The 72,089-nt window shown below is 38.3% G+C and overlaps 1 protein-coding gene across 1 annotated transcript; it reads right to left on the reverse strand.

Annotated features, from left to right (window-relative positions):
- Window positions 1–8,061: 8,061 nt before the first annotated feature.
- Window positions 8,062–46,523, reverse strand: Dnajc10 (DnaJ heat shock protein family (Hsp40) member C10). The gene is made up of 23 exons (XM_028762998.1): window positions 46,163–46,523; window positions 44,440–44,788; window positions 42,965–43,127; window positions 41,176–41,226; window positions 36,612–36,694; window positions 36,233–36,364; window positions 35,624–35,717; window positions 34,647–34,724; window positions 33,164–33,207; window positions 28,595–28,732; window positions 26,292–26,381; window positions 25,469–25,582; window positions 23,676–23,790; window positions 20,736–20,863; window positions 20,407–20,523; window positions 17,239–17,340; window positions 16,151–16,306; window positions 15,238–15,371; window positions 14,468–14,521; window positions 14,091–14,238; window positions 12,505–12,624; window positions 11,176–11,280; window positions 8,062–9,279 (listed from the first exon to the last, which is right to left on the reverse strand). Exons 2-23 carry the CDS (start codon window positions 44,641–44,643, stop codon window positions 9,268–9,270), a joined length of 2,382 nt encoding a protein of 793 aa, XP_028618831.1. The 5' UTR covers window positions 44,644–44,788; window positions 46,163–46,523; the 3' UTR covers window positions 8,062–9,267.
- Window positions 46,524–72,089: the final 25,566 nt, after the last annotated feature.

The following is a 72,089-nucleotide window of genomic DNA, read 5'->3' on the forward strand; positions in this document are numbered from 1 at the left end:
CTTGTCCCCTTCAGGTCTCTCAATCTTTCTCCCAACTCTTCCATAATCCTCCATCTCCTGTTTGGATGAGTCTCTGCATTTCTTTCCAAGGGCTGCTGGGTGGAGCCTCTCAGAGGTCAGTTCTGCTAGGCTCCTGTTTGCAAGCATAATGGAGTATCGTTAATAGTGTCAGGGACCGGTTCTTGCCCATGGGCTGGGTCTCAATTTGGGCCAGCCATTGTTTGGCCATCCCCTCAGTCTCTGCTCTTTGTCTCTCCATATCTTGTAGGCTGGGCACATTTTGGATCGAAGGCTTTGTGGGTGAGTTGCTGTCCTTAACCTTCCACCGGGCGTCCAGCCTGACTAGAGGAAGTGGACATTTCAGGATTTTTATCTCCCACTGCTAGGAATCTCAGTTAGAGTCACTCCCTTAGACCCTATGGGGTTTCTCCCCATCCCAGGTCTCTGGCACCTCCTAGAGACTGACCTATCCGCTGATCTTCCTTCTCTCTCCCCTGTTCTCCCTATATATAACTTCCCCCTCTTCTTTTCCACCCAGTTGACTCCTTCCGTGAATCTCCGATATCTATTTTGTTTTCCTTTCTGAGAAAGATTCAAATATCCGGGTTTAGATTTTTTCAGAACCTACTTTAATAAGGGTTCTCAAATGCTTCAACCCCCTACTTCTAGCCCACCATCCAAAGGTTTGGGAGATAAGATGGTAAATAGTACAAGAAGTAGTTTAGAAGTAGTTCTTTGGGGCGATTCCAATCTCCGTTGTCAGAATATCAGCAGTAGTGTCAGGAGATCAAACACGAATCAGCAGTGGTGGGGAGCGACCAGAACTAGCAGGGACACCAGGAGTTTTTTTGTCGTGCCTCTCTCAATGAAAGGAAGACTTGGGACCAAATTATAAGTGAGTACATACCATGCATGTCCTTTGGGTCTGGGTTACCTCATTTTCAGGATATTTTCTAGTTCCATCTGCAAAATTCATGATGTCCTTGTCTTTAATTTCATTGTGTAGATATACTACATTATCTGCATCTATTCTTCAGTTGAGGGACATCTAGGTTGTTTCCAGTTTCTAGCTCTTAGGTATAAAGATGCTATGAACATAGTTTAGCAAGCGTCTTTGTGGGAGGGTAGAACACTTTTTTGGGTATATGCCCAGGAGTAGTATAGCTGGATCTTGAGGCAGACCTATTCTCAATCTTCTGAGAAACTGCCAAGTTAATTTTCAGAATGGATGTACAAGTTTACACTCTCACCAGCAGTGGAGGAGTGTTCCCGTCGCCAGCGTATACTGTCCTTTGAGGTTTAGATCTTAGCCATTCTGGGGGGGTGTAAGATGGAATCTCCGAGTTGTTTTGATTTGCATTTCTCTGATGACTAAGAATGTTGAACATTTCTTTTCTTTTTTCTTTCTTTCTTTTTTCTTTCTTTCCTCTTCCTTTCTTTCTTTTCTTTTTTTTTCCGAGACAGGGTTTCTCTGTGTAGCCCTGGCTGTCCTGGAACTCACTCTGTAGACCAGGCTGGCCTCAAACTCAGAAATCCACCTGCCTCTGTCTCCCAAGTGCTGGCATTAAAGGCATGCGCCACCACTGCCCGGCTTGAACATTTCCTTAAGTGCTTCTCTGCCATTTGAGATTCCTCTGTTGATAATTCTGTTTAGATTTGTACCCCATATTTTAATTTGGATTGTTGGTGTCTAGTTTCTTGAGCTCTTTATATATTTTGGATATTATCCTTCTGTCAGATGTAGGGATAGTGCAAATCCGTTCTAAATCTGTAGGCTGTTGTTTTATTCTGGTAACAGTGTCCTTTGACTTACAGTAACTTCAGTCTCATGAGGTCCTGTTTATTAATTCTTGGCCTTAGTGTCTGAGCCATTGGTGTTCTGCTTCGGAAGTTGTCTCCTGTACCAATGAGTTCAAGGCTATTTTCAACTTTCTGTTCTATCAGATTAAGTGTGTCTAGTTTTAGGTTGAGGTCTTTGATTCATGTGGACTTGAGTTTTGTGCAGGGTGATAAATATTGATCTATTTTCAATCTTCTACTTGCAGACATCCAGTTAGACCAGTACCATTTGTTGAAGATATTCTCCCGTTTCCATTGTATTGTTTGGCTTCTTTGTCAAAAATTTAGTGTCCATAGATGTGTGGGTTTATTTTTGGATCTTTGATTCTATCCATGGATCCACCTGTCTGTTCCTATACCAACACCATGCTTTTACTTTTATCACTGTTGTTCTGTGGCACAGCTTGAGGTCAGGGATGGTGATTCCTCTCGAAGTTTTTATTGCTCAGGACCATTTTAGCTATCCTGGGTTGATTTTAGCTATCCTGGGTTGTTTTGATTTTCCATATAAAGTTAAGAATTGTTTTTTCAAGGTCTGTGAAGAATTGTGTTGGAATTTTGATGGGAATTGCTTTGAATCTGTAGATTGCTTTTGCTAAAATGGCCATTTTTACTATGTTAACCCTACCGATCCATGAGCAGGGAAGATTTTTCCTCCTTCTGATATCTTCAATTTCTTTCTTCAAACACTTAAAAGTCTTGTTATCCAGGTCTTTCACTGCTTTGTTATAGTTACAAAAGACACTTTGAGTTATTTGTGGCTATTGTGAAGAATACTGTTTGGGTCGAGAATTTTATGGATGGTTGGTGTCCTTATCCTTCCACTGGGGATCTTGCTTGGCTATAGGAGGTGGCCTCCTCAGATTCCATGTCCCCAGTGCTTGGAGTTCAGCTAAGGTCACCTGCATAGACTCCTGGGAGCCTCCCCCACCCCAGGCCTCTGGCTTGTCCTAGAGATGTTCCCCTGCATCCCCAACAACTGTAGATTTCCATTCTCCTGGCCCTCTCTCCTCTCTCCTTTGTCTTCTCACACCTGATCCTGACCCTCCTTCCACACCCCAACCCTTCTCCCACCCCATTCCCTCCCTCCTTTGACCCCCATAACGATTTTATTCCCCTAAGTGAGATTCAAGAACCCTCCTGTGGTTCTTCCTTGTTTAGCTTCTTTGGGTCTTTGGAGTGTATCATGGGTAACCTATATTTTATGGCTAATATCCACTTATAAGTTAGTACATATCACGGGTGTCTTTCTGGGTCTGGGTTACCTCACTCAGGATATTTTCTTTTTTCTTTTTTTTTTTTTTAAGATTTATTTATTTTATTTATGAGTACACTGTAGCTGTATTCAGACACACCAGAAGAGGGCATCGAATCTCATTATGGGTGGTTGTGAGCCGCCATGTGGTTGCTGGGATTTGAACTCAGGACCTCTGGAAGAGCAGTCAGTGCTCTTAACCGCTGAGCCATCTCTCCAGCCCATCAGGATATTTTCTAGTTCTATTTATTTGCCTGAAAAATTTATGTCTTTGTTTTTAATATCTGAGAAGTATTTAATTTTGTAAATGTACATTATTTGGTTGAGGGGCATTTAGGTTGTTTCCAGTTTCTGGCTATTACTTATAAAGCTCCATGAACATAGTGGGGCATATGTCCTTGTGGTACGGTGGAATATCTTCTGGGCATATACACAGGAGCGGTATAGCTGGGTCTTGAGAGGTAGAACTACTCCCATTTTTAAAAGAAACCACCAGATTGTTTTCTAGAGTGGTTGTATAAGTTTGCACTCCCACTAGCAATGGAGGAAAGTTTTCCTTATTCCATATCCTTTCCAGCATGTGCTGGCACTTAAGTTTTTGATCTTAGCCATTCTGTTGGAGTGTAAGATAGAATGTAAGAGTCATTTTGATTTGCACTTCCCTGATAACCAAGGATGCTGAACATTTCTTTAAGTGCTTCTTAGCCATTGGATTTGGTTAATACAAAATCTTTGTCATGGAATATTTCAAAGCAGTGCATCAATCCCTATCTGACTCACTGTGATGGTTTATATTTGCTCAGCCCAGGGAGTAGCACTATTAGGTGTGGTTCTGTTGGAGTAGGTGTGTTACTGTGGGTGTGGGCTTTAAGACCCTCATTCTAGCTGCCTGGAAGCCAGTAGTCTTCTAGCAGCCTTCATAGGAAAATGTAGAACTCTCAGTTCTTGCTGCACCATGCCTGCATGGATGATGCCATGCTCCTGCCTTGATGATAATGGACTAAACCTCTGAACCTATAAGCCAGCCCCAATTAAATGTTGTCCCTTTAAGAGTTGCCTTGGTCATGGTGTCTGTTTACAGCAGTAAAACCATAAGAAACTCAGCCATACTCATTTGTTTCTTCTGTATTTTCTATATTTTGAAGGAAATCTTGGACATTCTTATTATAAAAATAAAATCAGTGTACCTGAAAACAAAATATCCTTATCAAATATCCATTCTGATTTGCTGATTTCTTTCTTTTCTTTTTCCACTCCTTCCTTCCTTATTCTTGGTTCTCCTCCCCCTGCCTCCCACTGTTTTTTTTCTTTTCTCTTTCTTTCTTTCTTCCTTCCTTCCTTCCTTCCTTCCTTCCTTCCTTCCTTCCTTTCTTTCTTTCTTTCTTTCTTTCTTTTTTTTTTTTTTTTGTCTATCCCAGGCTCTTGTGCTTGCTTAGTTAATGTTCTACCACTGAGCCATATCTGAAGTCCTGTGTGTGTGTGTGTGTGTGCAAATCAGACCAAAGAAGTCCACATAGTATATCTGGAGAATATGATAAAAACAATCCTTTTTCTGTTTTATAAAATGTCTACATTTTAGTTTTTTTCTGCACATTTAAAAAAAAACCATGTATTTTACCTACATGACTAGCTGATAAAGTAGGTAAAACAGACAGTTTTTCTCTACTTAGCAAATTAAGTAGTCATGGTACAGACAGATAAAGTAAGCAAAATTACCAAAGGATCCCAAGACAGGAACTCCATTTTTAGAGCAACAGTCCTTTATGACTGAGAAGGAGAATGTCATGAGTTTAAAAGAACATTAGGAGCACAGAAAATTCTGAGAATTTTGGGAAAAAAAAGCATCACTACAATTTGACGACTGTTTTAAAATCTTGGGATATGTAAATGAGGCAGTGCTCTTCATCAATGGGAGTCTGCTGTGCTTCCTGGCATGGACCGAGCCTGTGCTCTACAGTAGCTGTGTGCCTCTGTCCTTTCGTCCTGCCCACTGTTAGTCATGTTACATCAGATCACAAACGTCAGCTTGCTTACAATTTTACTAGTCAACACTTGATAATCAGGATCCTTTTAGCTAGAAAACAATGCAAATGAGGGGTCTGACGCCACAAAACTACCCGAAGTAGAAAAGACCCTCCCCCCCCATCATAGGTGGAATGGATTCCATTCTTATTTTTCACTGCCCCCTACTGGTGCCTGGTGTTTCTAATTAAAACACACAGGGAAGCCTGTGTGAGGGAGAAAAAGTTAAGAAAAGTCAAAGTACTTTTCAAAGGAGTAGGTGTGGCTTCATAGGCGAAGATACATTAGATTTTCTAATAAACATCTTAAAAACACTGATTACAATATTCTTAGGCATTGTGAGGGATACTAATTAAGCAGGAACCATCACTGATAAACTTTTTTTTTTTTTGGTGGTATTTGAACTTTTCTGGGGACAGCATGCTAATTATATACGAGGTACACAGTGCACCATTCTCCTGTAAGTCAAGAAATGGGCTGCTATATCTCCAAGCAGCAAGCATTTCTGTGTGTCGGTTTCCTGCCCTTTAGTACACTGAAGTGCATTACAGTCTTCTAAAAAAAGACTATTTTGTGTTTGTGTTTAAGCATCCATGTGCCATGGCACACTGGGGGAGGCCAGAAGACAACTTAAGGGAGTAAGTTCTTTCCTTCTACCATGTGGGTCTTGGGGATTGCGCTTGGGTTGTTGAGGTGACTGTGGGGAGCTGGGGGCGGGGATAGGTTCACAGCAGGTGCCTTTAACTCCTCAAAACCATCTCATCTGCACTTCTGTAGGTTGCTCCACCCACTCAACTTCTAAAGAACCAAAAGAAGCACTGCTGTTTGACCAGCCCCGATTATCTCTAGGTCTCCTTCCTCCCTTTGGTCTGCGGTGGCACAGTGGTCACTTTTGCTTCTCCCTCCCTTTGGTTTGAAGTGGCACAGTGGCCACTTCTGCTATTCTAGAGGCTTTACATAAGAAAGATGGTATTTCTCTGTGCCTGGCTTATTTCACTTAGTATAGTGAACTCCAGATCTCCGCATGCTGGTTTTAACAGCTGAATAATGTCATGTGCCATGGCACTTATATTCCTTGGTGATGACAGCCACTGGAATAGGTGGACACAATGTGCCTCTGTGATCTCTGGTTTTGGGTTGCATTTCTTCATTAGTGAGGCTGAGCAGTTCTTATTGTTGACTATAGACAGTTCATATTTTTATCCTACTTTGAATTTTTCTTTACAATCTGGACATTAATATCGTAGACGAAGTTTGTACTTTCATATGCTATAAGGTTTTCTCTGATTTATTCCCTTGCCATACAGCTTTTTAGTAGAATATAATTTCATGCATTTATGCCCGTCCTCTGGTGTCTTTATTTAAAGTCATGGCTATACTACTATCTTAAAGGGCTCCCTCTGTATTTCCTCACAGTAATTACAAAATCTGAGGCTACCTCTGCATGTGTATCTAGTTTTGCTAGGGTTTACCCGAGACACTCTTCTCTCCACTGTATGCTCTCAGAGTCTTAGTTGAAAATCAATTGTCCATGAGTATAGTTTAATTTCAGGACCTTCTCTTCAAATGACCTGCCAGTTTTTAATGTTAGTAGAATGTTGTCTTGTTACTGTGATTTTATATTATATTTCAAAGTAAGGTTTTGTTGTACTTTCCAGTTTTCTTCTCTTACCAAGTCACTCTGGTTATTCTTGTTTTTGTTTTTTTCTTCTCAGTGTGATATCTATTTTAGGATTTTTGCTTCTATTTCTATGATTAAGTATTTCTATTTGGACCATCTCATATGAAATTATAATTCTTACCAAAAAATTATTAGCACAGTTTGAATTAAAATTAGAATATACTTCTGATTAATTAAAATATGTATGTACAGCTGTGGGTAAGCCACGCTCTAGCTCTGATATGGCAGGAATTGTAAAGGCATGGCTAGAGTGCAGGCAAGCACAGGAAGACCAGGGACAGAAGTACACTACGACCTCACCTGGCTTTAGCTGGGTTCTCAGATCCTTAGGCTTACATGGCCAAGTGCTTTGCCCAGTGAACCATCTTCCCAGTCCCTACAGTAGTATACTCTTGAACAAAAAGATATGAAGGATCCAAGGATCCAAGACAAGTTCTAATTGGCTGTACACAGCTTGTCTCCCAGGCTTGCTCTGGTGTGCTAGGAGGAGCTGCACATAGGAATGGTGTTGCTGCACTGTACATGTGATACTCCTTAGGGGTACTCCTATTTAAATATCCACGTGCCAGCTGGTTCTGGGAGTTCTAACACTGCGGTGAATGTACATGAACCTGAGGTCAGACAGTGCATTATCCCAGTGACCTAACCTCATGTCCAGCAGCAGTCCTATGTTCTGCACACATTCATTCCACAGACATACAGCTTAAGCAAAAGTAATACCTACTATTTAATACTGCCTATAAAATGTTTACCAGCAAGAACAGGAAATAATTATAGGCAGACACTGAGTACCTACCCACTATTTATGATTTAGTGACAGGAGAGTAGTCTGTAGGCTCCCTTCATGCACCCTCTGTTGCCCAGTAGAGTAGTGTGCACGTAACTAGTTCACTAAGTTAGTATACTTTAAGTAAGACTTTCTTGGGCATGCCACATGTGGAATTTTGTATAAACAAGTAACTTTTAAAAGAAATTCTAGGTTTTCAAAGTTTAATAAATAAACGGTTCTTGTCATTATCAGTCATGATTTAAACAGTTGGTTAGGAATGCTAACTCCTGTGTGTGCTCACATGTACAGCACAGAGTCTGAGTCCGGGAGTTAAAATGTAATAAAACACAGGACAATCTTAAAGAGGCTAGAAAGGACAGTAAGAGTGCACTGCTTTCTTTAACTCATACCTATGGCATAACCTTTATAAAGACAGGCCAGGGAGCAAGGCAAAGTGATAAAATCTTCCAAACACAACAATCATCTTCAAAAGAGTTTTAGAAAAAATAATTTGACTTTATTCACTGGCATCCTCTGACCATCCCACACACTGAGGGAAGAGAACTGAACTAGAGGTCACTCTGCTTTTGGAGTTGCAGGAGAAACCTGTGACCCTTTGAGTGCAAACAACTGAGAATGGGAAGAGTCCATCATGTGCTTGATTTTAGCAAAAATTACTTCAGTTGTTATGGCAATACTTTACTAAAAAAGACAACAATTGAGTAACAGCATCATCATGAGCCACATTAAAATAAATCTAAAATTATTGTTCCTATTTGAATAGTGAATATTGGACAGAAGGAAAAAACACAGCTACAGGGAGGAAAAAAAAAAATCAATGTGAGTGATTGAAACAGAGAACCCAGAAGGGAAATATGTCAATATCAGGAAGACACATGAAACAAAACAAATGAAATTATCAGTAGGAACATTTATGAAAGCAAATAAATGAAAGTGTGCACACTAAATACAGGGCTCAGGGCTTAGACCTGTGACATCCACACAGCCCATTAACTGCTGCAAATACTTCTCTTGTTACCTTGTTCTTAGGACTGTAGTTTACAGGATTTTTACACTTACTGTTGTGATAAATTAAAAACAACTCTTCAACTCTTACAAGAAAACTCTGTCTATACAGTAGTACATAGTAGGAAAAATGGGTACATTTTTATTTTTCCATATTGTGAAAATAGTCAAAATAAAATATATGGTCATAGACAGAATTTTTAGAAGGGGTGACTAAAAAGCAAGTCAGTTCTTTTCGGGCTCATCACAAAATTACAAGTAAAAACCCAAGTCCACTTTGTACAGTAGGAAGATGACAGACCCATACGCAGGGCCAGGTGTCCAAACATCAGTTCTGGTGGTCAGCAAACTAGTTCATGGGCTGGACTTGGCCTGTGGAGAATTTCTATATGGCCCTGAGCTAAGACTGATGTTTGTATTTCTAAAAGGATTAACAATAACAACAAAGACACGACATAGAACCATATGTGGACTCCAGTCTCAGATGGTGCCGCCAGGCTCTCGACAGGAAGCATTTGCAGACCGTAACACTGCACAGGTGTTTGGTCTGCACAGTGCAACTGCAAGGCCCAGGTCATGTGCATCTGCTTCCTCAAGGGCATCTTAACTTGGGAAAGGGAGCTTCTGATGCCATTTTCCAGATTCTTTTCCTTACAATTTTTTTCTTCAACATCATTAAAGCTCATCCTGCATTAATGTAAAGGTGATTAAGAGATAAAGATATTATAAGCTAATCAATATTTTACTTTCTTACACATACTCAATGTTCTTACTGAATAGAGTATCACACAAACACTCTTTGCTTGATTAACAATCGAAATGTCAGTTTTCACCTGCACACAGTAGGCAGTGTCATACCTACTGGTCTGTATGCCATCCTTTGTGAAATGGTTACTACTGTCAACGTGATGGGGTCTCTGGGAATTCCTGTGGGAGTTATCATGATCTAGTATCTGCCTCCTGACTTCCCCGCCAGGTGAATGCGCTGTGTCCTTAAAATGTGAGTCAGAAGAACTGTTTTTACCCTAAGTTGCTTCTGTCAGAGTATTTTACACAGCAACAGCACTAAGTGATATAATATAGTATGTTCTTTATCTTAACTTCAGTAATAGTATCTTGGCTTATGAGTAAAAACACATTTGAAAATATTTAACTTGGGTAAAAATCGTAAGTTCTAAAATAATTTGAAAAAGTTAAAATTACTCAAACATTAGAAAAACATACTATATATGCTAAGGACATGGATTCCTATCTCCTCTACCCTTTGGATGTAGACACATGTTTAGGAACTAGGCCTTTCCCCACTTAGGGCTCCGCTTACGGCTATACAGAACTATGTTCTATAAAGCCCGAGACGCTCCAGAAGCTGTGCTCTGTTGACTGTACTAAATTCTACTCAGCAGCTCCCACACTCATGGAGTCTGCTACTTCGCAGACTGAGAACAGACTTAAGAGACATCAAACCAATCAGTTTCAGAAGAGCAACAGGAAGGAAGGAGCCTGTAGTGCTGATGAGCAGATACAAATTCAGGAACAATGAGATTACGGTTTAAACAGTCCATCTAGACCAAGCGCAAAGGAAACTTTGCTTTCTAAAATATATGTTCAGGTTCTACAATATTTACCGCTAGTAATTCAGTATTTTATTTACACTAAACAACATTTAAATAACTACTAACCACGTCACTATTTTAAATTACATTGCTGTATATTTTTCCTTAAAAAAAGTATTTTGGAGACAGGACTCCTGCCTAGCTTGGAACTTATTATGTAGACTAGGTTAGTATCAAACTCACAGAGATCTGCCTGTCTCCACCTCCAGGTGCTCAGATTAAAGATGTGCACCACCAAACCCGGCTTGTATATTACACATATTAAAAATAGAAAATCTGCAATGGAAGCCCAGGTATTCTCAGAGTTAAACAACTACTTTCAGAACATTTCCTGCACTTCAGAGCCAGACTCCTTCACACTCTTAAGTAGTCACTGCATTTTCTACTCTCACCCTGCCTTGGCAACCATCAACCTGCTTCTTCCTCCCTCCCTCCCTCCCTCCCTTCTTCTTTTTCTTATAATAGCCCTGGCTATCCTGGAACTCGGTCTGTAGACCAGGGTGTACCCCAATTCACAGAGATCCCCCTGCCTTCACATTACAAGTGCTGGGGTTATAGGCATGTTCCACTACTGCCTGGTTTACTAAGCATTTTTTCAAAAATTTACCAGGTACTATGGATGCATTCTTCACTTTTTAACCTTAAAAAGACTGCAGGCAGCATCAATGTGCCTGCCACATTTTGTTTATCCACTCGGTTGCTGGGTGGCTGTCTGTCCCTATTTGCTGTATGAGTAATGTTGCTATATACACTAAAGTTTTTTTTTTTTTTTTTAATGAAAGAAACTTGATAATTTTTTTGTTAACTGGTGAGTATACAAATTTCCAAGCATTTCATTATCTAGTGTCTATAATGTTGGCTGCTGTATTACTTCAAAGTGAGTATGTCTTTGAATATTCATTTTTGTGTGGAATGCACACCAAGAACACATCCTGGCAGCCTGCCAGTCACTTGTAGGCTTGGCTCTTACCTTATTTCTCTTTACTTGGCTTTGGGGTGTTTCCAATTTTCCATAAATTAAGGCAGCAATAGTTTTTGCATCTCTGGAATTTATTTGCTCTTCCCAAATACTTTTCTAAAATTAAAAACACTCATGTTATCTTTTAAGTACTTAAATCAAAACATGACATTTCTACACAAGAAGCTTGGTTACTTATTCCTTAAAGTTCTTTTGTTCCAAAGCTGTTTAAATTTCCTGTTTCTTCAAGTGTATAATGCCACAAAAGTAGTTAACCCACACTAGAAAGAATAATACTTGTAGCATTAGGAGAGCACAAAATGATTTCTAGGAAAAACACACCCCTGATTTCAAAGCTTTTTATGTGGTGGGGTGCATGTGTACAACAGATGGACGGGGGTAGCTCGGCAGCAGAGCACTGACTGCCCTTGTGTGCTTAGCCTTCAGTACTACAAAGTCAAAACCTCAAAGATGAGGATGCCATCAGCTCACATCCTAGTTTTTTTATTTCTGACAAAATATTTTCGTAGACAAAATGCGTGTCATTTATCTTTAAAGGATCAATATTCTTGCTGAAATACCATAGTTCTGTTCAAAAGCATTGTATTGTACTTGGGAAGACTGGACAGATGTGCTTTGTGTTAACAACTGTATCAGTTGAGAGATGCAATTTTTGAAACCAGACCCTGGTTTTCTGAGACCTTGGTCTACTAAGGTTTCTTTCACTGAAAACCTAAGACAGCCAGGCACTGTGGTGCATAAACTCCTAATACTCAGAGGCAAGTGGATATATCTGAGAGGCCAATGCCAGCCAGCTCCACAGAGCAAGTTACCTAACAGAAACAAAAATCAAACCTAAGCAACAAAGAAAAAAAGGCATATTGGTAGTAGTGCCCCCAAAGCCAAAAGTCCCCACTTGTAATCTAAGTCCTTAGCAAGCATCCCTCAAAAATGCTGTTACTAAATGTATTTTGAAGTATTTATAAACTAATTTCTTTCAATATTTTTAGAACATTTAAAAAGCAATTACTATATTAAAAAGTAGAAAAATAAAACTGCGTAGAAAATAATAACTTTGCATTCTACAACCTAGACACAAAACGTGTATTAATGTTTAGTTATGTTTCTTTCTATTCATGGAACACAAAGTCTGTAAGGCAACTGAAAACACACAGACCAGAAAGCCTTTTAAGATCCCTCGGTATATTGGAAAAGAAGATATCTCAGTAAGAAATACTTTTAAAAAGTAAAGGGAAAAACTGGAAACTAGACAAAATCTTCCTCCCGTATAACGTTCTGGGCTTGGCCTGCTGAAGGAAGGCAGAGTCAGTCAGCACGAACCTTTGCCCTCTCATAGTGGTACAGTTTGACACTGGGGTAGGCTTTGATGCCAGCTTTCTGGCACGTTTGGGGGTAAGCCTGACAGTCCACTTTCCCAGCTTTCACTTTTCCTTTGATCATCTGAAAAACAAATCAAAACAAATTCACAGATCTTGCCACTTTCCAACATAATAGTTTTCAAATCTTTATATATTTATATAAAGTTTTTCTACTTTAAAACTCAGTTGTAATTCTTTATATTCAAACAAGATTGTTTCTACTTTTTGCCAATCCCTTTAAGCTTCCACTTGCTGCCATCTGTCTAACATAAGCAATCTTTTCTTCACGAGTACCTGGAGGCTTTAACTCTGACCTCCCTAACTGTCCAGCCATCCCACTCTGCCAACCACAACCAAATATCTGTCTTTAATCCTAATTGGCATTGTTAAGCTGTGCATGGCTGACCACACCACTTAGACTGCCTAGGTCAGAGACCCAGTCTTTCTATACAATCAAGGTTGAGCCTTGCTCTTTCCCATGCATTTCCAGATGGTCACAGAGGAGTTTCCCTGCACTGCAGCATTTCCTTTCAGCAGCAGCATGTATCCTGTCTCTGCCATCTGCTGTTCATTCCTCCCTCATCTTCTTTGTATGTGGTACAAAGATAGATATCCACTGATATCTATTATCACTCTCAACACAAGAACAGCTTTAAGGTCAAAAGTGACCTCTTTGATCCAACCAAATAGACAATTACTGGTCTTCTTCCAGTGTGCTTTACACTGCTGTCCACACCTGCCTCTTGTCTTTCCGACAGCACTTACAGGCCCTCCAGCCCCACTCTTTCCAAGAACAGGGAACTCCTTCTTTACCTTCAGGTTACTACATCCTACTCATCCCATCTTTGGGTTTTTTCATGGTCAACAGTCTCTCAGTCAGATCTATAATCCTATGCTGATGAATCTTCCCTTGATTTGGTAATCTACTCTTCTGGACTGTTTCTTGTGACTGCCTCATGAGCACCTATACATAAGATATGAGTCTTTTCCCTCTGTGGTCATTCGAGGTGGAAGTTAGCTGTACCCTCAGTTCCCTTCGCTTCACCTATCTCTCACAAACATAGTTCTGCCTGGCCTTGTGTCTCCCTTTTTCTACCATCACTCTCCTCTACTGAGCTATGGTATCCTCTCCAGCTCTAGGACAATGAAAGCGTCTTTGCTTCCTCTGGTTTCTTTGACTACTGAAATGAACACAAACAGAGAGACTAGCATAGGTTAGCAGTCTAATTACAGGAGTAACTGCACAAATACAAGCATACATACTCGGACACTTGTAATCTGTCACTAAATGCTTTTAATACTAGCACTTTCGAGGAAAAGGTAAGCAGTTTGAGGCTGGCCTGGTCTACATAGGAAATTTCAGGTCAGTCAGTTATAAAGAGAAACCTGTCTCAAGAAAGACAGATAATAGCTACAGAAACACATTTTTTTTTTTTTAAATTGAGAGATATTTTTAAGAAATAAATTAAGAATTAGTTTACAATGTTTTAACCAATTGTTAAAACATACATGCGTGTAAAATTTATTTATCTAGATAACAATACTTACCCTAGCCAAGAGTTCAAACTCGGGAGCAAAATTCTGGCAAGGTCCACACCAAGGAGCATAGAAATCAACCACCCAGTGAGTTTTCCCTTGTAGAACTTTTTCGTTGAAAGTTTGAGGTGTTAAATCTATGGATGCTTGGGGTAAAAATCTGCAGTAAGGGAACCAAACATCATCTTTTATTGTACAAAAGCAAAGCAAGCATTCTATGGCAAGACCGCAAGCATTCCTTAGTTAGAAATGGTTCAATCCTTAGTAAATGTCATCCTTTTCCCAGTATTTTAAATGCCAGAATCCTAACTCACACGAAACTATGCACATGAGAAGATAAACAGCTTCGAGTCAAGTGTTAAACAACAACATACATTTTAATCACTCACCCGAGTCCCCAGCTCCTCAGGGAATAAGCATCCCTATTCCAGCCACTGTAACTACTGAAAGAAGAAAAAAAAATCTAGTTGTAAATAGTATTTTCTAGTACTGCATATATGGTCAAGAAACAGCAATTTAAGCAGCAATTAAAAAAAAAAAAGCTCTTGACTGGCTAATGTCACCTCATACCTCTTTCTACAAAGTAAATAAGAGTTGTATGACTTCCAATATATTTTTCTGAGTCTTTGTATCTTCCCCTCCCTTAAGTATTCCCCTAGGAGCTACCTCAGGACTGCATATCCTTTTTGTGATTTCCGTATAGTAGATTCTTTTATCTTATAGAGAAACCCATGGCTCAATTTTCACTTAATTACAATTGTGTTTTGTTTCTTTTTTAATACCTATGTAGTGTAGAACTAGGACAGTCTTGGGTTCAAATCTTAGCCCCCAACTTTAGCAGGTGAGCTATAAGTCTGCCGGGTTAGTTCTTTCTCAGTAATGGTAGGAGAGGTATGATCCCCATCTTCCCACTGAGTATAAAGACTACTATGAACAGTGTAGGCAAGGACTTAGGGCCAAGTAAGGACTTAAACAGCAGTTCTTCCTCTCACAGCTTCTTGACTAGAACTTCGTAGCTAGTTTTACTGTCCAGTTCCCTTATCTTCTGAGGGAACATCCAGTGGTGGATTCCCAACACATATCTGTTGACCTAACTTAAATGTTAACGGTATAACCAAATGAGTATAATGGATATCTTCAAATGTGACAGAATACTTACTGATACTGATAAGCTTTATTTGACTTTTGGGGATAAAATCTTATCTCGGGGTATCTTTGAACATTTTCTTGAGTACAAAAAGAATGATACTGTTGGCAGTCCACACTGCCTACATTGATCAGTCCAGTTAATGTCTATAAAAGAACAAAAGTCAACACATGGGTCAATGATTAGAATTATCTCTAGAACTCACTTTTTTTTTTTTAAAAGAAACTTACATGTATGAGTTCTTGTCTACATGTATATGCACCACATGCATGCCCTGCCCTTGGAGGCCAAGAGGGCACTGGATCTAGAGTTAACAATGGCTGAGAGTGCCTGGAACCAAACAGGTTTCTGCAAGAGCAGCCCAGGAATCCTGTTGATCAACTCAACTATCTAGCCCTCACCACAACTTTTATGTGTGCTAAACAGTCATGGGTATTTTACTATTTATTTTAACCCCAGCACCTGGGAGACTGAGGCAGGTAGATCCCTGAGTTCAAGGCTAGCCTGGTCTACAGAGTGAGTGTCAGGATAGCCAGCTATACAGGGAAACCCTGTCTCACAAAAAAAGAAACAAAACAAAATGTTAACAACACAAAAAACATTGGCAACCAAAATATAATCAGTATTTTTTTTTTAAAAAATTTTTTCTAATAAAGGCAAGCTTTGTCTTATTAAGTATTTTAAACTTGCCTTCATTCAGTATCTTATAACACTGCCTGTTTACAGGAACTTATATATACATACATTTTACTGTTTGAGGTTATTTTCTATTTTCGATTAGTGGGTGGAGGCAGTGTGTCATCTTAATGATTCAATCAGGTCTGCATAAATTGTCTGGCTATAGGTTTTATCCCCTTGGTTTCAAAGTAAGAGTTAAGCAAACATTCTAGTAGGTATAAGATGTAAGTAAACTATGATACTATACCCGGGCCATGCGTTTCCATTCTGGCATTAAGACCTGACAGGGATGACACCATGGAGAATAGAAATCAACCATCCAGACTTCATCATGCTTTCTCTGTTTAACTAGTTCATTGAAAGTGGTGGGTGTAAGAGAGACCACTGAAGGGTTTCTGAGATCCTAAGACATAAAAAGACTATTATTACACATACTAAGTTTTTCATGTATTTCTGGCAAGTTGCTGGGCCTGTCATTTAGAAAGTTCCTATTTTAGAGAAATCAGAAGACACAGACATTTAAAAGAATCTATTATTAAGTTTGGCTTTTACCAATCAATTTTCTTAAAAGATTTATTTTCTCACTAGCTCTAAAACCACTGTAAGCTGGGAAAAGAGGTATCCTGAGAAGCCTGTGAATAGATCATATAATCAAGTTTTAGGAGTAATCTAGATACCTACATAGGCCCCACTATCTGTTATGATAACAGGAATATGTGTTTAAAAGTGACCATTTAATGACTAACACAACGCCTACTACCATTTTTGATATTTAAATGGAGATGCTATACACCTTTCTAGAGACTGGATATTCCAAAGGCCGTTTTAACAGAGCCTCAGCCTGTATCAAGTGATACTAACACATTAGATTCACTAGGACAGCAATCAAAACAACACTACAACATATTACTTTGGAGCAGGACAGATGAACAGGACATAAAAGAATGGACACTAGTGAGTAACAATAAGCTACAATTTCAATTTCCTCAGAAGTCACTGAAATTATTCTAGTCAAGACTGAATAAAAACAGGCCCTCTGTGCTAACAATGACAAGCCTGGTGCAGGATGCCTAGCCGTGATGCTGTGAATGCACTGAAGGGAAACAGGGAAGGGGTGACAGGCTTCACAGAAAATGATCATCTCACATACCCAATAGCAGCACCTCTCATGTACAAAACATTACAGTAAGTAATAAAAAGCTTAAATTAAAAAAAAAAAAAGATTTTCAGAAAACCATCTCCTGGCACAAAAAGAATAAGTCCTAATATAAAGAGTCGTCCAAAGTACAGATATAAATAGAAAGATCTTTACCCATAGCCTAGGATTTAAAATACCTCTATGAACTCCAAGATCTGTTCCGCAGAGTGATGTCCTTCATACTCATGAATACTGGACTGATTGAATACCACTGTTGTTGGATAAGCTTGGATGTTATACTGTGAGGAAGAAGAAATTCGCATACTTTACCTCTTAGTTTCAATTTTGTAATGCTTGCTTTTTATAGACATATTTATCTTTTATTGTCTATGCATGGGTGTTTTGCCTGAATGCATGTATATATATCATGAGCTGGAGGTCAGAGGATGGTGTCTGATCCCTTGGAACTGAACTAAAGGACAGCTGTTTGCACCATGTGGGTACAGGGACAGAACCTGGTTCCTCGGTAAGTTCAACAAATGCTCTTAACTGCTGACCCATGTCTCTAGCAACCTTCTATAAGTAGAAATCCACTGCTATCTTCTTGGTAGCTTAGACAAATTTAGTAAAGACAATGCATTAAAGCTTGTACTGATGAATAGTTCACCATAACCCAATGGCACTAAAATGTGGGAAGTGAGTCAGAGTAATTGCTTAGTGTACACTTCATCTTTTTGCTCTCTTCAAACTAAGAGGGAAGAGATGATATGAACATACAGCAGTCACTTCTTCTAGTGACAGTAAGTAATCATTCTAGAGGGCAATGGTCAGCAACATAAAACAGAAGAACAAATCACCACGACTATATTTTATATTAAAGAATTATGAGTCATGCTCTAAGAAAATGGCCACTTTTTATTGTTTACTCGAGAAAGTTCTTAGAGAATCCCTTGCTTCGCTGTCTGAGGAAACCTCCAAAAATTGCAAAGATCCTTATTGGACTTGATTTACTCTATTACAATAGAAAAGGCTGTGTACAGCTCTTGACTGTGTTCAGCCCTTAAAGAAGAATGTTGCCTTTACATAGACAAGACAGGAAGGGTTAAAGAGAGCATGAAATAGATCAGAGAAGGCCCCGAGAAAAGTCAGAGAGAGAAATAGAAAGATGAGTGCTGGTACAAGAATTGGTTTTCAGCCTCTCCATGGTTGTCAACCCTACTTCCTCTCATCTTGGGACCATTATTTGGGTTCTTTTAGCTTATTTCTGCTGGTCCCTGGGTCTCAAATAAGCTGACTAACTCTGTGAAACAACAGATAAATAATTTGGTAGCAAAACCTATTCAGATACATTATCATAAGTTAGCTATGGAGGACCACGAGACTCAAGATAAGGTTGTTACTTTATCCAGGGTGTTCCCAAAACCCATCTCCACCCAACCTAAAAGAGGGGACTTCTGCCCCTAGTCCAAGCAGAGAGGGGCCACCCGGAACCCCCTCTGACTGGCGATCTGAATTCTTGCTTAGGCTGTGAGGCTAAGCACTGCAAGAGAATATAAATAAAAGTTAAAAATATCTCTCTGGGTTCCCTGAGGGACAAGCCTGACTGCATAGGGGTTGATGTCAAAAGTATCCCCTCTCCAGGAAAAAGACATAGGGACGGGTATGGTCCCCATGCCTCACTGGACAACGACAGGGGGACCGGAGTCATTACAAGGTCCCTTTCAATTACTGGAGGTCAGGCCTCTATCCCTGCCTTTGCAAGATTAGAATCGCCACAGCCCTTCTATACTTAGAGAAGGGAGGAGATGTCAGGGACATCCCTGCTTACACACTGAAGGCCTAAAATTAGCCATAGGCCTAAAATCAGCAATAGGCCTGTCATACATGTATACTAACACCAAGTCTTAGGTCTCTGTGGAAAAACATTGAAATTGATGGCTATAAGCTATTGTAAACAGGCAGCTTTTGTGGAAATTTACCAGCCTGAGTAGTCATAGACCTTGTTAAATAGGTAGCCTTGGCAGACAAGACCAACTTAGATAAGGACAAGTGAATCATAGGCAGAGTCATAGTGACCTGTCCCCTGAACCTTCACCCAGCTGATACCCTGTTCTGAAAGATATTTGTATTCCCCCTGAATACCCACACTCCTGTGTCATCCCTTTCCCCACGTCCTGTCTTTCTGTGTTTATAACCCCTGTGTGAATGAATTACGATTTGAAAAAAAAAATTATTAAAAAAAAGAAAGTTCTTAGAGTATAAAATAAAATATTTAATTCCCTTCTCACAGTTAATATGGGCATCAGCCCTGAAAGGATTTTGTAATTTTTAAAGTGACCAAGTGATTTTCTTGTCTAACTCATTAGTAAATTGAAAATTTAAGAGTCATAATTCTAGAAAAATTAGCATGTTATGAAGTTTTGAAAATGTGTGAATTCAAAGCACTTATTAGGTTAACACAGACAGACTAGGTAAAAGTTTATAAGTTCTTATTATCTTTTGAGTTAGTCTAGCCACCCAGAAACTCTCATTCATGTCTCAGAGCAGTTTTACTCAGTAGTTACAACGACAAAACCTAGTCTGGCAGTTGTGGTGCACACCTTCAACCCCAGCACTTAGGTGGTAGAAGCTGGCGGATTGCTGAGTTGAGGCCAGCCTGGTCTATAGTAATAGTTCCAGAATAACTATGGCTACACAGAGAAACCTGGTCTCGAACCCCCCCCCCCCAAAAAAAAAACCTTACAAAACCCACTTTACAGATTAGGCCACTGAGCTTCCCACCTTGATGATAACAGTCTGAACCTCTGAACCTGTAAACCAGCTCCAATTAAATGCCCCTTTTAAGAGTTGCCTTGGTCATGGTGTCTGTTCAGAGCAACGGAAACCCAAACTAAGACAGCTACTCTTACTTCATTTATACCTCTCCTGCTTCTAGTCTAGTCTTATACCAACATTGTAAAGTTTCATATCCCATTCATAAGTACCAGAGAATATTTAAAATATAAGACATAAGCGCACTGTCATTTTCACATCTTAAAAATGAGCACTTCTTTTAAATTGGATATCCTGTCTGGTCAAATCAACAACTACTCTTAAGCTGACAAGTATAAAGAAATCTAATGCAAGCTGTAAAAACTTAAAAGTATGTTACAAAAGTACAAAGGCTTAGATAAAATAGAAATTTATATAAGTATTTTATGAAGTCAATTAAATACATGCCGGAGTCTGGTAAACAAAATCTTGTATACCACCAACCTTCTACATATCTATTTACAATTCAACTACAATTTAATATTCTGTTAAAAATTGTTTCACCATTACTGCTATAAATGGGTATGCCTCTGAAAAGCTGTTTTAATATTTACCATGTTGCAGAGTCCTTCATGAATTGTGCAGTCTAAGGTACCAACTTTGAGTTGACCGTAGAGCAGTGTTGATGCTTTCCGTAACTCTGGCAAAAGCGCACGACATGGTGGACACCACTGGGAAGAGGGACAAGCATAAGCATCAAGAGTAAGGAAGTGAAGAACCACACTGTCTCTGCTACTGACACAATCTCTCCAGTGACACATTCTGCCTATCACTCTGTCCTGGGAGAGCCCAGAAGGAGCAGCAAAGCCAGAACAGTCCTAGTACTAGCCTTCATGTTGTCTAGAAATGGCCTTTTGAAATTTGATAGATAAAAATGACTCACAGGGGCAAAGAAGTCAACAAGCCACGGTTCCTTGTCACTTGCAGGGAAGTTCTGAGGTCCAAGTGTGGTAACATGCGAATTAACACTTTCTTTGGCAAAAGCAAGTATATCATATAGAATCTTCTTTCCTATAAATTGAGAAAAATTAAAATATGTGTTTTCTTGTATCTACAGAAACATTTCAACTTTTATATTTAAAATATTCAAGAAAGAAAGAAGGGCCTATTGGACGGACTGACTTTGGTGAGGCTTCTGTGTTCTTTATCTTCACCCTGACTTGCAGTTCTGGGAATCCCCTTTCTACTGTATGTTCTTTTGTTTCTTGGACTAGTTAAATGACAAGACCTCTATGGTATGCTTTCTCACCATCAGAAGTACAATAATCACTTAAGTATTCCCTTGAATCCAAACTCTATTACAAAGTGTCCGGTGGGAACATGTACTTGGTGTTGGAAACATAGTGCTGAGTGCAAAGTGCAATTTTAGTTCTCATCAACACAAAGAAAGGTGCTTCTAGAATCAGTGTGCTTCCTAGGAAAGAAGGGTAAGGTCTGAAGGGTAATCTGGAGTTTGCTGACTGTCTGGAGGAATAGGAAGGACTACTTATAATTCGAGAGGTAGGCTCCTGTGTGAAGGCATAAGGGACTAGAAGAACGTGGCATGTCCAAGGACTTAAAAGGAGTTGAAGCTAAGGATATCTGATGGAGCAGAGGTGGGGGATGAGGCTAAGAAAACTGGTATGAAAGTACCCTGTTCATTTAACAACTCTTTACAGAGTTACTACTATCTATATCTGGCATTATTCTAAGTGTTGGAGACAGAAGAGTGAGCAAAATAGACAATGACATTGTTGCCATACTAAGGAGCGTGAAGTTCATTTTCCAGAAGACTCAAAAGGCTGAGCAGTGAGTGGCATGAAAATGGTATGCTAGGTACTATGTGCAAACGATCAGGAAGCAAGTGTAGACAAAGTGATGACCGTTAACAAGGAGGCATGCAGAGAAGACATGAGGAACACTTCAGAGGTAGCACATGTAACTCCAACCTGGGCATACTGCTGCAAACCTCTACAGAGGCCAAGGCAGGACGAGGGCAGAGGAAGAGGAAGTTCAAGGGCAGTTTGAACATGAGGTACAGTGAGTTTCAGGCTAGCATGACTCACAGCAAAACCTAACTTGCTGTGAGGCTCTAACATAGCTTAGAGTCCTAAGCTTTGGTTTTAGTGTAAGACACATGTGCATGTAAAAGTCTACTTGGCATGGTTGGAGCAACTTACTTAACACTTTCAACTTCAGTTTTCCCTTCACTGAAAGCTGTGAAGAAGTCAACAGTTCCCCTGTATGAGGTCCTTATTTGACTGTAAACAGTATTGGTAGTCAGGGTCACCTTGTACTTCTGTTCATACAGTTCCTTTAGCCCAGTGGTTCTCAACCTTCCTAATGCAACAACCCTTTAAAATAGTTCCTCATGCTGTGGTAAACCCCACCTATAATATTGTTTTTATTGCTAATTCATAATGTAAATATTTTTAGAGATAGAGTTTTGCCAAAGGGGCTGTGACCCACAGGTTGAGATCTGCTGCTTTAGCCTAAAGGGCCCTATTTCTTTTATTTCTGTATTTGCTTTTTAGTAAGTGAGCAGTTTATGCTCAATTCAAATGTTGTCACTTGACCTATGCTATAGACAAATACTTTTGGTCTCGTTGAGATTTATATGAAGTGGCCACTGAACATTTTTCATGTTTTCCTCTTGTCCCTATCACACTGCCATCCAAACTTCTTGAGAGCACTGCTTTCGTGGTTTGAATGAGAATGGCCCCCATAGGTTCACATAGTTGAATATTTAGTTCTCAGTGGATGGAACTGTTTGGGAAGGATCAGGAAGTGTGACCTTGTTGGAGGAGTGTCTGAGGTGGAGTTTTAAGTTTGAAAAGCCCAGCCCAGGCCCAAGCTCATTCTTCTCTCTCTTCCTGAAGCTTGTGGGGAGTAGATGTGAGCTGTCAGATTCTGCTCTAACACCATGACTGCCTACCTGCCACTCTCCTTGATGGTCATGAACTAACCCTTAGAAACTGTAAGCAAGCCGATACTTTCTTCTAAGTTGTATTGGAAATAGTGTCTGTTTACAGCAACCAACTGTTTCATGTGTTACAACTCTGTAACCTCACACTTGAAGCAGTTCCATAAGGTAAAGCTCAAGACATAGGCATCAAATCAGTATCTGTTACTCATTTACATGCATGTCTTGCAGGACATCAGAAACATAATTCTGAATTCAAAAGACAAAGTAATTAGTTAGGTCTGAGGTCTAGAGCAGGCATGGCATGGTGATATAGAGACCGCAGGAGCTGCTTGCTTTGACAATAAGCTAATTCCTAAACAGTGATGTGCTACTCTCAGATTTTTTTGCTATAATAGTTATCAAAATATTAAACAAAGATCTTTATAAGAAGAATAAGCATAATAAAGTGATTATATATAATTAAAATGTCTCTCCCTATATTTGTTAATGAGAACAAATTTTTGACAATAATTGTGTCCACAAAATACAAATCACAATTAAATCTTTCTATTTGAAAGTCAAGATGAATTTCTATAATTTTCCTATGCCCACTGTGATGGATGGTCATCCTTAGTTGTTGGTGCACTTCCGGGGGGGTGAGGTGGGATGGGGTAGGAATGTGGCCTTCTTGGAGGAAATGTGTCACTGGCATGGACTATGAGAGTTCAAAGCCACATGCCAATCCCAGTTTGTACTGTTCTGGCTAGTAGTTCAAGAATCGAGTTCTCAGCTGCTCCTGTCACCACGCCCACTGCTGCTGTGTTACCTACAGTGATGATGATGGACTCTATTCTTCTGGAATCATAAACCCTCCTCCTATAAGTTGCCCTGGTCATGGTGTTGTATAACTGCAAGAGAAAAAATAACTAATAGAGTTACCATGATGAATTTCATATTCTTTGGTTCCTTGTCCTTTAAACACTGCTAGACAGGGCTGGAAAACATAAAGATCAGAACAAATGCCTGGTGCAGAAGAGCAATCAAACCTTCCAACCTGAAAAGTAGAACACAGAATTAAATAGAAACATTTTATACAATTTCCAAATATTCACAAAGATTCACAAATATCCCCAAATGGTATGTTTATCATTAGAAGTCAATAGGTTATAAAATGAAGGGAACAGAAATGTTTCATTTACATTTACTACTGAATTCAAAAAATGAATGCTCCCTAGAGAGTTCAGAAGCCTCAGGAGATTTCCAAGAAAATGTGAACTTCTTAAGAAATATATCATTGAAAAGAATGTAAGGGCTATTTTATCTTGTGGTAAGGCAAAGGTAACTTTACAAGTGAAGCACTTCAAAAATAATGTAGAAAAAAGATGATGTTCCCAATATCAAAGAAAATAGCATGAATAACACAAGCAAATGATAAACTGGGGGAGGGGAGTATAACATTTAAGACAAAAGAGTCATTAAAAAGCACAATCATATGGACAAACACCTGAGCAGGAAGGAAAATGAGCCAGGACTAGAGAGAGAGCAGAGAAGAACTGTGACTCAACAGTGACATTCAGGGGCCCGAGGATGTAGCTCTTGCAGGACACTGCTTGCTGTGCAGCCATGTGGACCCAAGTTCAGTACCCAGTAGTCATGTTAAAAATGACACAGAGACCATGAGCTTGAAAGACAGCAAGGAGGAGCATATGGGAATGTTTGGAGGGAGGAAAGGAAAAGACAAAATATTGTAATTATAATCTCATAAATTAATAAAAAAGTAATAATGAATTCTGAGCACAGTGATTTGCACCTATAATCTCAGTAGTGGAAAGGGAGGGACAAGGGCATTGCTGAGGAGGGCAGGCCAGTTGGCCTACCTCAACTGGCAAACTTGAGGTTCAGTGAGACACTGTTTCAGAAATGAGGTCGACAGTGATTGAGGACACAATGCTGACCTCTAGCTCCCCATCCACTTATGTATGGAGGATTATGCTCACAATCATTACTATCCAGTGGATGCTACTAAGAAGTATCCTTTATGAGAGCACTACAGGAAACTGTAAGCCATAAACAAGTATCAACAACGTAAAACAACCAAAATCACACGCATTAATTAAGACTACAATGAAATAAAAGTAGACATCAAGACAAACAACAGAGAATAAGCAAATATCCAGACAACAAACAAAATAATCAATGGGTCTCTTAAGAAATGTACAAGGAAGTGAAAATGCTCTGAAACTGGGCATGCTGGCCCAGCCTCCAAGTCAGGATGAGGAGGGACAAGCTCCAGGACAGGCACTGCTACTGCCAGGCCCTTTTTCTTGAAACAAAGTAAATAAAAATATTAACTAGCAGACCAAAAGCCAGGGGACAAAGCACAGTAAGTCTATAGACCAAAAGATATCAAAAGATACAGGAAGACTAAGCATGTACTTCAGGGATCATGCAGTTGTATGTGGTTCAGGCTGGCTCTTAAGTAGCTGATGAAGACAGTGAACTTCTGACTCTACTGCTTCCACAGGATTTCAAAACTGTGCTTACTGGCAGGTTGTACACTAGGGAACCAAACTCAGAGCCTCATGCACTCTACTAGCCAATTATGACTCCAGACATCACAGCTGGTTTTGAAAAGAAAAATCAGTTGACAAACCTTCAGCCATACTGACAAAAAAACAGATATAGATAAGGAGGCACACTAATTATGTAAAGAATATTTTTTTTTTCCTTACTTGAATATGTTCATTTTTAAGTAGAGTTTTCAGTTTTTTCAATTCAGGATCATTTGCATTTTCATTTTTTCCAAAATGAAAAAATACAAGCCAGCGATGATGTGCCAAACGATCCTTGAAGGGACACACAAAACAGTGTCAGCAAGTGGTGACTATAATTTCTAAGGATCTGAAGTTGATTTCTTAGACATAAAATAAAGTTTAGTTACCTTACCCATTAATTCAAGTCTCACCTAAATTCAAAGTCAACTAGTCTTATTTTGTAGTCACTAGTAACAATGCTACGTAAAGCACACGATAAGAGGTGGTCACTGAGTTATAAAATAATGCAAGGGTTGTTAATGGAGTGGTGGTTCCAAGAAAATAATATAACTTTAATAACTTAATTTTAGGATAAGGCTGGAGAAGTCAGATTTCTTTTTAGGCTTAATAATATAACTTGTAAAAATACTAAATGCAGAGGGTAAATGATGAACAGAATAATTTGACTGACTCTACTACTAACTGCTCATTTGTAAACACTCTCAAAAGATGCTCCCCAAATCCCAGTGACAGCGCTGTGTAAGAAGAATGCAAAACTCAAGTCAGATCAAGGTTGCTCTGTCAACTATACCCTGCCTTTCTGGTCCCTTCTGGAGTTCAGATTCAGGGACACTTACATCTTTTGAATTAGAAACATGATTTCAGTAATCAGAACTGAACCTAGAATTAATCTATATAAGCCTTTGAAAGTGATATTTGAGTCTTCCTAGTAATAAACAAAATATATTGTTAAAAAAACCTGCAATGCTACCAACAATCATTATTATTGTAAAAACATTACCTCTAGTTTATTTGCTGAAAGCAGTTCAAAGTCTGGAAGATTATGTATGATTTCCATGTATATTTCCTTAGCATCCAATGAATTAAGAAACTAGAACAAGGAAACCACATTGTAAGCTTTTTAAGTAAACATTCATTTAGTATATTTGACATCTTATTTCAATTTCTATAGAGTAAGCTTTAAGAAAACAATCGTGTATGTTAAGCAGTTTTTCAAATTATTCCAAATGACACTGTTTAAAAGCACACCATATTTTGGTAATTATTGAAAATATTGTGTAACTGGACTTGTATTTTTTTTAATTTAAAAAGTCTATTAGTGTGCATGTGTGTACATGCATACCACACATGTATAGCGGGGTCAGCAGACACTGTAGAGCTGGTTGTGTTCTACTGCCTTTATGAGGGCTCCTCTCAGCAACTCAGGTCACCAGGCTTATGCAAGGCAGCACCTTTATTGAAACATCCTGCCAGCCTTCTAGGCTTTTTTTTGTTGTTCTTGTTTAAAAATAAGGATGTAAAAGAATTATGAGACGTTACTTTAGTAGTTAAACTTTCTGTGGTAATCCTTTCTGTAATGTGAAGTGAATTCTAAGTCATTAGGAAAACATGCTTGCTTAATTTCAGTTTTAGCCACATTTTACACAATGCCCATGCTTCACAGTCTTGTAGGATGCTTACTATTAGAACATTTCTAATATTACAGCATTTCTATCTGTAAGGACTGAGAGCTGAAAAAAAGGTTATAGATGTTTTCAGAAACCAAATCACATAGGTGGGAGTTTTTGAGAGTAAAACACATTGACAAAGGTTTCTTCAAACATGTCTGAAGGTCAGGCCTCTTATTTGAAACACAAATGCTTAGAAGCACATCTCCCACCAAACATACTTCATTTCTGCCTGTATCTTATTCTCAGCACACTAGTACTCTGTGCTGTCCTGTAAGTGAAACATATGTTACTGTAAAAAACACAGCAAGAAAATGTATAGGGTATTAACCATTGGGTTTAGTATGTATCTTTATAGCTATAAACCATTTATGTTTAACACTTCAAATATTACTTAAACTTACTAAAATTCCTTAGACCTGCAGGAACTGTCATGAGATCTACACTGTACTAGTGTCAGGCATGCAAATAATCAATAGAAATGTAATCATAACACCATGAGCAGAAAACTCACTCTTCTCAATTTCTTAAATGTGCTTTTATAATAAATAATTATGGCACAAATATTCTTATGTGAAATAATTTCTTGGCTAGGGAATTGGCTTTGCAATCTGATAATATGAATTGGGGAAAATTGCTGTAACCACCTCATTTCAAACAGATAACTAAAGAAATACACAAGATGAACATACAAGGTTATACAACACTACTTATAACCATGAACATACACAAATAGGTCTCAAAGGGGATGCATTAAACTAAGTATGTTGGCCAGGCAGTGGTGGCACTCGCCTTTAATCCCAGCACTTGGGAGGCAAAGGCAGGCAGATTTCTTAGTTCGAGGCCAGCCTGGTCTACAGAGTGAGTTCCAGGACAGCCAGGACTACACAGAGAAACCCTGTCTCAAAAAAACAACAACAACAAAAAAACCAAAAAACAACCCAAAAAACTAAGTATATCATAGACAGTAGATTATATGTAGCAATTACTTTTAAAAGAATAAACATTTTAAAATAAATTAATGTATAAATGAGTAATTAAAATACTATAAATATAGTAAAATCTTTTTCTGATTTTTCTGACCACACATATCCATTCTATGTGCTCAGCATTTATCAGCAAATAAACTCAAACTTGTAATACATATTACAAAATGTAGGTGAAAACAATGACAACATATGTAAGCAAATTATGGGATGGTAAGAGGCATAAGAGAGCGCATGAAGGTGGGAGGAATATGGGAGCAACCAGAAGGATGGATGGGAGAAATATTTAATGCTAAACAGAAAAGAGAAAAATAGGTTATCCCAGCCCCATCTAATGATCTATATATTCAACACTTAAAACCACAACTACATAAAACCACTGAAAATGTTCTCCATTTCTTTGTCATTTCAAAATGGAACAGTCTGAAATATTGTGTAAATGCTGGTTTGAAAACAATCACTAAAGCAGATTTTTTTAAACTAAATAAGAAACACCTAGAAACTGTGCAAAGTAATGAGATATTCCAAAATGAAATGATGTAAACTGATTAACTTCCTCTACATTGTTCACAAAATGTTACTATGCCCACCTTCTAGTATGTGCATGTGTCCAATTATATGCAAAGGAATTTCCTTAAAGTCATACATACCAAAACACTGGACTTTTCTTTGTTATTCAAAGTGGCTCCAGGAGGAAAATAAGCAGTGGTGCTAGCTGTGGCATCCAGGCTCTTGCAGAGGCTGTCCTGGGTGTCACAGTCCACCCATCCCACGTTAACAAGGCCATCCTTAGGGTAAGTGGAAACAAATGAAAATGCCTTAGGGTAAGTGGAAACAAATGAAAATGCCATGCATGATGTAAAGAAAAGGTCTCTAAGACTTACCTTTAGGTAAAACTCAGCTTTTCCATTATATAACTAAAACTTTTCAAAATTAGTATTCTACAGTATTCTATAACCTCAAACAATAAAACGTAGCTTCCTCAATATTAAACACCTACCATAGTAACCATCTACTTTTATATTTCTTTGTACATACCTACAAGAACTATATTTGACAATATTATTTTAAACTAGACTGCTCACTAGTCTCAGATTTAAAAATCCTAAACTGTGATGTGTGTACAGTGCAGTACTGCAACTGTCCGCCCACAATCACTGTGGTCCTCAGGCGCTCTCTGTGTCGATGATGTATCTACATCAGCACAGGGTCAGCTCTCACTTGGTGCTGGGTGAGCTCCTGTAATGAACACTAAAATCCTACATGAAAAGTATGTTTATTGAAATGTCAAGAAAATTTCTAGACTAGTTAAGCTGATAAAACATAGAGAACTAACATCTATTTAACTGGGATTCCAGAAAGACAAAAGATCAGGAAATAAGCAAAATCTGAAATAATGGCTAACAGGTTGAAAAAAAATTAACCTATAGGTTCACAAAGTCCAATAATTTAAAAGCAAAACAAGAAAATTGCACCTATGTAGTAACAAAACTTCAGGAAATTAGAGATAAATATTTTAAAAGCAGATGGAACTATTTATCATATGTGAACATCTTAAGTAAAACTTTAATTGTACACTTAAGATACACAATTCACTTGGGCTGGGGATATATCTAGCATACTCCAAACCCTAGATTCAGTCACCAGCACCATATACATATACAATACAAACAAAACTATGTTCCATTTATTGCATGGAAGACTTATGAAAACCCATGTAAGACTAACACAGATGACAGCAAAGTTGCAAGAGGTAATGAAAGAATTTATCTTCTAAGTCTCTTTCCTTGTCTAAGAAAATGGATGTTAGAGGCTTGTAATGTCATGGTATACAAGTTACAAAGAAAACCAACAATTTTAATTTGTATTCTTATAAGACTCAAAATGTAAGAAAAAGTTAACAAAGCAAAATGGAGAAGTAGAAAGGTCCACAGTAATAGTAGAAGATACGATACTCGAGAAAACTGAAATCTAGACTTGATAACTGCAATCACACACACACACACACACACACACACACACACACACCCTCAGTTCATCTTATAGAGGCATTCATCTATGAAGTACAAAAGTCATTTTTCAAAAGTACATAAATATTTATAAAAGTAGGTATTAGGCCATAAACATATCTTAATGTAGCTTAAAAATACTAAAACCATGCTCATTTACCCAAGCTGAAATTAACATAGCCAAAAATAACATGAAGCTTCAAAAAAATTACCTGTTTTAGACATTAAGCATAGTACTAAATAGTCTATGATAAAAGTTAGAAAATATTTGAATTGATAATAAAAATATTATGTAACAATATATTGTATGTCATTAAAGCTGAAATTTGTGGTAATTTATTGTCTATTAGAAAATAAAGCCTAACTATTAAAGATGTATCTATTTCAACAATTTTTGAACAAATTGAATCCTAAGAACACAGAAAGAAAGAAATAAAGCATAAAACTAAATAAAATACCAAACAAGTAGAGAACAAGATTCATAAAACATGATGAACTTTTAAAGTCTGATCAAGAAAAACAAACAAACAAACAAACCCCAGAAAGTACAAGTAAATACCAAAGATCTTCAGGCAACGAATGAATGTCATCAAATTATATGAGAGTGTTAAACACAGCTATATACTACTGCACTAAAAACGTAGTTGAAAAGGTGAAAATTTCTTTGAAAGGGAGAGAAAGACAAGCCTTTCTAACACAGTTTCAAGGATAGTACATCCCCAATGCTAAAACTAGTTTCCTGGAGGAAGAATAGAGGTCAGTAGTTCCGATGACCAAAAATTATAAACAAACAAACCAGTAAAAGATACTGATGTTCACATCTCGCCTTCAAATATTCTACTTTAACTGATCTGAGAGATGTGGTTTTGGTATTTTTTAAGACCCTTAAGTGATTTTAAACTAGTCTTGAAAGAGCAGTAGCCTAATTTCAAAGTGAAACAAGGAAACAAATAAAGTTTGTGATTTTAATATTAGCCAAAGCCATTTTTTAAAAGAAAAACCCATACTCTATATAAAGACAGCTATCAAATGGTTATAATGATCATGTTGCTTCCAACAACGTCAAAGTACAGTCATGTACTGCTTAAGTACTCATGGTGAACAATGGTCTTTGTCTTTGTTCATGTATCTGACAGTCATCCTGGAAGATTGCAATGGAACAGCAATTCTATGGCTGAGAGAATTCACAGCTGGTAAAAGGATAACATGGAAGAAAGAACCAGAAACCTTCAATTCAGTGAAAGGTTTTTCCAAACTTTCTGTAGACTTTAGTAAGCTCTGTAAAAAAATTAAAACATGGACACCTAACACAAATGGCTTCCACTAAAAGAGAGGGATGCTTATGGCATATTATCTGCTTAAAAGTAAATCTATGATGAATACAGGAATACAATTAACAGACTATCACAGACATAATTCCCCCAAAGGGCTCTAATCTTCAAGGAGAGCCTTAGTCAGGTCCTTTAGAAGAGATCCAAAGGTTGTATGGCTTTCATAGAGTGATTCCCTGCCTGCTACTGTCAATCAAGACCTACCAGTGGGACAGGATTTGGAGGTGGCAGATTGTTGGAGTTTGGCTGGTCTTGTGCACTATGTATTCAGATGCTGATTTCTATGCCCCGAGATCCAGTTACAGTCCCAGTCTGGACAGGGGCACTTTCATGAATATTGAAGAATCTCCTGTACTAATGTGATATAAAGAATGCTCTCCAATTATCTCTGGTTGGTTAATAAAAAGCACAACTGGTCAGAAGAGAGGAAGACTGGACTTCCAATCCCAGGGCTAGGGGTTAGAGCCATAGAGAAGGGAGTTGGCCACTAGACAAGGTTCAGGAGAAGAGCCACTAAGTGGAGGAAGAATATGGTCACCATGAGGTCAGGAATGAGGAGCAGTCACTAAGGGAATTCTCCATCAGGTCAGACAGCTACATCAGAGTGAGCCCCAGAGAGAGTAAATGCAAGTAACTTGAGGCCTGTGGCTGGTAAGACAGAGAGGAGATATCTCAGTTATTGTCCTTAAAGCTTGTTGAACAAATCAACAGGTCTCTGTCTCAATTATTTGGGAGCTAGAGAGTTAGAAAAAACTGCCACCTTTAGATTTCATCCTATAGGAGATGATATAGATGACCCAGACCCTGAGCAGGAGCAGGCCAAGGTGTGCATTTGCCCTTTAGTTAATAGGCCACTGGTTAAGGATAATTACTGAAGAAAAACCATACATTTACAAACTTGGTGTGGTCCAAGTGTACAATTTATGTAAAGACTACAGTAATAATGTGGGGTCAGGCCTGCACAGCAACCTATAATCACGTAAGTATCATTCATGTTACATGCTTTGTAGAGGTCCGCCAATTCTTAGTTTTCATACTACATTTTTATCATATTCTTTCTATGTTCACACATACATACTTAGCAATGTGCTGTCACCTCCTATATTTCCAACATTGTAAAATGCTATACAGTTTTATAGCCTAGAAGCAACGGGCTATACTATAAGGGCTAGGTTTTAGGCACCGTGAACATACTAGTCTTGTCTTAGTAAATGTTATGTTGCCTTACAATGATGAAATTGCCTAATGTATTCCTTAGTACATTATAATCCTTAATCTTTAAATAACAGATGACTATCCTACATACATGCATACATATATATACATGTAATAGATATATGTAATGAATATATAAATCAATCCCAATTCTCAAATTAAACAGTATAGAAATGAGGCAGATACGAACTTCACAAATTTAGTCTATGTATAAAAATCACACTCAATCAGTGTCAGTATCAGTATTATATATTTCCAACTTTTTCAACTGAAAATCTCCCAGACCACAGTGAGAGCCTTAGTAGTACTAAGGATAAGAATCATTTATAGCACAATACCCAACCTCTACATGAAGTAAGCAGAAGAAACAGTGGCTAAAAACTGAGACAACAAAATCTAAAGTTTGGAAATGACAAAATGGTTAGCATATAACTGGGTTAATTCATAGAAAATAATAAACATGGAAGACTTAGAGGTGAGTTTGTTAACAATGACTGAACATAGCTAACATTTAGAAAGACACAGAGCTAAATCATGTCTATCAGAAAATAAGATCACATGTAAATAGGATAAAGTGCTCAAGAAACAATGAAAGATTCTTGGTGTCAATTTCTAGCTCTACTTCTTACATGGTGACAGTTTTACAAAAAGGATAGATGCTTACCAACATGCCACTAAGCCTGAGTCGTGTCTGTGACGTCAAACAATCTGAGGGGAAGAAAATTTATGAGGTTATTTTAGTTTTAATTAGGATGGTTCCCCTGTACAACCATACTGTTTCTATAGCAGGTAACTGAGCTGTCTTGGTAAAGACTGACAGGCCCAGGAAGTAGACTTGGGGCTATCAAGCAACCTGTCTCTGTCTTACACACAATCTTTCATTCTCTCCCTGTAATGTCTCAGGATTTCCACAGAAGAGCAGCCAGTGTTTCTGTAAGGGCTTATTCTCTCAGTAACTCTCCTTTGGCCAAGAAGCCTCATGATTTGAAAGAAGTAAAATGTAATGAAACCATTTGAAAAGGTATATGTAGAATCCTCAAAATATAACAAATTTTAATCTTAAAACAGGTACACACACACACACACACACATATATATAATACATATAATATGTTGTTAAATATGAACAATAGGATATAGTGAGGTATGATTTGGAAGAAAAGGAACTGTGGCATGTCACAGGCTAAAGATAAATGATAACATCTTAGAAGGTTTCAAAAGCTCATGTGTAGATAGAGAAATCAGCATTTAGCATTGGCTAGACCAGTGGTTCTTAACCTGTGAGTCATGACCTGTCAGACATCCTGCATATCAGATATTTACAGTACTACTCATAGCAGCAGTATTAAGAGTTATGAAGTAGCAGTGAACTAATTTTATGGTTGAAGTCACTACAACCTGAGGATCTGGATTAAATGGTCACAGCACCAGGAAGGTTGAGAACCACAGGGTTTCAAGGTTATGTTTTCCTAACATAGGCCTTGGAAGATGGGTGAATGGCTCTTTTTAGTCATAAAACAATATATCCCCAGCAAAGGGGCACAAACGTAAAAAGGTGATGAGTAAGAAAAATACCCATATTGGGATCAGACACAAAAAGTATTAACAATGGGGCTAGTTTGTAATATTTGAAACAACTTTTAATTGATCTCACTGAGCACAATTTACATTTTTAACATTTGGCATGCAGGACACTGAACTTTAAACAACTCACAGAGGCCCTTAGAAAATGAGACTAATATAATCTTATGAGATGAACATATTTTTTTTTATATATGTAAGTTTCAAAATTTAAATTTCTAAACATTATATTGCAAGCAACTGTAGTCGATATAATTAATTACTGTGGAAACTGCCCAGTTTACCTTTGGCTATTTGAGGTACAATGTATCCTGAGAATAACCAGGCTGAAAACCTCACCTACTCAACACGAAATTATAAAGATATTTACATATTACTAATTCATTACCTGCTTTGTATAAAATAAAGACGTACACATTTACTAAGTAAACACTTGTAACTTGAGGCTTAAATTGTGTTTTGAAATAACTGATTACTGACAAAAAAAAATCATCAAGTTCAGCAGCATAAATTATCCTCTAAATTTAGATATCAGTCTTTTTATTCTAACAAAAAGACAAAATTACCTTCTCCTTTAGAACAGAATGTGATCAGCCAGCCAATACCAGCAGCAAAAGCAGTTTCTATGGCGTTAACAAAATTTCCTTTAAAGAAAATAAAATTTCTGAGTACATCTAACTCTTCTAAATAGTATTTCTTTCTTTTCAAATTTAAGCATTTCTAGTACCCTCTAAATATTACAAATTATTTTTTAAGACAACAATTATTTAAGAAAAAACAAACATACATCGGTAAAGTCCCTTTTAACCTGAGCTTTGCCTTGTAGTTCTTCTACACAAGTTCCCTGCACTCTATTGTTCTCCTTTAGATTTGGAAAGAACTGCTGATCTCCAAATACCCAGTATTCTCTAAAACCTTCCTATTCAAGGCTATGAGAAACTAGTTATGTTTTCTTTAAAGAAGTATCTCCTAACCTTTCTTTTTCTAAATTGGGTGGTTCTGTATCTTTTACGCTTAGTTCCTAACCATCAAAGTTACTGGCCTGCATCTCAGTTGCTCCCTGAAGTGAAGTGGGGTTATATGCTTTTACTGCAAACACAGTGCTTAACAGCGTTTCTAAATCACAGCCGGGGCTAAATGAATGACTAAGACATGGCTCTAGCTAAGAACTGTCTCATGGATACTTCAAATAGCCAACCTAAAAGCATTTGGTCAATTAAAATCTACCACTAGAAATGTTTTTGAACTTTAAATGGTCTTTCTGCCAGCGGCCGTGGAAGCAGGCTCTGCCTCAGTGCTGAGTGCTGAGTTGGCTGTTTTATGGAAGTCATGTTCTCCCATCTCACACCTGAACTGCAGAAGTCCTTATATAAACCCAACCAGCCTGCTCTACGGACGAGTCAGCAGGGACCTCAGCAGTGACACACTTCCTAAGAAGCACAGGAAAAGATACTTCAAAACATCATTACTGTGAGCCCCATGGTAAATTCAAAATACTGATTTCAAAACATCACTAAAACCCACGCAACTAAGAAAACATTACCTGTTGACAGTTCCGTCACTGTGCTCCTGACATGTTGCATGGCGAAGCTCACTAAGCTGTCCTTTGACCTATCTCCGTTGTATTTCACTGCAGCCTGTTGGTTTTTATAAAAATATCTCTTACTTTTTCATTTTAAAAGCCTACCAAATACCTGTATTTAACATTATTTTGATAACACAGGAAGTTCTATTTCTAAACAACAGTGTATTTACAAATAATACTTAAGAGAGCCTTGACAGTACAGATCATATAGAATACTCTTTTACAACATTTCTAACAATTTTAGCTTTAGTTTCATTACTAGAAATTGGGAAAAAGGATGAGATTAGAGCTTTCTATCCTATGAGACAGTGCCTAAAATACATTATAAACCATAAAACACAATATGTGTATTAAATATCCTGTATGACAGGAACTGATGGTCCCTAAGTTTCATAATACAATACAAAAATGTTTATTATAAATTAGCTCCTAAAATAAGAAAAAGCAGAAAATAGCCTAAAACATATTGTTTTACAAATGTTTAAAACAAATAGCCTACATATTGTTTTCTCTAGTACTTGCTTGTTAGAAAGTCTCACAAATATTAAAAATAGAAATATTCCTTACCATTCCAGACCTAAAGATAAAGAGGCTGGGGTAACTGTTGACTCCTTTCATTCGGCAAAGCATCCGATCATCACCACAGTTGACAGCTCCAATTCGAAGTAATCCATCCACTTCTTTAGCAAATTCTCTCCACTATGATAGGAAAAGAAAACAAGTGTTTCTCTGGTATTGTTTCTTCTCTTGCACATACTTTACTTTATATAATCTTAAAGTAGGAAAGTTTTACTAAATAAGACATACAGGAAAAGTATCTGGTAATGATTTCATAGTCAGTTGCTAACACAAAATAATTTCCAACATACTACGATAAGAAAAAAAGGAAGCATAATGCATCAACTAGGAAAAAGACTTTAATGGCTGGGTTATTAAACATACGTACAGTGGGGGCTAAATCATGGCAATGCGAACATCCCGGGGAGTAAAAGTTTACAAACCACAGTTCTCCAGAGTTGACAGCAGCATCTGAAAGCACATAAGCCATACAGTTTACTGAAGGTTCAGCGTATTTCAATCACAAACCATTTTGCTAAGTTCAGACTGAAAAAAAAATGGGTCCTAAATAGTCCACACTGCCCTTATTTCCTGTGGTTTCCTTAGTAGTAGCCTTTCTTTTCAAGCTTCAAGCCCATGTAACTTTTACAAACCTCTCCTAAGGCTATACTTGAATGAGTAGCAGTCTTGTATGGTAATGACGGTCATGAAGTCATACAAGGCGTGGCACAGGAGGTAACAGGCCAGGGCTCATGCCAGTCTGTGCACACAGGAGATAAAGAGAAACAGCAGAGCTGAGACTAAAGTTCTTCCACCACTGACAGCCAGGCTCAGGAGGCCCAGGGCTCCTCATAGATGCTACAACTGATCTCTGAGGCAGGGTCTCACTGTATAGCCCTGGTGGCCTGGAACTTGCTATGAAGACTAGGCTTGCCTTGATCTCACAGGGATCCTCCTGCCTCTGGCTTGGATACTGAGATCAAAGGTGTGTGCTAGTAACTTGTATAACAGAGTAAAGATTACAGTAATTAAATTAAATCTTTTTCCTAAATAAGATCTTTACCTTTGAAAAGCATGCTGTTTAAGAATGCAAGGTAAAGAATTCTGTCATCTTAAAACATCAATACATATTTTTCCTAACAGATTTGAGCACCATGTAATACCTAGCCAGTAGCACAGAACTATAGAATGACTTGATGAAGACAAACTTTTTGATTTTAAGCAAGGATCACTCTAATATTCTAGATAAAAATGTGAGGGCAATTTGCTTTAAGAGTTTTAATACCCAAATCAGCTGTCAGTGATTTTAAAATAAAATTTTCATAAATTATAACTATCAAGAAGTGTGTACTATGCTTATTTTGCTTAACCGACTGGTTAGTTGAAAACATTCAGAAACACATTTCAGTGGCAAGGCAGTTCTGTAGAGAAACTACAGTTTATCTACACATTGCATGTAAGAGTGCATAACTTAGGATTTTCCTCAGTCATTCTTTAGCAAAGTTGAGGACGTGTTAAACTACCTAGATGATCTCAATACATAATGTTGGCTTAGACCAGCAACTGGTATTAATTTAGGGAAAGTCTTCAACAGAGTTAATGAGAACCTCAATAGAAAAAGAGATCATCTTATGAATTATAACACATGATATGGAGCATCGATGGCATGAGTAGTTGCTCAGTTCTCACTGCTTATGCAGTAGTAAGATTAAAATACACTTTCATTTCACTGATTTACTTAGATTTAGAAACAAATACAGTTTTGCTATATTGTCTAATCTGGGTAGGAACTCTGTCCTTCTACCTCAACTTATTATGTAGCTGGGCTCACAGGATAGGTCACTGTGCTGGGCTAAAAGTATTTTTAAAAGTGTAGCAAAACAGCATAATGAAATGCTTTTATATTAAGTCAGTAACTGAAAACAGAACAAGAATTATTTAAAAATGCACATTTCTTTAAAATTGCAAATCCAGACTATCTATTAATATCTGTACCATAGCTTCTACTAGTACAGAAAATACAGTGGTCTTAAGTTCCTCTTTCTTGAGCCATGTTCAAAAGGATGTCTGAACTGTAGCCTTATTTGATGAGGTGTTTTCTACCTTTTACATACAGCCTAGAACTTGATCACAACTGATGAATTGTTGTACTGTGACAAAGAAAGAGATAATATGCTTATGCTTAATGGAAAATAGGATTCCTCACAAAAGGAAACGATCCTGACAGCTTTTTTTGTTTGTTTATTTGTTTTGTTTTTGTTTTTCGAGACAGGGTTTCTCTGTATAGCCCTGGCTGTCCTGGAACTCACTCTGTAGACCAGGCTGGCCTCGAACTCAGAAATCCGCCTGCCTCTGCCTCCCAAGTGCTGGGATTGAAGGCGTGCTCTACCACTGCCCAGCCCTGACGGCTTTGAAATCAGAGCTCACTAACTACTACTGTCTCTTCTGGACTGAGGTTGGACACTTGGGGTTCCTTTCCTGGTAAAAATGAACTGTGTAATTTAGGCTAAATTTCTCAGTACTAACAATTGGAAACTGGACAAAATATAAAGACCTATGTTGAAAGCCTGAGGCAGTTGTAGTAAGGGAATCCAATGTCAGTATATGGGACGGTGGAAATCAGAGCCAGTACTGGTCACTGCTAGAAGAGATGCCTAAGGGGCAAGTAACGTCAGAGATTTCAATGGATTAATCATGGAGAAGGATAAGAGGACTTAAGGGTACAGAGGAAGGGTTCTGCAAACAGAGATGAACTGGGGCATGATCACAGCACAGCATGTGACCATTTTGTTCTATCTGAAAAGAGCTGATTTGAGAGTACTGGGGACTATCCCAAAAGTCACTAGGAATACACACATCATTTAAAAATGATTCTATTGTCAGGCAGTGGTGGCGCACACTTTTAATCCCAGCACTTGGGAGGCAGAGGCAGGCGGATTTCTGAGTTCGAGGCCAGCCTGGTCTACAGAGTGAGTTCCAGGACAGCCAGGGCTACACAGAGAAACCCTGTCTCGAAAAACAGAAAACAAAACAAAATAAAAATGATTCTATTTATTGAAAGATTAAATAACTCAAACCAATAGAAAAAATGGCAATAGAAACTCACAAACAAGCCCAATGGTGACATCTGCCCAAATACAAGTTGTCTCTATAACCCACATTTGTCACCTTCTCTCCATTTCTTGAACTAAAATGTCCGGATCATCTTATCACAATTTATTGATGTGAAGAATGGAGCTAGTGTTAGTTAACTATCTCTGAATTATCTCTAGAATTTCATGGCTGAATTTAAAATTATCATTTTGGGTTCTAAGTGACCTCCCTAATTAGGAGGCCCTTTTCTGCAGTGACATCTGAAAAATTATAAATTCATCTGTAATAATAAACCTTATAAAGTCTCATTCTTGGTGGTCTCACAGAGCAGCTAGATGCAGGTTTGGCTCAGTTCCTCTGATTCTATATGTGATCTCCAGTTTCCTAACCACAAATGCCCCACAAACACTTACAGATGAGATGAGTCAGACTAAGAATCACACAGGAAAAGCGACAGAGCTACATAACCACATAGAGTGTGATACAGGTATTACTTTCATCTGGCAACAAATCGAGTTCCCCTATTTCTTTCGTAGGAAAGATGTTGAAATATTCATATACACAACTTATAAAGGCACCATATTAAAAATATGTTAGCTACCTTTTATACTACAATTCATTTATAATAAAAAAAAGTTAGTAAAAAAAGACAATCTTTGCTTAGAAGAAACTCTACTTAAAAATCTAGTAACTGTACATCTTTTATAATAACAAAAAAGTATAATTTTTGTAACTAGCATTTTGTTTTACAGTGAAGTGTGATTATAATATAGCAAAATAAAACTGGAATTCTTTTGAATACAACTTATTTTGAAGTAGAACAGAAGTAATAGAACACTTGTCTAGCATGCTTGAGGCTCTAGGATCAACTTCAGACACACAGACCCAGACATCCATGTACATGCACGTGTGCATATGTGCGTGTGCGCGCACACACACACACACACACACACACACACACACACACACACACACCAGGCACACATAAACATAGAACACACACACACACAAAGTAGAAAAGATCATTATAGCTATACAGAAGGTACAGAAGGAAGAAGATTATGACCTGATTTTCTTCTAACGCTCTAAAGTGTAATGAGCAGAGTAGGGCATTTTACCACAGATCACATAGAACATTAAACCTCTTCCACAATAACCACACTTATGTAAAAGGAAAGAATCAAGACGTTCTGAAAGTTGCGCGTATACAGCAAAATAACTTAGAATAATCTATAATCTAAACCTGAACTGTACAATATTTTTATTTTTTTAGTATTCACATTTAGACATCTTGTTAAGTACTGGCTAAGAAGTATTAAAGTTTTCAAAATTTTATTTTACGTATGTGACAGTTCTGTGAAGCATTGAAATCCTTGAAACTATACTTAGCAATTGGTTGTGACACCATATGGGTGCTAGGAATTGAACCCAGGTCCTCTCTAAAGAGCAGAAGGCTCTTAACTCCTGAGTGAGCTCTCTAGCCTGTAGTTCTTCCTAATGCTTCAACCTTTCATGCTTTGGTGACTCCCAACCATACAATTATTTTGTTGCTATGTCATAACTATAATTTCGCTGCTGTAGTGAATTATATAAGTATTTGATTTGCAGGTAGTCTTAGGTGATCCCTGTAAAGAGGTCATTCACTCCCCAGGCTGAGAACCACTGCTCTAGCCCCATGCTCCTGCTTTTATTTTCAAACAATGAACCATATGCTTCTCTGAAAAGTCTAATGGACCATGTATATCTTTTTTTAAAAACCTGAAGAATTTTTAACTTCTGATTACATTTAGACCTGTGAGTTTTGGGTAAGAGATGTGATTTATATGTACTTTCAGAAAGTCATAGGTCTATAAACTTACCAAATTCTCTTCTTTCTAATGTTATGATTTCAGGATCATCATCATAAATACCTAATTTTAAAAGTGGATAAAAATCATAAAATTAAAACTTCATTAAAACAAATCACTACATAAAAGATTATTCACTCGTGCCTTAGCTATACAAAAATCAGATTACACTGAATTTCAAACCAACAACTACTGATGACTCATTTCAAGACTGACAACACCTTCGTAAGGCTTCTCCCTGGGAAGGTGACTAGGCTCCTAATCACCTATTGGAATCCGAGTGAATAGGTTCCTAATCGCCTTCTCCAATCCCATATGAAACCCGTTTTGTTTTGTTACTTTTAAAAATTACCACAAACTCATTAGAAGTTGTAAAAACTGGCTGGAGAGATGGCTCAGTAATTAAGAACACACTGGCTGTGCTTCAAGAGGTTCTGAGTTCAATTCCCAGCAACCACATGGTGGCTCACAACTACCTGTAATGGGATCTGATTCTCTTTTACGGTGTGTCTGAAGATAGTACAGTGTATGCACATACATAAAAATAAACAAACAAACAAATAAATAAGTGTTAAAAAAAAGAAGTTGCAAAAACAGCACAAATTCTTATGCACCCTTCACCTAACTTCTCCTAAAGATGATATGCTATTTAATATATGTTATCACTTTAAAACATGTTATATTGCTTAAAATAATATGGCTATAAAATCTGCAGAAGCAGATACTTAGAAGTATAAGTTTTATTTACTATGGTTAAACTTAAGGTGAGAAAACTCTGCATTACTACCTAAAGTATCCAAGTAGCATTAACAGTGGGTATAAAGTACAAATAGCACATTTTTTTTTCTTTTACAGAGGCCACTTCTAAATAAATATTTTGGACTTTATAGGACATCATAGGACATAGTTTCTGTAGTGTTCTTTGGTTTTGTTTTTAAACACAAATACTCAATTCTGCCCTTATAGTCTTATAGAAGTCATAGATCATATATAGCAAAGAGGCAGAAATGTCAATAAAATTTTATTTAGTTAAGCAAGTAGCAAACCAGGTCTTGCTGGAGAAAGTCAGTAGGTAATATATTTAAATATTTTCGAAAGCAAATCAAGTCTTGAGTAAATTGCAGAAATAAATTTAAACTATTTGCTTTATTTTAATATAAAAGCACGTCAGGTCTTAGCCTGCATTGGAAGCTAACGAGTGACAACAGGAAACACTCGTTCTATGACCATACTCCTGATGTGACTTCTATCTTTAATTCCTCCTTCCCTTTTTTCTTCTGTGCCCCGCTCTCCTCTTGCTTTTCTTGTTTATTCTTGTCACCATGTAAAATCATGATCACAAAGGTGACACACAAGGACGACGGTGTTTCTACTAGACAAGCTGTCATTATACTTAAAAAAATTTTAGCTTTTGTTGGAACATGTAATGCTCTTCAAAGTTTTGAAAAGCTTCAATAGTTAATTTCTAATGCAACATACAGCACACAACACTGTTAAATTAACAGGAACCATACATAAGAATATTAAGTATAATCTGACCAATAGACTCTCACATATATACAGTAATTTCTGAATACCAACCCACTTACCTTTTCAACTCAACTGCAGAGTAAATTAGAAAACACTAATCAAAGTAACATATATGAAATATATAAACTAAATAGCAGAAGAAAACTAACTTTTCTTTCACTCAGACTATGAAAAACTTGAGGTAAGGAGACAGCTTGGTGGTGGAGAGCATAAAGTCCCAGCATGGGTGAGGGAGGAGACAACTTAGACCTCAGGAATAATAGCACCTTACCGAAATCGTAACGGTAGTAGCTCCAGCTCTCATACTGGCCCCCTTGATTATCTTCAAGTCCCTTTTCTCCATATTTGTCATACTTTTTCCGTAAATCTTCATCTTTGAGTACTTCATATGCCCTATTTATTTTTAAAAAATCCCCATGTGCGTTTGGATTATTCTGTTAAAAAAATATGAGATACAATAGTTACTTCAAATGGACAATTTGAATCTTTTCAAAAACACAGCTTTAATTGATCCTAGCGATTCCTGAATACCAGATGTCAGCAGAAAAAGCAGGGCAGTACAATAGGACATGAATCATCAAGATGAAATAAGGAAGTCCTTCTAAGGAAGCAGAGTTTCAAAACAGGGGAAAAGCTTGACAGTTCTGGCAACACAGTTTCTCATGTCTATATAAAGTATCCAAGTAAGATCAATGGGTAAAGATCGGTAATTCTCTTGTAAAAAATGCTGAAAAAAAATGCAACAAGATAAAACCTAAAGGACCCTTGAAGCCTTACTCCAAAATGTGTTACTTCTGTAACAATGGTAATTTTCCCAGCTGAGACTCAACATGAAGTGTATTTTTCAATGCTTCAGTTTATTAAATAAGAAATAATACCAAGATAACAATTCAAAACTGGACTGAAAAAAAAGTTACTTTTTTACTGTTTCACAGAATTGACTTCTGGAAATCACACTTGGAAATTTTAAGACAAAAACTTGAAAAACAACAAGAACAAATCTTCAAATAAACTACAGATCTCTGGGAAAGATGATTAAGAGTTTATAATGCTCAGCATTATATAATTCAACAAAATAATTTCATTTATAAATTTCTACTTCAAAAATTACCTCCATCATGTCCTCTCATATGACAAGCTAAAAATTAATGAAAAAACTTTAAATACCATCACATTCATAATACACCTATTTTTAAAGATTCTTGGGTACACAGTCAAATATTTACAACTGGAAATCCATTTGGAGCTCTCAAGTTTTCACTTATAAGTGTGTACATCAAAAGTTAGAGCCATGCATGGAAAACAAGACTGAAAGTCAGAGCACACTGTGACTACAGTCACTGCTGTTGCATCTGCAGGACACTGGAGTTCTGAGGGCAGATCTGTCTCTCTCCACCCACTTTGATATGAACACAGCTTCATAGACAGGGCTTGGCGCTATCGTCTCTACTTCTGCTGGAAACTAGTTTACAGAAGAGGTGACTGTGGATCTGATCCCAACAAAATCACTGCATTTTGCTTCTCCTGGTTTTGACTTTAACAGGTGAATTATTAGTTTCAGGTGGTGGGGATCAAACCCCTGAGCCTTGTGCATGCTGGGCAAGGGCTCTACTTCTGAATTATATCTACAGTTCCCAAATTAGAATTTTTGACATTATGCTTAAGCATTTCAAATGGTTATTTAAAAATAATTAAAATAGGGACATAGCAAAAGAACCAGATATTTAAAAGAGAAATTTTACCTACCGGGTTTTTATCAGGATGTAACTTCAGTGCTAATTTCTTAAAGGCTTGTCTTATTTCTCTACTGCTTGCAGTTTTAGATACTCCAAGTAAACTGTAAAAATTCTGATCTGTGCCCACTACGATGACCACATACAGTATCAGAAGACAGAGACCTATCCTCTTCAAGTCTCTGATAAAGTCATCTTTGTTTAACCAGACTCCCATTCTCTTTCTTATGTAAGTTCTGACTTATGTGAACATTAAGATACAAGGCCGGGTCCGTAGTTATAAGAAACACACGTGAGAATCTCTGTCCACATTACTTCAAGGGTCAATCAAGCATCTCGGAACACAGATCAGAAGTGTTAACCTAAAGAGAGCAAATCAGGCGGTTAAAACACTTTTCAAACTAAACAGTTATAACATGATTTGCCAAGTGACACAGTCAGCAGTGCAGTCTCCACTGAAGGTCACATCATGGTGAATGGCTTCACATACCTATCCTCTAGGCCCCTCCCTTGCCTCTATATTCAGGTAGGCATGTTGGTAAAATCACTCTAGATAGCAGGACAAAGGTAATTCGTAGCTGTAGCTAGCTATCTAGCTTACAAGAAACACACACACACACACACAGATAGAGACAGAGAGATGGAGACAGGGACAAAATGGTCCTGGTCAATAAGACTCTACCAGGATAAGAATCAGCAGTATTCCCTTCCTCTCCCAGCACGATGTCCTTTTACCATACCTCTTCCCTTTCAGCATATTCCACGCCTGGAAAGCTGCTCAATTTTCTTTTTTTCTAATCTAACCTCATTTGTAGAGAATGCCTTTGAGGGGAATAAAAGGAAGCATAAAGCTTTTCCAAGAGGGTTGAAACCTTTACATAACCGTTTAAGAACATCAGAATAAAAATAGGTAACTTAAAAAGCAGCTCACAACACGTGGTCTAAAGTGTTAGCACCGAAATTATTTTATAAAAATCAGAATTAAGTGCAAATCAGTTCAATTTCACTGTAAAGCTCCTGTCCAGAGTAAACAAAAACAGGAAAACAAAGAGGAGAACAGGCATGCTTGAGGGTAAAACCCTAGCATTTACCCTTACAGCTAAACTAGTATTCTTTAATATCTTAAAATGCTTTGGGAAAAAAAGGATCTAACTTCTCTAACATCCTAAGTTTCAGCTCTCTTCATTGAAGTCCAGGTATGTTTCTAAATATTCCTCCTTACCTGGGAATAGGCCTCACCTCACTTCTAACTCCTCCTTTTCGTCTCTCCCAAATATACCTTTGTAAAATATACTAGTATAGAACCAGAAATATCCATACTGACAACCATCAGGAAGGAAAACAAATGAAGTACAAATCTCAATGCGGGCTTTGGGATAAGGTGTCCCTCGGCTCAGGGTGGTTCTCAGGCAGCCTGGGAATAACTGAACAGCCCGGGGCCAGTGAGGCTGCAGGTAAACGCAAGGTTAATGATGTATGGTGCCATCGCTCCAGAGTGGGATCGGGGAGAGGCCAAAGACAGAGGGAACGAGGCTGGCAAGAGTGCGTCTGAGGTCACAGGTCGGGCCTGGGAGAGAAAACCCGAGTAAGAAAGTACGAGCAAATGGGGGCCCGCAGAGGTGGAGTGGAAGGGGCGGTGAGAACCCGGCACAATGGGAAACCGAGGCGGTGGGATGCAGTCTAGCCCCTTCCCTCCCTGACGTCCCCGCGGTGTGTGGAGCCCGGCCCGCGCCCACCTCGGCGTCCTCAGCTACTGCCCCATCCTTAGGCCACCGAGCTCGGGACCCGGCAGGACCGGACGCCGCCTGCGAACGCGCGCAGCAGCAATTCTACCGCTCCCGTCGAGCCGGCGGGGCGGGGCGGGGCCTGGCGCGGGGCATTGTGGGAAAGGCATGGGGGCGGGGAGAAGGCCAGACAGCGGCCGGTGGGGTTGGACGGGTGGGACCGGTGGAACTGTTTAGGCTGACGTGGCCTTATGTGCGGCTGCTGCGGTCGCTGCGGGTCCAGCTCTTAGCCAGAGATAGGGAGGAATCCCGCAGCGCGGCCCACAGGCATTATGCGGCCGCACTCAACCGCTGGAGGAAGGAAGGGTGTGAAGCCCGCCTTTTCCGGTCCCGTTGCCAGGGCGACGGGAAAACCCGGGTGAGAGATCCGGTTTGCTAGTCCTCTCCAGAGGTTTGGTTAAAGGGTGGGTATCGTTTGGAAAGGGCAGATTTGGCAGAAAGTGGAGAACTCGCCTGAATTAACCCTGTTTGCAAGGGACCGGACAGGATAATTAAAAAAAAACTTTCTAGAAATAAAATTATTTACAACTTTTGTGTACCAACAAACATGAAGCATTCTACAGGATTTCTGGGTTTGTAAATCTGCCCTCTGATCATTTCTTCTTTACTCGACTTGATACAGAAACTGCATTTTTTGAGTCATGACAATTTGACCATTGAAGTAGACATACTTAAAGTCCCTGAAAGAGGAAACGATGGAAACTGATAGTGATAATTTGAAATAAGTAGAAATTGATAATGAGTCTTTGGGATAGTAAACCAGATGTCAGTTAATAATTTTATGGCTGTAGGACCTGTTGCTAAACCAACATATTGTAGGAAAGAAGCGGAAGTATAACGAACAAAGGCAGAAATATCAGAAACAGCCTGAAGTAGCAGCTGCTAAACTGGCCGAAGTACACATGCATTAACTCACTTCTACAAATAATCTCGGGAGATTCTGCTGATTATCATATACGCTTCAAAATGGATAAATAAATGAGTAACTGAAAATTGAAGGAAATAAGATTAACACTTAAGCAACCTAGTTCATTATGCCACAGTGATCCAAAACTGCTTAGAAAAAAATCTAAAAGCAAAACAGAGAACTGAAGCATCAAGTGGAAGCTAATAGTAGGTTTTTGTTACCATGGTGAATACATGACTTTATCTTTTAGATGATAAGGAAGCTTCTTAAAGCTTTATTGTAAGGAACTGGAGTTGCATTTTACATCATTTGCATTTTACCTCCTGAAGGGAGGATACAAAGGAGACATGCTTAGGAAAGGGAGAGCAGGGAAAACACAGAGACACAGGCAGCCTGTTGCAAGTAAAGCAGTATGTAATCTCTTCTCTGGGATATGTACTGGTGCGTAACATGAGCAAAGACTAACTGCCCCCCCCCCCAAGAAATTGGATAATGGAGGGACACATTGACCTGTTATTCAACTATATTTGTAACTAGGAGGGAAATAACTTAGTGAAACAAAAAGAAACACAGACTGCGGCAAGACAAAAAGAAATGACCATCCAGCAGCTTTCAGATCATTTTAAGAGGTTTTATGGCTCAGTGGTTAAAATTACTGGCTGCTCTTCCAGAAGACCTGAGTTCAATTCCCAACACCCACATGGGAGCCCACAAACTATTTGTAACTGCAGTTCCAGGGGATCTGGCACTCTTGCACAGACATGTAGGCAGAACACCAATGTACATAAAAATAAACGACTCTTTAAAAATAAAATTTAAAAGCCCTCCTCTTTTGGATGGGAAGCTGAAGAAGAGTTTTAAGTGATGAAATGTTTTATGTAAGGATGACTTTGCTTAATTTGAAAATGACCTCAAAGTTACAAGGAATTAAATATGTAGTAAAAAAAATTGTTTTTCTCAATAGTTTGGGAGTAAGTTGACTTCTCCCATGACCTCCCAAAACTAGTGTGCATTTTTCCACAGATGGAATACTTTGTTTTATAAGTACAACCTTGAAAAACGGGAAGTTACTGTCAACACCTTATCTATGTGTAGTCCACAAATGTCAGATTTCGGTTTTTCTAGTTATCGGTAAGACTTGCCAGTAGAAGGATCTAGATCTAGTAAGGAGCTTTTTTTTTTTTTTTTTTTTTTTTGTTTAGCACAATAGTGTTTTAGACTTTCTTAATGAGAAATGTTTATCCAGTTTTTCCTAGATTTCAAGGTCTTAAACTTATATAGAATACAGGCCAGTTATGTTATAGATTCCTTCCTATTTTTATTTGACTGAAGAGTCTTCATGATTCGATTTAGGTTGTGTACATTTGACAGACGTGTAATAAATGACATTGTATTCTCACTATCTTATCAGATGGTCCTAAATTTTTATTTCTCCCATTATTGTCAGTGGTAGATAGCTTGATTATGAGAATTTAGGTGATTTTTTTCCATGTAAATTACATTTTTCTTTTAATAAGATGTCCTTTGTGGAGAGCTACTTGGAGAAATAAATAAATGCTTCTTATTAAGTTTTTGATTTATTGATTATATCCTTATGGATTCATAGATTCCTGTTTTATGAAATTAATCAAACCTGTTACTCTACTTAGAAATTTAAGTAGTTTTATATCTGGCCAATTGAAACTCTTTTTTGTTTTTGTTTTTTTGGTTTTTCGAGACAGGGTTTCTCTGTGGTGTAGCCCTGGCTGTCCTGGAACTCACTCTGTAGACCAGGCTGGCCTCGAACTCAGAAATCCGCCTGCCTCTGCCTCCCAAGTGCTGGGATTAAAGGCATGTGCCACCACAGCCTGGTAAATTGAAACTCTTAAAAATTGTTTTTCGTCATCTCGCCAATCTTACTATTCCTTAGGCTTAAATGCTTTAACACACAGTAGGATTTTCTAGGTTCCTCCTGCTTTGGTACTGACAGGAGCTTTCTCCAAGAAGTCTTGGTTAGTTTGAAGGTGGTATTTGATTACAAGATCTAAGGCTTGCTCCTTAGTACTGTAGTACTCATTGCTTCTTAGTAGGCAGACGCAGTGACCGTATGTTCATATACATGTGTATTCATGGTTATGTTTACAAAACTATTAGAGACCATATGTGCATATACACAAATATTCATGTTTGTACGCATAAAATTATCATGTTGCACCAATACTTCAAAATTTCAATGTATTTCTATGTTATACAGAATTTATTCATTCTATATAATTTTTCCCTTTGCAAATCTGTAGCCCTTTTTGCTGATGGTGAAAAGCCTGGTTTCCTTTATCCTTGAGATCTCTACTCATTTGCTTGTCCATGTTACCCATTTCCCAACACTCATTTGGGCCCTCCCTTCTATAAACAGCTTTGAAATCCCTGCATTCTGATTGGCTCCCTTGACAGATGCTCTACTCAATTCATTCAGGTCTAACCTTGGCTAGGCAACAATCTCACAATGACACTCTCCTCACGGTGAAAGTGACAAGATCAAGTGACTCACCCTCCCCACCTCTCATGCAGGTGAGTCTCCTTAGTTCCATTGATTGATGACACTGTAAGGCCTCATTAAGTGGATTTTTGTGGTCTGAATTACTTAGGATGAGATTATTTAAATTTTTTAAAAATTATTTTATCTTATATATATGAGTATTGCCTGTGTATATATCTGGGTATATCACATGGGTATTTGATGCTCATAAAGGTCAGGTTCTCTGGGACTGGAATTTTGAATTATTGTGAGCCATCATGTGGGTACTGGGATTTAAACTCAGATCCTCTGCAAGAGCAACAAATACTCTTAACCACTCTGCTGTCTCTACAGCACAAGGACATTTTTAAAATTAACTATTTTAGCTATAGTGTGAAGAACTATACTTAAGAAGAGACGTGATTGATCAAGGACAACTGCAGGTCCAGATGATAGATAATGAGTCAGTGCAAATGAAGAAAAATGAACAGATTCAAGAAAGAAAAATCAGATCTCACATTCTGCCATTCATGAAGACATGTATATTGGATGAAATTATCTTGCTTTGTGATTACATATCTATAGAATCTTAAATAATGGAAGCAAAAAAAAAAAAAAAGAACAGTGGTTCTCAGATATAAAGTATCTCAGGTAGAAAGGATAGGAGGAGGTGTTGTTCAAGAGGAACAAATCCTAGTTATAAGATGAATATATTTTAGGAATATAATGTAATGTTGATTATAGTTACTATATTGTAAAAAAATATATATGTATATACATATATATGTGTGTATATACATATATATATATATGTATATATGTGCATAGTAGTCATGACTGGTGATGATGATGGACATGTTAATGTTAAATGACTCAGCTATAGTAATTAGTGTACTGCACACACATACACCATTTTAAGTTTTATTTTACATACTAGAAATTTTATATATGGACATGTTAGTTGACTCAGCTAAAGTAATAAGTGTACTGTATATAATATATATAAGGTACATATAAATTTAATTATTGTATATAGTAAATGTATACAATACAAATTTATATATATATAAATATATACATACATATGAACATAAATATTTAATCTGCATCTGCACTGACTCATTATCACCTGTCTCCTGCAGTTGTCCTTGATCAACCATTTCTCTCCTTCAATTTGTGCATATATGTATATATCTGTATATATAAAAATCATGTTATATAATTTTACTATAAATTTACTATATTTAATTTTTTCAATGAAAGAAAAATGATATAGATGGTTTGGTAATAAATTGGTCATGATGGGGAAGGATATTGAAGACATATCTTTATTTTAGATAACTAAAAAGAAGAATACCCATTTTAGCAAGACCAAGATATTCATTGTCTGAGTATAAATATCAAATCTCAACATCATAACTGCATCATTTATGCATCAGACACATTATAACAAGAGGGATACTTCCCTTTAATTTTAGTTTTATCTGGGGAACTAAGTATCATTCAAGGTTCAGTATGTTTCTTCTGTAGACACTTTCTATAGAAAGTGTATCTGATCACTTTTATATTTTATTGTTACACTAATCACAACATATTGCAAGAGCATCTTATTGGCTGGTCTATAGTACTGATTCTTTGAGATCAAAAATTTGGTTTTATTTCTTCCCTCAATGCCTCATTAGAAGAGAGCTTGGCATCTATTCAACACATGCATTAGTGTGGCATGAAGAATCAATATTTGGTTTGTACAAAGAGGAAAAGTAGCCCTTTGTTCCTAAATCTATGGTTTGGGGCTGGGTAAAGCACACATTCACAGGGTAAAAATAAATGACAAATGAATGATAGAAACAGTATGGTCCATATGGTGAATTTTAGAGTGGCATGCTCAGAGAATTAGAGGAAAGTATGTGAGATTCTAATAAAAAGACTTCCTTAAAGTATTTGAATGTTCAGAATTGGGTAGATCGTACAGTCATTACCCCTATTCCTTCCACTCACAGGAAGACTTGAGTGACTTATCCAAAGTCACTCAAAGGTATGGAATGGGTGAGCAGTCTGTATCTTCTGCATTGTTAGTGTGAAATGACAATTATATCTAAAACTGCATACACTTCATATGTCTCAGGCTCTACCTAAAAACACACCATTAATACATTTAATTACCACAACTCTCTGAGGTAAGCAATGTTATTGGCAATTCTTTTTAAAAAATGTGTTTATTTCTTGCTTTTAATTATTATGTGTATGCTTGTGTATCTATGTTTGGACATGTGCAGGTGACCTCAGAAGACAGAGATGTCAATGCTCCCTGGAGCTGCTGGAGTCACAGGCAGTTGTAAACCACTCAACATTGGTTGTGATACTCCAACTCAGGTGGTCCGAGCAGGGATAGTCTGAGCAGTGAGGCAGTAGGCAGTGGGAGCTTACTGGCTGAGCCGGCCCTCCAGGCACTGTTGGAATTCTGCTTAGGAGGAAACTAAAGCAAAGAGGAGGGTAAGCCTCTTGCACTCATCACGCAGTCTGTTATGATAGGCTTTGGATTCCAACACAGGTAGTCTCTATCAGAAAAACAAGACAAAATCTGGAAGGCAAAGGAGTCTGGACAAAGTTTGAAGGAGACAAGGTCTAACGTCCCCAAGTCCTGACCCTATGGAGCTGTGTAGAGCTGCCCACTCCGGAAACAAGCTTTGATATGTGTTATGTGTTGTGCCCACGGAAATGTAGTGAAAGGTAAATGCCTGAGGTTTTATTGGAGCCAGACACAAAAACATCCTCTCCTTAGCAGGGCTTAGCATCCCTGGCCTCCCAGAAGGAAAGTAGGTATTCAGCTCAAGCCACATTGTGTAGTTCAGGCACTGCAAGGCCAGTCTTATCATTCAAAGAAAGTTTTATAACGTGGGAGGAAACTATTGACCAGCTAAGTTTCTGGATGCTAGCCAAAGGCTAACCCTTCAAGAACAACAACTAGGAGCAGCTGTCCTGCTGGCTGTGATAACGCTTTACTGTGTACCTAAAGTCACCCCTACCCTCTCACCAGTTGGGTGGTACACAGAGCCAGCACTTTTTGTCACAGATTCAGAGATGACATGAGCTTTGAGATATCAAAGATATGACAGTTCTTGTCTTTGAGGTGGGAGGAGGGTAAGTTAGATTTAGAAAACTGATTATTGACGTAGCACTTTCTTTGTGAACGTCAGAGAGAGGCTGCCAGACACAGGAACAACATATATCTGTTGGCTGCAGTATGCACTTAATTATAGAAAATATTTGATTGATGCTTGAAAATAACAACATATTCTGTAAGTATTACACTAGCCAGGGTTCTCTAGAGGAACAGAATACAAAGAATAAATTTACATTGAAAGAGAACAATAACCTAGCTCTGTCAAAAGGAAAATGATATTGTGTTTAATAAAAGTTAAAAAGGAGAGTTTATTAGAAATTTGGGAGACAGGTTCTTCTTAGCCTAGGCTGACTTCATACACTAAGTTAAGTTGTGATGTTTTAAACTTTAAAATTCAATTAAAAATACATACAAGGCCATTAAGTATATTTATTCAGTTTTTCAAAATTTAAAATAACTATGTATTGAGAGAAGTTTGTGGAAAATAGTACAGAGAGCTCCTCTGAGGCCCCTCTCAGGTTTTTTCATGGCTGTGCTTTATATAACTATGATCCAGATTGAAACAGAAAAGTGACATTGACACATAGCTTCTATCTTTCTTTATATTTAGCAAGCATACAGTTGTGTGTAACCATTACAGTCACAATGCGAAACCATCTCGGCACAGGTCTCCTATGCACACATTACCCTTACATGAACCCTCTCTCATCCCCACTCCGGAAGAATGAAAATTCTATCTTTACAATATTATCATTGACGGTGTTATTTAAACTACCGTATGACCTTTTAAGATTTCCTTGTACTCAGCAGAAAACTTTTGCAATTGATCTACATTTTTGCAGTTTCATTTTTTTTTTTTTGAGACAGGGTTTTTCTGTGTAGCCCTGGCTGTCCTGGAACTCACTCTGTAGACCAGGCTGGTCTACTCAGAAATTCGCCTGTCTCTGCCTCCCAAGTGCTGGGATTAAAGGCATGTGCCACCACTGCCCGGCAGTTTCATCATTTTGAAACATTACATAACATATACATATCACAGTTTGTTTAACTTGCCTCCTGCTAACTTGCCTTCTTGATTGTTTCCAGTTTAGGGCTATGCCCAATAGTATTGCTTTGAAGATTTGTGTGTAGGATGCAGAGTGTGTTTAAGTGTTCGTAGGTTTTCATTTTTCTGGAATAGATGGGCAGGAATGCTATAGCTGATTATGTATGTGGTAAATACATAATTAGTTTTTAAAAGAAAAGTAGTAAATAATTCTCAGAGTGGCTATACCAATTTGCATTTTCACAGGCAATAAATGAGATTCCTGTTAATATTACTGTGGTCGGATCACAAAACCAAACATCAGATTGTATTGCCTTCTCAAGAACAAATAACTTTGCATTCCATCCAGGATAAAAGAGCTTCATCGTTTCTGATAGTAGTGCAACCCAGTCACCTGAAACAGATTGGGAAGAGAGACCATGACACAGTCTGGAGAAGTGCTCAGAAAAAATGCTACACAGGACAATCTGGGAGTTGCTAGTTTCCTACTCAGGACAGGTTCAGGGGCACAAGGAAATGTGAAATAGTCCTAAAAGAGAGGGCACACATGGGCAAAAGGAACATGCATGCATTTAAATTGAAAGTATTGTATTTTTATGGACAGGAGAACAGCTATGAGCTGTAAGTGGAAATGAGTTTACTTCTAAAGACCCGAAGGATGCCACTTCAAAATAAGATTGCAAAAACAAATAAACAACAAACAACAACAACAAAAAACCAAAATAACATGTGAAGAAGGACTAAACCAAGAATCAGGCACTATGCTATAAGATATGATACACCTAGCTCATTGTGTGTGGGAAGTCATTACACCAATCAAGATTCTCAGTGGGCCAGAATCAAGAGGACAGACAGACAAACAGATATGAGAATATTTTTTAGAGGAATGGCTTATATAATTATGGAGATTTTTTTTTTTTTTTTGGTTTTTCGAGACAGGGTTTCTCTGTGTAGCCCTGGCTGTCCTGGAACTCACTCTGTAGACCAGGCTAGCCTCGAACTCTCGAACTCAGAAATCCACCTGCCTCTGCCTCCCAAGTGCTGGGATTAAAGGCGTGCGCCACCACCGCCCGGCTTAATTATGGAGATTTTTGAGGACCCATAACTACCTACCTATATGTCAGACACCTTCACAAGGAAAAACAATTCTTAATTGCATCAAAACACGTAAGGGTCTTTGCAATTATTACTTTTAGATGTCAACTTGATGAGATTAACAAATACTGAGGAAACTGGTGACAGATTTTGTTGGGATGTTCTTTAAGGATGTTTTCAGAGAAGACCGTGGCTAAATGGCTCAGTCTAAGTCCTAAAGGCCAGAACCAGGGAAGCTGGTGGTGGAAGCGCCAGTCTCAAACTGGAAGTCTGAAGTATGGGCGGAAGTCCTGGAAAGTAAAGGCAGGAATTGTGACGTCTATGGCAGCGGAGAGTGTGTCTGCAGTTTTACAAGGCAGAGAGACAAGTTCTTTGGCTTATTCTACCCAGGCCCTCAGCTGATTGGACAGCACCCATCTTAACAGGGCAGACATTCTCACTCCAGCAGACTCGTACGAGGCAGTCTTCTCTGAAAACATCCTTTTTACGAAAAATAAAAGCTGTCAATCAGTTTTCTAAGTATTTGTTAATCTCATCAACTAGACACCTAAAAGTAATAATTGCATGTGTTTTGATACAATTAAGAGTTATTTTTTCTTGTGAATAAGTCAACAAATTATAAAAACAGATAAAAAGAAATGGAGAAATTAAGCACAATTAAAAGGACTTTAAAAATGTATGTTGAAAATATGCAAAGGAGTAAAGAGGGGTGAAAGTTTGTGGCACACTTACTTGCCTGAGGTGATTCCTTGTAAGCTGCTTCCTAGCAGATCAGGATCTAGAGATCTGCTGAGCTCCATGGAAATCAACTAGGGCTAGGGTATACTTAAAGAATTCAAGCTTGACAGGTGATAGTTCAAGCCTCATATGCAATCTCTGCAACCATGGGGCTTAGATCCAGATTCCTAATTCATGCCAGAGAGGAACTAGGATTTTTTTTTCATCAAAACCCCATAGCGCAAAGGTGTCCTGTCCAGCAGGACATTAAACAGGGATCCAGGGAGATCACCTGAAAGACAAGATGGGGAAAATAGGTGAACACAAGGAACACGGCTTGTCTATAGGCTGATCAAACCGTAATTTTTACTTTTTTACACACGGGTTATATACACAAAAAGGCAGGATGTGGGGAAGGGGATCACACAGGAGTGTGGGTGTTCAGGGGGAGTACAGATATCTTTCAGAACAGAGTGTCAGCTGGGTGAAGGTTCAGGGGACAGACCACTATGACTCTGCCTATGGTTCCCTTGTCATTATCTAAGTTGGTACTATCCACCAGGGCTACCTATCTACAAGGTCTATGACTATTTAGGCTGCCAATTTTCCACCAAAACTGCTTGTTTACAATAGCTTCTAGGCATCTGTTTCAGTGTTTTTCTACAGAGACCCAAGACTTGGTGCTAGCAGGCATGTATGTCAGGCCTATTGCTGATTTTAGGCCTATGGCTGATTTTAGGCCTTCAGTGTATAAGCAGGGCTGCCCCTGACACAAAGGCTAGCCTGCATTTTCTGAATCTCATATCTAATCATCTAGAGGCTTGACTCCACACCAGGGTATACTAGGCAACAACATGCTATTTTCTCAGGATAATTCAGGTTATTACAAGCAATTCTGACCATTAGGCATGTACATAACAACTTGTATAACAATCAGGGTATGTGGGACAGCATACCAGGTAGCATAGCTCAAAGACCAGTGCTGAAGTGGGAAAATTCATCTATCAGATATCTGGGCCAGCACACTGAGTAGCACAAATCAAAAACCAATGGCTGAAGTTGGAAAATTCAAGTAGGACAGCATGCTCAAATTCAAGATTGAGATGGATTAGTTATGGTCAGCTTGCAGGAACTACTCTTTAGAAGCCCCACTGTTCTTAAGCAGTAAAGTTAACTGAGAATATCAAGACCTGGATATACACATTGTCAGTCTTTCAGGCTATCATTAAGGCTTTAGAAGTAGAAACAAAACTACATAGAAGAACATCCAGGAATTCTAGATAATGCAAAGCTAAATAAACGGACCCCTTCTTTAATTCACTGTCCCTATCCAAGCAATTCATGTGGCCATGGATCCAGGGTGTCTAGTGGTCTGCCAACCTTATGGAGTATGAAAACGGGACTGTTCACGGACCCCATGTACAATGAGTACTGAAGATCCCAGTTTTCGTAGTTACTGCATGTGATTGTTAGGCTTTTCATCATCCTGAGAGCTCTCGAGAGGCCAGCTTCTATTGTCTAGAAGCTGGAGACAGTGTGGCCTTCTTTGCCTGAAGTGGAGAGTTCAGTAACTGGAAATGAAAGGTGACTCTGTTTTAGATCACTGACCATTTCTGGAATTTTTTTTTTTTGAAATACTGAGGTAGTATCTTTGGGATTTATTTATTTATTTATTTATTTTTTGCTATAAAGAGACACTGTGACCATGGCAACTCTTATAAAGAAAACTGTTTAATTGTGGCTGGCTTACAGTTTAAGAGGTTTAGTCCATTATCATCACAGTGAAAAACATGACAGCATGTAGGCAGACATAGTGCTGGAGGAGCCTGGAGAAGTTCTGCATCTTTATCCACAGGGAGCAGGATGAGACTGTGAGCTACACTGGGCAGCTTGACCATAGGGGACTTCAAAGCCCACCTCCACAGGGACACACTTCCTCCAACAAGGCCACACCTCCGAATAGTGTCACTCCCTATGGGCTAAGCATTCAAGCACATAGGTCTGTGGGGGTCATTACTATTCAAACCACCACAGGTAGTATTTCAAATTTGAGTATGTAGTCACAGTAGTATTTCAAATTTGAGTATGCAGTCACATACAGCTCAAATGAGAATGTTCATGTACTCGCTAGCTAGGGTTGCAGTCTAGTCCAAGAAGCTAGATTTTTATTCTGTAGATTGCACTGATGATGTCAAATTGTTTTGTTAAGATGCTGGCTCCATGTGTTGGGAATCTGGACACCCTGGATGAGTGCAGTCCTGAGTGAATGTATTGTTGATATAGATAGGTACAGCCATGTCAAGGACTCTGGAGCTTCATACCCATGGAGAAAACGGTGAGGCTCTCCAGAGTGAGGCTCAGAGACATGGCAAAGTCTTCCTCTGGTCCATGTGTTAAGTGTTGATAGAATGTGCAGAAAGTGTTCACTACAACTCCACCAACCTCATGTGTATAGCCTGAAAATTTTGTATCCCCACAGAGATTAGCTACTATCCAGTCATATATCATAATCCTTATCTCCTTTTTTATCTGTGCACAGTAACTCACTTCCCTGTTTAGTTGAATGCAATTACCCTGTCTCTCAGTTCAACTGTATAAAGTATTCATGCTGAGCTTCCAGGATGCTGCAGCTTCTCCATCAGAGACCACAGCCTGCCTGATTCTTAGCTTTTGTCTGTCTGCCTGTCTATGTTTGCCTTTTCCTTATTTCCTCACTATCCCAGTAAAGACTCAGTCCCTGGCTATGGCATGGTGGATACATGTATGGCTATGGCATGGTGGATACATGTATGGCTATGGCATGGTGGATACATGTATGGCTATGGCATGGTGGATACATGCATGGATATGGTATGGTGCATACATGCATGACTATGGCATGATGTATACCTCCATGGATATGGAATGGTTGATACATATATAGATATGGCATGGTGGATACATGCATGGATATGGCATGGTGGATACATGCATGGGTATGGCATGGTGGGTACATGCATGGATATAGCATGGTGAGTACATGCATGGATATGGCACGTTGGGTACATACATGGATATGGCATGGTGGGTACATACATGGATATGGCAAAGGTGGATACTGGCTATGGGGATCTTTCATAAGTCAGAAGAAAACACTTCCTAGAGAAGTGTTTATGCAAGTAAAAGAAACGAATGAGGCAATATGAAGAAACAAAAGTCACTAAAGGCATAAGGATAAAGGAACAAATAAAGAAATAGAAGGGAACACAAGTCTAACTGTTGTGCCAGAGACTGGCAGTAGTTACATACTAAGAGTTACATCCTTAGTTATACATTAAGAAGTAGAGTCTAGCTCGGTGGTGGTGGCACACAATTTAATCTCAGAGGCAGAGGCAAGTGGATCTCTGTGAATTCTAGGTCAGCTTTGTCTACAGTTCACCAAGTGGTAACTGTAAGTTACCTGGTAAGTGTCAGGACACAGAGAAACCATGTCACAAAAGAACTAAACCAACCAACCAACCAACCAACCAACCAACCAACCAACCAACCAAATAAGAAGTAGAATCTAGAGACAGGCAGTTAAAATCTGGGAGATAAGTAAGTAAACCATAGAGATGGCAGCAGTATGTTGACGTGCTGAGGGAAGAGGTGAGAACCTAGGAGGTGATATGAAGGCACTGCAAGTCAAAGTTTCTTGTGTGTTCAGGAGCCTGCTTTTGATTTCCAAGAAAGAAGTGATGAATTTGGCAACTTGAAATAAATAAAAGTAGGCAGAGGACTGAGGGGATGTTGTCTTTTTTTCCCTTCTGGGTTTAACTACTTCCATATTACATTTGAAGAAACAAGCAGCACAGAAGATGACAGGACGCAGAGGTAGCTGATGGCTCTCATAAACACCAAATCAAGTAACGTCTGAGATGACATGTGACAAGCACTACCACTCCTCTTGTCCCTGTTGTGGTCACACATGTTCACTATAGCTCCTCAGCACAAACCTCCTCTACACTAAATGGGTTAACAGTAAATATAGAACTGTACTTTTTATGAAGCACAATTATTAATTCCAGAGCAAGCAGAACATAAGCATACTAGTCAAAGAACCGAGAATTCATTCTTGGTTCAGATGGCTTCAGGCGACCAACAATACCTTAAAGATGATTTTTTTTTATTTATGAGAGAAATACATGAATCGTCTCCTTGATTATTCTCCTGCAGATGGGACACTTTCTTAAGGATGGGGCACATTCTTAGCAGACTACCAGATAATCACAAGGAATGAATGGAAATCTCTGTCCACACACATCTTAGAAATTCATTCCCCTTGTAATCTCAGCTATTCTTCCACCAATATACCTGAAGCATATTCTGTTGGAATCTATTTCATATTCTCCACAGTAACTTTTCATGTCACGTTGCCAATTTCCTTCAAATGATTTTGGAAGATGTTGGCTGCAACGTTTCCTTTAACTAAAATGATGTCAATCAGTTCTCTTGTTTATGAAGGTATCTGTGTTCCTTATTTGATAATGTCATGTTCCTGTTTAGTAATTACACTGACCTTTAGTAGCTTACGCAGGATAGGAAGGAGACACACCAAGCTTTGAAAGAGGGCCACTCTAGTCTTCTGATTACTAACAAGTCACTTTACGGCAGTGGTTTTCAACCTGTGGGTTATAATCCCTGTGGGGTCACATATAAAATATCCTGCACATCAGATATTTACCTTATTATTCACAACAGTAGCAAAATTACAGTTATGAAGTAGCAAAAAAAATAATTTTATGATTGGGGTTACCGCAACATGAGGAACTATGTTAAAGGTCACAGCATTAGGAAAGTTGAGAACCATTGCTCTAGACAGACACTAAAATACCTTTCATGATACAGACCATAATAAACTTGGCCTCCTAGTACAGACCTGATGTCTGTTCCATGCACCATATTATTTGCAGAATCTAGGGCGTGCTTGAACAGGTTCCTGAGGAAGTTAACTTCATCACCCTATTGGCTGACTGGCTTTACCTGCCTAATGCTATGTTTGCCACATCTCTATGTCCTTAAGGATCTGTTCTTAGGGGTCATTTAGCAATTCAGAAAGCTAGGGACGGGAATGTATCTGGAAAAAAAACCCAAATACTTGGTAGGACCCTGATTCTATTGGGGTTAACTGATCTTTTAAATTTTTACTACTTAAGAAATGTAAGAAATTAATTTGAGATACTCATTCTTTTCTAGTATGAATGTTTCTAAACACTCTTCCAGTATCATCTCATCTGTTTTTACTTATTCAAAGCAAATATTTCCTGATTTTTATTGTACTCCTTCTTTGGCCCATGGGTTTAAGTGTCACGGGATAATTTAGCACCTTTCCCCAGGTTTGTTGTGGGACATAAAGGGCACTGGATTATTATAGAAATGAAATGAGTGGGAACAGTGCCTGGTATAATCACAATATGCTATATATCAGCTATTCATTATCAAGTTACCATTGTTTTTCTCCATTCTGCTTAAAGAAATTATTCCTCTACCACAAACGTTGGGGACACATAGTTAATCAGAGCTCATTCTGAATGTTCCATTGTTCCCACTTGTGAGAAATCAGCTTTGATGGAGAGCCCAGGCTTCCTCATATTGCTAGCATACAATTGGTCTTTGATTTAGTAGACTTTGGATAAGAGTGAACCTCTATTTGTCGTTTTCAACTTCTGCTTGCTTTAGCAGTCATGCGCTTTAATACTGTGAGGTCAGAACAAGACAGTAAACAAGAAAATGGGTAGGTTATAAAAACTGAACCAAAGCATCTGGCTGCCCCTGTGATTGTCTTTTCCATCAGAGAAGTTTACCTTAGCTGCCTTAGAATACATCCTTCATCTCATCTCAGCCAGCTCCTGTCATGGGCTTCCTTTCTTGGTGAGTTCCTTGTACATATAAAGCAACTTCTTTTTTAAGTATCATTTCCAAGGGCCTTCCTTTCTTTGACATTTTATTTTATTAACTCTGAGTGTGCATAGACATGTGCATAGAAGCCAGAGTAGATAATTGCTTTATTGTTCTATTTCTTGGTTCCTTAAGACAGAGCTTCTTACTGAGTATGTGACTAGGATGGTGCCCAGCGGGCCTCTGATCTTCTTGTTTCTGTGACCCTCTTTACCCCACAGACCTAACACAGCACTACGGGTACAGGCAAGCATGACCATGACTGGCTTTTTACACTGATGCTGGGGATTTGAGCTTAGGTTGTTTTGCTTGCATAGCAAGTGATTTTACCTGTTGAGTCATCTTCCTAATCTCGCCATTGTCTCCTTCCTCAACATTATAAAACATGAAGCAGGACTGAATGTGCTGTTGTCAAATCAATAAAATCAAACCTAATATTAAATGAAAGTTTCAAGCATAGACTAACACACTGAAAAGACAATGTTGAGTGAAGATTCTACATGAAAGTGAGAGTATTGTCTGCTAATAGAGGGGAGATGGGATTCCAGGGAGTCGAGGATGAAAGGCTTTTCCAGCCTTTAACACTGCACCACTGTTCCTGCCTGAACAGGAACCTGATGATGGCTTCCTTTGGCCTTCTTGTATCTAATGGTCAGCAGTTTCCATTTTGCTCCAAACTTCTGCCCTGTTCACTTTTCAAAAGGTTTTAATTTACATGTTATTCACATTTGGAAGTAAAAATTCTCTTTGTGTGAGTAACTATGAAAGGTGATGTTTCTTGTTTCTGGCAGTGGGTTTATTTAAAACAAGTATTCCGGATAAGAAAGCCAGTAATATTCTATAGTTTAACATAACTCACTTAGCCCCATTAAAGTTGAATTTATATCCCAAAGACCTAATCTATTCCTTGTTAAAAAATGTTTTTTTTCTTGCAAAAATGTTCTAATCAATCCTTTTTATTAGTTAGAAATATTAACAAATTGAATATTTTTGTCATTGTTGTTTTAGAAGATAGTAAGAGTGCAGAGGCTCTTCACCACGAAGGTTGTGAAGGTTGGTTCCTTCTAATCTCACAGGCTTGCCCCATGCCTCTGCGACTTCCCTCTCTGATACTGCCAGCCAGTTCAATTCTTTCACATCTCAAAGGCTCGAGGCTTTTCCTTAACTACCTTTCCTTGAGTCAGTAAGCAGGCTCTGCTTTTCCTTACCCCGTAGCCTTACCTCCTCCTTACACTTACAGTCCCCTGATCTGGAACTATCAACTAGGCTTGGCTTTCCCCCACCCAATAGACGATCCATCTTTTCTTAGAGATTGCTTCTTTGAGTACATGGATAGGTGTTGCTCTATAGGCCAGCTAGCTCTTTCAGAATCTAGCTTCCAAGTGCTGCCAGATCTCCTGGCTTCTCCAGGATCCCTACCCTTCAGACTAGGCCTACTCCCTCTCACCCTGTAAGCTTCCCATCACACAAGGATCTTGTTTCCCAGATATCCTAGGTAAGCCTTTCCCTTCCCAAGATTTCCTGTCCCCAACATATGATTGACTAGAGCTCACTCTAGACTTGAAGAGCTATATCAGAAGGCAGCAGAAGAGAGGACTGACAAGGAATATGGTGACCTGTGAGTGCCATCTGCTAGCCCAGGAAATAGCAGACTCTCAAACTAAGATTAGGGATAGAGCCTACTGACCTCAATATAAGTTCCACAAAATGTTCTTCCAACTTAATCTTCTCTTTAATATGTATACATTTACACTGAAAGAATTGTAGAAGAATGATAAAGGTTATTGGATCAAAAAGGAAAATGCATCTAATTTGTATTCTATGCCTTTATAAGCATGTACTTTCCTTTTTGATTATAAAGATGGTCACAGTTAAAGATCACCTTGAATAGAGAATGTGGATTTTAAACAATATTCAGACTATGAGGACTTTCAAAATTGGGCTAAATATATTTTGAATCATGGTAGGATTAGGGGGTGGAGTCGGGGCTAGGGAGTAGAATATAATGGTTTGAACAAGAAATAGAAGATATTTGAATACTTAGGACTTGGTTGGTGGTGTTATTTGGGGAGGTTGTAGGTGTTTGCCTATATTGAGACAGGGTTTTTTACTGAGCTCTGCACTTGCAGTTTCAGATAGACTGGCTGACCAGCAAGCCCTCAGAAGCTGCTTGGTTCTGCCTCCCTCGGGCCCTGCTACAGTGCTGGGGAATATGCTGGCGTCTATGTGAAAGCTGGGATTCTAAATTCAGGTTCTCATGCTTGTACAATATTAATTTCTTATTAACTTCAGGATGTAATATTCTTCTGTATACCTACAGTCATGCAAGCAGGGCAGAAACTTGACCAAAGCCAGAAATACATTACTTAGACATACTCTGAAGGGTAACATTCTGTTTGGTACTTTATAAATTTTATGTTTGATCTTTATATTCTTCAGAAATACAGACCATCTGCCCACTTTATGGATGAGGCAACCTAGGTTGAGAGACATGAAATATGAGTGCTTTGTGACATGAAGTGCTTTGTGTGAAAAGTCACAGCTGTCAGTGACGCTGGGAGTCCTAGGCTAGCTTGGTTACTTCTGGGCCCATGCGAGCAAGAAATGACTTTCCATTCATTTTGTGACATTTTTCTCTCCTTTAGACTTTTCATTGGGAGATCTGGACCATGACATGCATTTAACATTGTTTCAGGAGGGAGTCATAAAGCTGTTACATAAATTTCTACTTAATGTTCCTGGTATACTCAGTTCAATTTATATTTTAGAAAAAGCAGACCCATTGTTTTTCTCATTTATTTTCACAAGTCTCAAAATGTCAGAATTCTCCAAGCTAAAACATCTCTGATTATAATTCAGATCATTTATGAAAAGAGAGAATGGTTAAAGTTTATTCTTCTCACAGAGCTGGGATCATAGGATGGGGGTGTCTTAAAACCACTAAGCAGGACCTTGCTGGATAATAGTCCCGCAGTCCTTGGTAAAATAAATTGTCTTGCTTATTAAGTCACTGAGATTAAGTTGGCTGGTTCAGTTCCACTTTGATAATCAGCTTAAGTATATGGAGACGTTCATGCCGTTAAGTTTCATCTCTGTTTGTCTTTATAACTAAAGCCTTAAAAATAACGGTTATTCTTACAGAAAGTGCTCTGTGTGATTTTCCTATTTGAAAGATCAGAAGGGAGATGGTGTGATCTGCACAAATCCAAGGTAAGCAATGCATTTCTCTGTTTTTCACTTACTAATGTGACCAGGGCAACCCAGTCATTCAACAGGTTCTCCAGTGCAGGAGTGAGGATTAAAAAGAAAAAGAGATTAGACAACACTGTAGCATGACCCCAGCCAGTTCTGAGGCTGAGGCAGGTTTATTTTTTCCCCATCTGCTTTTATAACATTTTAATTACATGCAAGTATTTAGGTCAGTTCTAGGTTGAGGAACTAGCAATACAATAAACTCAAATAGACAAGGAACAAGCAAGGCAATAAGCAAAGTCTCGGGATCACTCCCGTGATCACTGTTTCTAAGGGCTTATCAGGATGACCAAAATATCTGAGCTTACTTCCCTGTCTAAGCCCACAGTCATATTCAATGACTGAGGCCTATTTCTTTGTTCTAGACTAAGATTTAGATTCCTGACTGAAATTACTTCCCTGTTTAGGCCTAAAATTGGATTTCTGCTTGAACTTACTTCCTTGTCATGGCCTAATGTCAGATTCCTGCCTGAAGCTCATTTCCTTGTCCTTGGCCAATGTCAGACTCCTGCCAAGCGACCCCGAAAGCTCTCCACACTAACATTATTTCTGATATGAAAGGACTTGAGTTTAGTCTGCTCACATCCACACAGTGGGAGATAACCCCACCTGTTCTATTAAGAAACAGGTAATATTATATCTAACCAGAAAAATCAAGATGACATGTGAATAATAAGTCAATAGAATATGTAATTTAATATCTATTACTTATAATTACCTAATAAAAGGTTGTCTTATAGCTTTTATAATTATGAGGAATCAGGCAACGTGTCCCTGTTTGCTCTTAACCCTTATATGAATTCATCACACACATTTTCATGGTGTGAATTTGGGTACATGTCTGCTCTCTCATAGGACTGTAAACACCCATCACTTACTGTTTCTTTCACTAGAAGCAGTATAGTGCTTTGTGTATCACAAGTGCCCAATAAATACATTTGCAATTCAATTATTCATGACACATGCTGAAATTTTCCTCAAAATTTAAATTTTATATTGGTGTTTTTAAGAAGAACCTAGAATTTGGAACCAGAAATTTAGCTGTTTCCTTAGATGAGAGAGAGAGAGAGAGAGAGAGAGAGAGAGAGAGAGAGAGAGAGAGAGAGAGAGAGATTCTTGTGGGCTGGAGAGAAGGTTCAGTGACCAAAGTTCTTTCTGCTCTTTCTGAGGAGGACCCAAGTTCTATTCCCAGAACCCATGTCAGGTGGCTCACAACCTGCTATAACTCCAGCTACAAGTGATCTGACATCTGGTTTTGGCCTCCATATCCTCACACAGATATACATACAATGAAAAATAAAATAAAATCAAAATTATATTTAAATGAAACATAATGGCAAGAATCATCTAAACAATAAATAGAACTGATTTTATTTGCATTTCTGGGTCAATTATTTTTGCTGAATAAAAGTTCTGATCTTTTTGTACATACTCTAGGGATGATATTTCTTCTGTAATAACTGTGAAGACCTGGCAGGCATAGTCAATCTTCCTGATCCTCCATCTAGTTGACTGGCATTGCCAAATGTCTGTGTTCCTTGCAAACAAGATGTCTCAATGCCAAACACACCGTGTTCTCACATTCTCCTGCATGAGTGTTCTTAGAGATGAAATCAGTTGGGAATGAGTATTAAGGTCAGCCTTTAAGGGACTATAAAGTCGTAGCCAAGAAGTCTCGTTATTTTGCCTTGGTGATGGGGTAGGTTGTGTAACCATTCTCTGAAAATAATGGGCCGGAAAAAGCAACATTTCCATGATTAGAATAAGCCATAAAAGAAAAGATAGAAATAAAAAATTATATCCATCTTCTCCCTATAATTACTGTTAGATTTTCCTGTCCATTTTTGTTTTTTCACATCTATAGGAATATTGAAAGATTATCTTTCTGCTTTCCATTTAAAACTACAACACAGCTGGGCAGTGGTGGCGCACGCCTTTAATCCCAGCACTTGAGAGGCAGAGGCAGGTGGATTTCCGAGTTCGAGGCCAGCCTGGTCTACAGAGTGAGTTCCAGGACAGCCAAGGCTATACAGAGAAACCCTGTCTCGAAAAACAAAACAAGACAAAACAAAAAAAAACAAAACAAAACCAACAATAACAACAAACAACTACAACACATCTCAGATGTTCTAATCTATTATTAAGTGCCCAATAATTCTATAATACACACACAGATGCACACACACACACACATATTTCACTAAATGGATTTATATAGTTTAGTTGCTCTATATTGTTTTCCATCTTTTGAAGCTTGTTTGAAATTTTGTTTGCTAATATAAATAAAAACACTAGTGTAAATATCATTTTGCTATTGTACCAGTGTTTGCTATTTCAGATTTCTTACCTTTTTATACACAGACATATAAACAATACAATATATTCCCAAGAGTTTAACTTCAGAGCTCAAGAGCCTAAGGATTCTTTTTTGTATGATAATTTTTAGTAGGAGGTAGAGAATCACTCTCTTCCCATAAAAATATAATTATTACCTTTAAGATCATAAAGATGTGTTTTTTCCCCTTTGGCAACAGCAGGCCAACAGAATGGTTCAGTGTGTAAAAGTGCTTACCGCAAAGTCTGACACCCCAACGGCAGAGCATCTGGAACACGGTGTATGCTTATGTTCCATTTGAACGTTTTCTTTGGTGATGTCTCTGTTAATGATTACGGACCACTTTAAGGTTGGATTATTGGTTTTCTTATTCTTGACTTTTAAGAATTATTTATATCTTGGCAATATCTTCTGAAAACAGCATTCCCTGCTATGAGGAGTGCCTGTTGGCTTCTTCCTTCTGCTTTGTAGTTACCAATTCATCTCAGTGTTTACCATCTTAACATGAGCACATTGCAAATTTATCCCCCCCTGCTTCTCAGAGTCTGAACTCCTCAGGTAACAGTGACATAAACAAATATCTTTTCTTGAGCAGAATTATTTTTTGAATGCAAAAACTGTCCCCAGGGCTGGAGAGGTGGTCAGTGATTAAGAGCACTGGCTCACTGGCTGTTCTTCCAGAAGACCTGGCTTTGATTCCCAGCTCCCACATGGTGGCTCACAATGGTCAGTAACTCCACTTTGAGAGGATTCTATCTCCTCTTCTGGTCTCTAAGGGTATCAGGTACACATGTGTGGCAGACATACATGCAGGCAAACCTCCCAAACACATAAAATAGAAGTAAAAAAAAAATAACCAACACCCCTCCCCCCAAACAAAAAACAAAAAACCAACCAAACAAACAAAAAAAACCCCAAACAAACCCAAAGCTATCTCCATGAACCATTTCCTTGCCCAGCTTGGAAATTACAGGGGTGGATTAGGACAGGGAACAACTGATGGTTTTGAAAATCTGACCAGGTACAGAGATGATCCAGAATGAAAAACTTTAAATTTAATGAGTTTCTGTTCCTGGACATGTTCACATTGACTTTCTAGCAATTAGCAGTTATAGTATTAGTTTTTTTCCTCAAATGCTGGCTTCTGTGAAGATTTCTGCCTGTGACTTCCTGGTATGGGGAAGGGATATGTAATTGTGATTCTCTGTATTTGTGTATCTGTCACTTGGGGCAGCATCTTGTCCTGTGACCTCATTAACATTCTTACAGATCTAACAGGAGCGGTGAACTTCCAGCTTGGCCAGCTCTGTTAGAATGAATGTGGAGATATCCAAGTCCCTGACAAACCAGGATGGCCATGTGTATTTTTTTTTTAATCATTCAAAAGAACAAAATGTTAGAGCATTTTTCAAAGAAAAGAAACAGAACTAGTTGGTTATGATCCTAAATATTTTTATAACCATACTCTTTTTAACAAGTTTTAAAAATTGATCAAAATAATGACCACTTTATAGGCTATAAAAATAATTTACTTTGAAAAACTGTGGAAAACTATTACATTTAAATATTGAAGAAATCACTGCTTAACACAAGTTCTTGAAGACTAATTTATGATATATATTTTCCTCTAAGGCCTCTTCCTTTTCCACCATGTGGTTGCTTGCCAGCATTGATTGTAGTAGTCACGTGTGGCTTTCTCTCCCTCCTCCTCCTTGTCTCTAGGCAGTTGTCAGGATTCATAACTTGTCTATCCTGTTGATTTGCAAATGCTAATAAAATTGGTCATAAGCTTTTTTTCTGATGCCATTTTAAAACCATACTTACTGTAAATTCATAGTTGGGTCTAAGGCTGTAGAACTCTAAAGGAATCTTCAGTTACCCAAGCTTGCATTACTTAACATAAAAGCAGCAGATTCCTAAAATTGTGTTCTTTAATGGCAATGCAATGTTTACTATGTAGTTGATGAAAAAATATCTTATCATAGTATCAACTAAATGAAAACGGAAGAAATATAATATAACATTTGTGGTTCTGTGTTTTTTGGGTGTCAGAACACTGCACTGGGAGACTAAACGCAGGGGTGCTAAGCTACATTTCTTCCCCATTGCCATTGGGGTGCAGGGCTCGTGGCACTCAGAAACTTGCTCAGAGGAGGAGAAATGCAACCCAAGATGGAGGCCCTAGCCCCATTTCTCCTTGTGAGAAATGGCGCAGGTTCTCTAACTCCAAGACACCCAGACCTCAAGGAGCTGAGAATGTGCCCCCTCATCCCCAGGAGGATCTGGGATGAATGGGGAAGGGAAGGGGGAAATAAAGCTTAGCTCAGGGTGAGTACCAGGAGCCAGGAGTGGCCTTCTGCAAGAGATTTAGGCATGCTTGACAAAGGCTCCCCCACCCCCGCGCCCCCCACAGCAGTCTTTGAGGAAGGAGACAGTTCTTGCTTATCTAAACTGTTTATTCACCGTAGAAAAGGTGCATGTGACTTAGGGTGGCCCGAAGATTAAATACCTTTTGCCAAAAGGAATGTCTGGGAAGGGAAGTTTACTGGCTAAACCCTCAGGACCCATCTAGATAACCTCATTAGCATGGAGAATATCAGGCTCTATGCTCTGTGACCAGTTGTCATGGTTCTCTTAGTGGGGTGTCATGGTCACATGTTTCAGGATAGGAGTCTAGTTGGAGCATATTCAGACGCCTTCCATTCTCAATCAGGAGAGTTGCAGGGGTTCCTTAATCTGCTCAACATTACCAATTTTTCTGTCTGGTGTCACAGTTCCACTTGTCCCACATACATCATTAATAATGGAATAGAAAGTAAATAAGAAGATAATAAAATAAAAATTTGGCTCATTAAAAAATTAAAAATGAAGGTAATCACTGATTCTTAGTAGCTGCTCACATCACACAAAAGCCAACTTGATAATATGTGTCTCTTGGAGCAAACAACATGAACCAAACCATTATTGTATAAAACATCTAGATGAAATTTCAGCACCCCTAAACCCAATTATGAATTTATAGGGAATACAGAGAGCTTAGAAAGATGTTGGACATACAATAAGCAAAATACAAGCAATGGCACACTCCACGAGAGTTCCTCCCCTGCCACATGCTGTAACTAGAATAAAGAAGAGAGAGAAAAGCACTCTACCAAATTAGGGTCTCAAAAGATGTGCAAATTGTCTTCAATCTATAGGCTTATTGGGATAAAACCTGAGGTCTATTTTTAAATTATGGTCTTCATGAGGAAAATGTAATTTTAAACACTAGATGTTTGCTATTGTTAAGAAATCCTTGTTAATTCTTTCAGTTGTCACAATATGTTGTGGTGGTATTAAAAAGATTCATTGTATGTAGGTAAGGAATATAAATGCTTACAATGAAATCATATAGTATTTGCAATTTGACAAAATAGTGTGCTGTAGAGAGAACTAGACAGAAACTACGTGAGTTAAAGTGAGCAACGGGACTGATGAAACTGAAGGATGAACACATGGGATTGTCTATGCTCCTCGCTGCGAAGGATGGGTACATGGAGCTCCTCGCTGCGAAGGGTGGGTGTTGGGATTCATGGAGTCCCTCACTGCAAACGGTGAGCTCATGAAGTTCATAGACCGATCTTTGTGATTAGGGATGGGCGAATGGGATTCATGGAGACCTCGCTGTGGTTAAGGATGAGTACATGAGATTCACAGAGCTCTTTACTGTGTGGGATGAATATGGGATTTATGGAGGCCCTTACAGAAAAGGCTGGGTACGCTGTGCCCCTCACAAATTTTGTGTATACAGGGTCCTGTCAATTATCAAGAAGGTCCAAATCCTGCTAGGTCACTACAATAATAAAAATGGAAAATGGATTTACAAAAGACCAATACATTCACCAATGCCCTATTAATATAGACATCTAGTATAACAAAAAAAGAATGAAGTGACACAGTAGGAGATTGGTGTGTTTACATTGATTTCTGGATAAAAGAGTTCTTAGTGTTTTTGTAGATAACCATTTGCAGACATGAGGCTCAGATTGCTTAGTGCATGAGTTAAGTCTAGATTCCTAAGAACATTTAATTCTACTATTTACTTTCATATAAAAAAAGAAGCAAGATTCCTACAATTAAGTTTTCAAAGATAAGTTTGACATTGACTCTAGTAAGGACACTCAAAACAAAAAAAATTACAAAAATGTAGACTTATATATTACATATGAAGCACTAGGAAGTCCAAGTTAGCAAGGTACTAAAAGCATAATATGCTATATGCAAGTAGGTTTTTGTTTTTTTTAAAAAGTCTAAAAGATAGCTTAAAATTTGGAAATCTTAATATAGATCATTATGTTAGAGCATTAAAAAAACCTCCTACATAATTAACAGATTTCTTCCCCATTTTTGGTGTTGCTGTACATATCAGGAAAGTATATTTTAGTTCAAGTTTCTCCCTCATTTGTAGATAATTTCTGGAGTGATCAAAAAATTGTCTAGCTTGTCTCTAAATAAAACGATTGCCAAGTCCGGTCAAGTCAGGTTCAAATTAGTTCTAAAAGGGCTCATTATATGGTACAGAGTAATTATATGCTATGTGATGATTAAAATTGCTCTAATGACTAATGGAGTAGATTTTATGTCTTATTAAAATGCAAATTATCTTGGCAGAAATGATACATTCTGCTTCATTTACCTATTCGCAGAGGAGACTTGTAGCAGACAGGGAAAGCTAGAAAATATACTGAATCAAAGATAAGAAGGAAGGTGGGTCTTCATTAAGACCAAGGTAACTCTAACGGGCCTGGCGCTTGGCTTATGGTGAACCTTGAATGTCTGGGTTGTAGTCACTGGGCTGGTAGGGAAGAGAATAGCCGACTCAGAGAAATGGAACACGACAGACAAAGTAGATTAGCATTCAAGAGTGTTTCCCATGGTTCCAACATTTGACAGGCACTTTAATAATGGTGAGTACTAGGACTGTTCACAATTTATAGATAAGGACAGTGAATTCCAGA

Source organism: Grammomys surdaster, unplaced genomic scaffold (genome assembly GCF_004785775.1).
Source record: "Grammomys surdaster isolate TR1022 unplaced genomic scaffold, NIH_TR_1.0 136, whole genome shotgun sequence".
Lineage (NCBI taxonomy): Eukaryota > Metazoa > Chordata > Mammalia > Rodentia > Muridae > Grammomys > Grammomys surdaster.

Bases quoted from the DNA above. Each gene is read 5' to 3' on its own strand.
- Dnajc10 (XM_028762998.1), bottom strand. From the start codon at position 44,643: ATGGGAGTCTGGTTAAACAAAGATGACTTTATCAGAGACTTGAAGAGG. The intron at 20,864-23,675 runs GTAACTCTATTA...CTCAATTTATAG, and splicing joins AGAATATGAAATTCATCATG to GAAAGAAGATTCTATATGAT. The intron at 14,239-14,467 runs GTGAGTGATTAA...CCCTTACTGCAG, and splicing joins CTGAGGAGCTGGGGACTCGG to ATTTTTACCCCAAGCATCCA.